At 53.6% G+C, this 67,077-nt stretch overlaps 6 protein-coding genes across 12 annotated transcripts; 2 read left to right on the top strand and 4 right to left on the bottom strand.

The window, feature by feature from the left end:
• Nucleotides 1-2,334: 2,334 nt before the first annotated feature.
• On the bottom strand, nt 2,335-13,045 carry PSMD13 (proteasome 26S subunit, non-ATPase 13). The gene is made up of 13 exons (XM_027090568.1): nt 12,721-13,045; nt 10,998-11,076; nt 9,093-9,127; nt 8,954-9,009; nt 8,679-8,722; nt 8,407-8,493; nt 7,281-7,452; nt 6,217-6,296; nt 6,011-6,136; nt 4,363-4,425; nt 3,694-3,774; nt 3,394-3,510; nt 2,335-2,827 (listed from the first exon to the last, which is right to left on the bottom strand). Exons 1-13 carry the CDS (start codon nt 12,813-12,815, stop codon nt 2,732-2,734), a joined length of 1,131 nt encoding a protein of 376 aa, XP_026946369.1. The 5' UTR covers nt 12,816-13,045; the 3' UTR covers nt 2,335-2,731.
• A 262-nt stretch (nt 13,046-13,307) lies between these two features.
• Nucleotides 13,308-29,951, top strand: SIRT3 (sirtuin 3). 4 transcript variants are annotated; one of them, XM_027090570.1, is made up of 7 exons: nt 13,567-13,697; nt 18,268-18,453; nt 18,536-18,768; nt 20,464-20,564; nt 26,316-26,477; nt 27,661-27,870; nt 28,481-29,951. In XM_027090570.1, exons 1-7 carry the CDS (start codon nt 13,615-13,617, stop codon nt 28,523-28,525), a joined length of 1,020 nt encoding a protein of 339 aa, XP_026946371.1. In that variant the 5' UTR covers nt 13,567-13,614; the 3' UTR covers nt 28,526-29,951. The 4 variants fall into 4 exon arrangements, with proteins under 4 accessions (XP_026946373.1, XP_026946371.1, XP_026946372.1 ...); XM_027090571.1 differs by having other exon boundaries at nt 29,443-29,951; XM_027090572.1 differs by lacking the exon at nt 13,567-13,697 and adding an exon at nt 13,308-13,400 and having other exon boundaries at nt 27,661-29,951.
• An 873-nt stretch (nt 29,952-30,824) lies between these two features.
• Nucleotides 30,825-36,420, bottom strand: RIC8A (RIC8 guanine nucleotide exchange factor A). Of its 3 annotated transcripts, none has more exons than XM_027090573.1 (10): nt 36,213-36,413; nt 35,888-35,935; nt 35,211-35,801; nt 34,629-34,720; nt 34,007-34,157; nt 33,056-33,151; nt 32,826-32,970; nt 32,606-32,750; nt 32,067-32,186; nt 30,825-31,665 (listed from the first exon to the last, which is right to left on the bottom strand). In XM_027090573.1, the coding sequence occupies exons 1-10, from the start codon at nt 36,294-36,296 to the stop codon at nt 31,545-31,547; spliced, it is 1,593 nt and encodes a 530-aa protein (XP_026946374.1). In that variant the 5' UTR covers nt 36,297-36,413; the 3' UTR covers nt 30,825-31,544. The 3 variants fall into 3 exon arrangements, with proteins under 3 accessions (XP_026946374.1, XP_026946377.1, XP_026946375.1); XM_027090576.1 differs by having other exon boundaries at nt 35,211-35,390; nt 36,213-36,408; XM_027090574.1 differs by lacking the exon at nt 33,056-33,151 and having other exon boundaries at nt 36,213-36,420.
• Nucleotides 36,421-36,630: 210 nt separating this feature from the next.
• Nucleotides 36,631-43,544, top strand: BET1L (Bet1 golgi vesicular membrane trafficking protein like). Of its 2 annotated transcripts, none has more exons than XM_027089842.1 (4): nt 36,631-37,245; nt 39,421-39,512; nt 39,754-39,810; nt 39,937-43,544. In XM_027089842.1, the coding sequence occupies exons 1-4, from the start codon at nt 37,215-37,217 to the stop codon at nt 40,102-40,104; spliced, it is 348 nt and encodes a 115-aa protein (XP_026945643.1). In that variant the 5' UTR covers nt 36,631-37,214; the 3' UTR covers nt 40,105-43,544. The 2 variants fall into 2 exon arrangements, with proteins under 2 accessions (XP_026945643.1, XP_026945644.1); XM_027089843.1 differs by having other exon boundaries at nt 36,633-38,214.
• A 91-nt stretch (nt 43,545-43,635) lies between these two features.
• Nucleotides 43,636-46,902, bottom strand: CIMAP1A (ciliary microtubule associated protein 1A). Its single transcript, XM_027089846.1, has 6 exons — nt 46,387-46,902; nt 46,016-46,216; nt 45,434-45,535; nt 45,169-45,290; nt 44,203-44,343; nt 43,636-43,880 (listed from the first exon to the last, which is right to left on the bottom strand). The coding sequence occupies exons 1-6, from the start codon at nt 46,493-46,495 to the stop codon at nt 43,791-43,793; spliced, it is 765 nt and encodes a 254-aa protein (XP_026945647.1). The 5' UTR covers nt 46,496-46,902; the 3' UTR covers nt 43,636-43,790.
• A 1,699-nt stretch (nt 46,903-48,601) lies between these two features.
• SCGB1C1 (secretoglobin family 1C member 1) lies at nt 48,602-48,919 on the bottom strand. Its single transcript, XM_027089845.1, has one exon. It carries the CDS (start codon nt 48,788-48,790, stop codon nt 48,608-48,610), a length of 183 nt encoding a protein of 60 aa, XP_026945646.1. The 5' UTR covers nt 48,791-48,919; the 3' UTR covers nt 48,602-48,607.
• Nucleotides 48,920-67,077: the final 18,158 nt, after the last annotated feature.

Below are 67,077 nucleotides of genomic sequence, written 5' to 3' on the forward strand. Positions count from 1 at the left end.
TGAAAACCTGATCTAGGCCCCAAAGACTCCGTGGTGAACACACCAGTCCCCGACCTTGTGGGGCTGACACGCCAGCTAAAACAAGACACGTCTGAGGAGACATCGTTTGATCAGGGCCTGCATGACCTGAAAACACATGAAAACATGAGGGAAGGGCTCCCAGGCTAAGGCACCAGCATCAGGTGGAGAGGGGCCACAGCAGGGATTGGGCCTGGAGGCTGCTGGTCTGAGGCCCCTTCTCTCCCAGTTCCAAGCAGGTCTCCTTCTGCCAAGCCCTGTGACAGGAGTGGACAGCTGAGGCTGCCTCCCTGAGCTATAAAAAGCCCCAACAAGCAAGTGAGCAGAGGCCACGCCAAGCACACACCGGGACTTCACTAGGCTAGGGAGGAGCTCGGCCCCGCAAGCATGCTGAGGTTGGCTCCCGCCGTCAGGCTGCTGAAAGCACCCCTGGGGGGCTGGGTGGTCCCCAAGGCACACATCTCTGACAAGCCGGCCAGAACACCCACTTCTCCAACGGTAGGTCCCGCCAAGGCAGTGGGGCATGGGGGGCGGGGGTGGGGGGGGTGGCCTGACCTGGGCAGGGGGAGTGGGCAGTCCTGAGATGTTCTCAGGATGAGGTGGGTTTGGGGCAGGACACAGAGGGGAGAGGGGTGTCCTCTCAGGCCTGCATGTAGAGGGGATCCTGGTGCTAGGTCTCATTCCCTTGGCTGGAAGTGTCCCAAGTCCAAGAAAGGGGTCCCTGCAGCCATCACCTGCAGGCCAGACTCCCAAGGCAGCCTGCAGAGTCAGTTGGGGGGTGGGAGGCTCTCTGTTCTCAGGCCCCTACTTGCCGTCTGGCAAACAGTGGTGCTGACGGCTGGGCTTGGAGGGCGCTCAGTGCATCTCGTTTACAACCCGTTAAAGGGGAAGAGTGGGCTGGTTTGAGGGTCTGTGAGAGTACAGGTGAAAATGCAAACCTGTGACCCTGGAGCTCCAGGAGAGTCAACAACTATCTCTATTTTAAGCATAAACAAACCAAGGTCTAGAAGGTCATCTGCCCAAGGTCATAGGACTAGGACTGAACACGTTTCCTGTTCTGGAAACGTCGCTCTGAAACCTCTGGGAGTGAAAGTCTAAAGGAAGGATTGGTCTCCAACCTGGTGTCTGATTCACTTGGGGGAGGGGTGGGGCGACTGGTCCAGGCTGTTTCAGGAAGAAACGATGAAGGTGAAATATAGCTAGTGCTTCAGAGCCTGGCTCTGAGGGTGCAGTCACTGAGAAAGAACACAGGGTGGCGGGTGGGACGGCCTCTGAACACATGCATGCATGTGCACGCGCGCGCACGCACACACACACACAGGGAGTCCCACCCAGGCTTTCAAACAGGACCGCCACTCAGCAACTTAACACATGCCTGACACGCAGTCCGCAGGTGACCGGAAGGGAGGGTGCATGTAATGCCTGGTGGGAAGGAGTTCAAGGCCCAGGCACAGGTCAGGCTCTTGGGCAGGGGGTGGGGCTGTGATGAGAGGCCCCACCTACAGACTGGAGCCCAGTAGGCTGTCCTCCCTCATGACCGCAGGGGTCACTGCTCACACCTCGCAGGTCTCTCCACCTGACACCCGGTAAGTCTGTCTGGGGCAGATGGCGTGAACACGGCTGGGCCGAGGGTCCAGGGCAGCCTGTCTAGCTCTCCACCCTGCTCTGGTTAGGCCCCAGGTTCAGAGGCAGTCAGCCTGGGCCTAGTGGACTCATGCGTTTTCTCAACGCAGGAGCAGGCCATCGGGCTCTCTGTGATGTTCCTCGGCTTCCTGATCCCCGCGGGCTGGGTCATGTACCACCTGGAGAGCTACAAGAAGAGCTCCATAGCATGAAGCCTTCACGGTCACCGCTCCAGGCACAGACTGGAAGATCGGATTAAACCATCCTTCCTCCTAACGTTTCCTTAGTGATTCTTTGTGTATGTGCATCTCCACCCCGCACCGCCCGCCCCGACGCCCAGCACCCAGCTGTCTGCGGGCTGGTTCCTGTCAGCACCCGGGCACTGAGGCCACAGAAGCTGCCAACTAGGTGGCAATGGGGTAGACACCTGTCAGAAGGAATAGACACCACGTCTCTCTGAGCAACAATAAAGGCAGGACTCGCTTCCTTGGCTGCCGTGCCCACCGCCCTCTGCTCTGGCTCTGCCCTGTGCCCTGTGTGGGCAGGGATGCCCTTTCCTCAGAGCAGAGGGTGAGGAAAACCAAGGCCAAATCCCCACCAAGCCCTCCCTAGGTTCCATCTCCTGCTTATTAATCACTTTAGGCATAGGCTTGACCTGGACGCTAAGCCTAAGGAAACAGAACCACGAAAAGGACAGAGCAAGGCATTAGTTATAGAAACATTCTCAAACCACGCTGGAAAACATGTTCACACAGGTGATGTAATGGAGGCCAACCCTGGAGTGGGCCCCCTGCACACTAGGGCTACCCCTTGTGACTCCGGGGGCGGGGGGCCCACACTCCTGCTACCTCATCACTCAGCCTGGCGGCTCCTCCCCACTGCAGGCTATGGTGACAGCCACAAAGGAGGCGTCTGCCTGTGGCTGGGCACCCCCATCGATGACAGTGCTCTGTGACAGTCTTCACAGCAAGAACAACAGTCCCTACTCCAAACTGAATCCCCCCCCCACCCCCAATTAAAGGCAGGTCTTCTCAGCTGCCAGTTTTATCAGCCGTGAAACACCTCTCCAGACAGGTCAGGGCAGGGGAGACTAGGTGAGGATGTCGTGGGCCTGGTGTTCCACCAGCATCTCCATGCTCTTCACGTCGGTGCACCAGAACTCCAGGCGGTCCTTCATCCCCTTGATCTGAGGGCAAACCAGGACACACGTGTGTTAAGGCCCTTGGGAATCACAGCACCTGACGGGGCAGTCCTAAATTTCCAGCTAATCCTTTCGGGCAGCATTAATAAAAAGGACATCAGAGCTGGGAAAGCGGGGTGTGTGAGATGGGATTATCCCAGCCAATTCTATCAGAAGGACATGAGGAAAAACTTGCATGAAAGAAAACAGGCAAGAATAGAGGAAAGCCACAGGATTAAATTTCCAGCAAATATAAATAAGATGGATATGAGCTCAAGTCACGGAACCAGGAAAGTATTTGATCAGAGCACCAAATTAAAGATTAAAAGACATCATCAGCACAACCAGCACTGTTGTCACAATACGCTTTAAATGCAGGGCTCAAATCTCAAGCTTGCATTCAATTAGGTTCTTTGAAAAGCCCTTAGTCCCTAGAGCAGTAATTCATTCTCCGAAATCTCCTGTCTAATAATGCTTTCTTCCTAAATGGCTTCCATCCAAATGAAACAAAGGCAGCACAGATACAACCCAAAACACCCGCAAAGCTGAACTATGTATTTCAAGCACATCACCTGTTGCAAATCCAACACGCGGGGCTGCACCCAGGTCATGTGAACCCGCTTATCCACCTCGTCAATACTGCCTTTCACCAGCCCCACCGAGAGGGCCTTCATCACCAGCAACTCCACCTGTGCAGAGAGGGGGTCGTGTAAGACACCCTGGTGCCAACACGCACGTACCTGCGGACCCCGCCAGCTGTGAAACACGAGGGGAACGAGGAGCAGTTTCTTTCTGTGATCTCACACAGGAGTCCTGACCGCCCCCGAGGAGCAGCTTTGCTGCTGCACATCCCGAGTCTAAGAACTCTGTACCTCGTTCACGGTGACTTTAGCACTTTCGGCAATTTCTTCAAAGGTGAGTTGTCTGTGATTGGCAGGTCGTGTGAAAGTCATCTGAAAAATATTTTTGTTTATTAACTATTTTTCCAAAAAAAGATTGTCAGAGAACTGATTGATAAGGGATATGTCTGTCAATACTTGCTCTGAAAATACAGATCTTATCAGTACCACACATACGAAAACTTTCTTAATATTAGTCATATATCTTATCTCACTAAGCTTTCAATTCCTAGGTAAGAAGGTGAAGCACGCTTTATGGTAGTTTTCTACAAGAGTCACTATTCGTTTCCTGAACAAGTACTTGAGGCTGCCATGTGCCAGGGCTGTACCTGGAGCTGGGGATTCCATGGGGAACTAGAAACACAAAGTCCCTTTTCTCAAGAAGCTTAAATTCTAGTGTGGGAAACCGGATGAGCATGCAAAGAACGGCAAGTGCAATGAGGTGGCAGCTCCCGTAGCGCAGGTGGTCGGGGAATACCTCTCGGAGGCGGCGTCATCTAAGCTGAGAGCCAAACACAAACTAAAAAAGCAAGTGGTGGCAGAGGAAGAGGAAAGGTGCTGGAGAGGGTGCGGGACAGGAGAGCTAGCAGCCCAGCTCAGGCTGCGCCCCGAGGGCCTGGAAGTGGGCGGGGCCTCGCTTACCTCCATGAGACACAGCAACTGGATTTTCCTCAGAAGCTGGGCCTCGCTGGCTGCTAAATCAGGCTGCAAAGCGAAAGGGTACCAGTTACCTGACCTGGCTTTGAAATTCTTTCTACAGCCGTCAACTGAACAAAAAGAAACTGGGCAGGTCCAAACACTTTAGATCACTGAGGCTCATCATTTGCTTCAAGGGATCTGAACTTCACTTTTCTCAGGAAATCATTAGAAGAGTGCTTAGTTGAAGGCCTAAGGATTTTCCAAGACAAGGAGTTTACAAGGTAGGATTTGTGCTGCTGTCACCAACACCAGGGGGCGGGGCCACAGGGTGTATGCAGGTGCTGCAGGAGGGCTCCTCACGAGGAAAGGCGGGGAGGGCACAGCCGACGCCTGAGCGGGTCTGGGTGCACTGCCTGCTCAGTCAGCTGGGTGTCAATGGGGCCTCTGAGGGACACACCGCTGGAGTTCCGGAGACTTACTCTAAACTGAAAGAGCAAGTTACTAATTTGTCACGAAAAGTGGCACTGTCATGAGAACCAGAATGCACCTTCTGCACAACCTGTACAATCTCCTTGCAGTTGTGTCTAAAGGCTATTTGCTGAGCACAGAGCCAAACCGTGGAGAGCAGCTTCCTTGACTCAGACGTTTAGTAGCTCAGACCCCGACACGGGCAGCCCTGACAGTGACACTTCTGCTACAGCCATGGACAAGTCAAGCTCTTCAGAAAGGGCCCCTCCCCCAAACGAGCTCTTGCTGCCTGGACAGATACTGCTGGCAAGCACCTCTCAAGTTCCGACTCTTCCTGACTCTCCGTGCCAGCCGTCTTTCTTTCTGAGTGGCACACCTTCCTGACATCTCCGTGCCAGCCGTCTTTCTTTCTGAGTGGCACACCTTCCTGAGACGCCAACACACAGGCCTCGTTAGGCTGGCTGCATCTGCTTTCTTCACAGCCCATTGTTATCTACTCTGTGCCCTTATGTGTGAGTCCTACAAGTTCACCTTGAACTTTGAGAAGATGGAAAGTTCCAGAAAAGTACAAAGACTATAACACAACCATAATTCCTATCACCATTAACATTTTAGTAATTATTTGCTTCTAATAATTTCATTTAAAAAGAATAACCTTACTGTTAAACTTCAAATCCTTGTTAAGTGCTCTCCTCACTGACTCCCACTCAACACAGGCTCCTTCCCTCTCCCCGGCCCCTCCCCCATGCAGACCCCTCTCCCCCCACTCCCCGCACCTCTGCTCCTGTCCCCTCCCCACCCCACGATCTCCCCACTCTCTAGTCACTCACGCGCTCTAGCCCCACGCGCCCTGTCTCACTTTGCCAACATGCGGAAAGCTTCCTCTCCCTCTGCTGGGCATATGCTCTTCCATACTCGTCACTAGCTAATTCCTACTCATTCCTAAGGTCACACACAGAGCAGTCCTTCTTTGGGGAAGCTTTCGGTCACACCCCCTCCACCCAACACAGGGGAAGCTCTCTCTGCTTGTGGCCCTGAGCACTGCCACAGTAACCGAGTTACCACAGCAACTAATCAGCGACCGAACCACCTGCTCAATGAGAGCAAAGTGGCGTGTAGAGGGAAGGCGCTCAACAGACAGCGGACACACGGATGAACTCCGCCAGCCCCGCCTGTGACTGACCTGCTGGCCCCAGGCGGTCTTCAGAGTCTGGAATCGCTCTACATTGCCGCTGTTAAAGGCATAGAGGGTGTCAATCAGCCACTGCCGGTCAGTGTTCCTCAGTGACTCTAGCACGGGGTGCATGAGCTGTGAGGACGGAGACGGTCAGCTGACAAAAAGTCACAGTGTCCCCTGTGTTAAGGAATCTGCACCCCAGGCCCACTTACCAGCTCTCCAAAGTTGAAAACTCCCTCGCCAAGAAGTCCTGCTAGTCCCAGCGTGAAAGCTCTCTCTTGCTGCTCAGACACTACGGCAACAACACAGCTCCAGTTACGCGCCAGGCACGAGACTCAGTCCCGTTTGGCTTTAGGAGTCTCACATAAAATGTAAAGAAACTGTTCTGTGTAATGGTTGTATTACAAAGCCCTATGATTAGCCATCTCTTTTAAAGTATTGGATTGACTTAGATCATACCTGGAACCACATAAATGGCTTTTGTGGGAAAGGCACTCATTGCTTATCCTCACCGAACTATACGTTTTCAGCCTGTCTGCTGCCTGGCGGGTGTGCCCCTCATCCCCTCGCCTGCATGGGAAGCAGCACCACTTCTTATTTACCTTCAAGCCACCACATTTAGCTTCTTTTGACTAGAACTCTGTTCCCTTATTCTCTTGACACATTAGTTGCTTTTTCCAATATATTTTTCTTGAGATGCAGCAATTGAAACTGTACTAACAATTTTAGGAGTTGCTGGTCCCCTTAGCTTCAACAGTATATTGTGGAAAACATCTAAAATATGCTGAAATAGGCTACATTTCTTTTCTAAACACATATTCCTTTTGCACTTTTCCCAAAAGTCACTGGCCACTTTTCTTTCCACCCTCAAACCCTTGAAAATTCCATAATTTATTCCCCTGGGCCCAGCATTTCAGTTTTTACGACAAGAGTCCCAGGTTCAGGGATCTCACCGTGCCCTCCATCCTGCGAGGGGTTAAGGCACCTGCATCACTGTCCTTCTCACAGAGGCCTCTGACTCAGAGAACACAGAGACCTGGAGAAGGGGCAGTAAAGGGGCTACGAGGTGCGAGCCTCATTTTCACCTGAATTAAACGCTGAAGACAAATACAATGCAGAAACGAAGCTTAAACAACTCTTCCCACCACATGGACTTTCTTCTAAAAGGAATGAACACATCTGAATAATTCCTGAGATTGGCTGCCTCAGGCATGTCACAGCTGCTATGACGTGTGAGTGAGTTCCTCGTGTGACATGGACTTTCTGGCCACGTTACCTGGCAGATCCTTGATGTCAACACAGCCCAGAAACCGCAGCGCATCTTTGTAGTAGGAGGCATGGTTTCCGATTGTTTGATAGTATTTACTGGAGAGGTCGTAGAAACGACTGTGAACGGATGTCACCCCAGGGAGGTTATTGAGCATTTCTTCAACATCTTCAATTGTTTCCTACACACAGGAAGTGAAATTGCCTTTCTTTGTAACTTGAAACATTTTTCAAGTAACATATGACAAGATGAAAAGCAAAAGCCACAAATGACTAATTTGACTATGTTAAAATGGAAAACTTCAGTTCATCCAAAACACAGAAAAAAGAACAAAGACAAGCTATAGACTATGAAAAGATATTTAAAGCACATGCAACCCATAGGGGAATATGACCAAGGCTAAGTAAAAAACTCTTAAAAATCAAGAGAAGATAAGCAACACAAAAAAATGGGCAAAAGAAAAGATAAAACGGGCAATTTATAGAAGTGGAGACGTGAGCAGAGTGGTAATCAGTAATCAAGAAATGTAAAGTAAACTTTCAGTGAGACACCATCTCATCTCAACAGATCAGTAAGAGCTGAGCAGCTGAAAATGCCAAGTGTTGAAGGGATGGCGTGTCGGGAGTGTCTGTATGATGCACTGACCACAGAAGTTGGTCTGCTATCCATATTCACACCTATCCCCCAAATTACACTAAAATGAAAGTAAGAAAGGCATAAACACAGACAGGAGTCTTCAACAATGATAATTAGGAAGCAGAAAGGGCTGGGTCAATGGTGAATGGCGAGAACCCACGTGCTGTGGACCACTGGAGGCTGTGTGGGCTCCTGCTGGATGGGCGTGCTGTGGTCACACAGGGGAGAACTCTGTTTAAGGGCAACAGGCATCGTATCAACAACTTATTCTTAAGTGGTTTTGAAAAGAAAAAAAAAAAACCACATACACACAGAACAACAAGGCAAAGTGGTGAAATGTCAACAATGGGAGTCTGAGGTAAGGGTAGAGGAGAGTTCTTTTGCTATTTTTGCAACTTTCTTGTAATTTAAAATTATTTAAAAATAAATAAAGAAGAAAAATAGGATTTTTGCCCCCTACAACTTTAAACAACGATAATCTGTACTGCGGCAATCTCACCTTTGTAACTTGTAGGTCCCCGATATTTAATTTTAGAGCTCCAATTGCGGTTTTACACAGGATCACTGCCTCATCGCTACTTTTCACCTAAAGAATCAGAAACAAGGGAGCCTCAGAACCGTGGGCAGCAGACTAACAAGGAAGGTATCTGTACACTGATTTAAGCTTCAGGACTAGAGACACACTGGTCTCTAGAGTTGTGAACAGTAAGCACAGACACAAACTATAAGTCAAACATATTTTAAAAGATCTGGCTCAAACTTCCCATTTACCTTCTCACGAGTCTTTTCCAGAAAAGTAAGAGCCACATTAGGATCTAGAAAAGAGAGAACAAAGTCAGAAGAACCACCAACAGAGTATCTTTACAGATTAGTTTCGACCAACCAGGACATTTTTAGGTGGGATAATCTTTAGGTTTAGACCGTAAAATACAAAACTTAGAATTTTACATTTTCTACTGAAATGCAAAAGTTCAAATAACTTATACTTCAAGATCATTTAAATTACCATTAGGATCTATTCCTTTATGAAACAAAGTGAGACTCACCAGTCATCTGTCTAACTACATGAAGAATGATTTCTACCAGGGACAAAGGATTCACCCTGAAATAAAAACCACATCTTTGAGTGTCAACAAATATCAACGTATCCATTTTCAAAAACAAAAACTGACAAAAGAGTTTTACCTGTGTTCAAATTCACTGATGAAGTTTTCATAAAGCTGTAGAACCAAAACATGGAGAGTAATTACAGGACGTCTTTCACTCGGCAAAAGCAAAACTTCAGACACTACCATGATGCCCATCACGCAGCAGGCATTGCGTAAATGTTTACTGAATGACAGAAGACCCATATTGGGGCTTATTAAGTTCACATAAATGATCACCAATCAATTACTGAAGAAAGCTATGGTTTTTTTTTTTTTTTTTCTGGCTTTGGGAATTAGAACCCTACCCTGTGAGAATCTCCCGAAGACCAACTTCTCTATTCGTCCTCCAAAGTATGCTGAGTAAACAGACTATCAGTCTGAAAGGTTCACTAACCTGACAGAGGTCAGAAGGTGGCAGGCTAATTACGTCCCATTATCAAATAGCTTAGCCATTCAGCAAACATTTGAGCACTTACTCAGACCCTTTGCTAGGCACTACAGACAGAGAATGTACAAGACAAAAACTGAGCTTTTAAGGAGCTTCTGGCCTAGTAGAGAAGAGAGACTTGCAAACAAATAAGTGACAACACTGTGAGTTAAAAAGCAAAGAAGAAAGCACATAGCTGGAGCAGCCAATGAGAGAGGTTGCAAATATTCTGCTATGAGTAGAAAGTGATTTAAAGACAAGAAGCCAAAGAAGAGAGACGAACAATTATGAATTATCCATAACGATGATACAGAACCTTAGGGAACAAATATTAAGACAGCTCTAATTTATCATTTTCCCACATATTCCAGAAGACAGCATGCCCAGCAAAATCTCCAGACTTACAGACGATTACAAGTTCCTTTGAACTTGTAAAATGTCAAACTGGTAGATATAAACCACAAGAAAATCTTAGAAGCCCAGATGGTGTAATAACAAAGTGGTAAGCTTCACTGTGAGCACATATAAAGTAATGTATTCAGGGCAAATAATTCAAACTACCATTATGAACTAGCTTGCAGTTCCAATGCATGAATCAGTTCCTCTGATTCATCCAGAATCCAAGAGAAAGACAACAAGGAGAGATGTCAGGAAAGACTTCAAAGAGTAGGCTACCAGTGAACAAATCTGGGGTGGGGTGGTTTTGTCAGGGGATCTGGGAAAGGCTGGGGCAGAGAGTGTATTTTTCTGTTGACAAAATTCTAGAAGTGCTCTATTACAGAGGCAGCATGATACTAAGCAGCATTCCCCCTCCAAGCCTCCTGTCCCCCAGTGAAGCACATCCTCCACACTGCCCAGGACAAAGCGTTCGGGCAAACAAGCAGCGTCAGTGGGGGAGAGGGAAGAGGAGTGACGGCAGTTATAACAGTTGTCCACCTTCCCTGGTGGTCCAGGGGCTGAGACTCCGCGTCCCCAGTGCAGGGGGCCCGGGTTTGAACACTGGTCAGGGAACTAGATCCCTCATGCCACAACTAAGAGCCCGCATGCTGCAACTAGATCTCGCACGTGGCAACGAAGATCCCTCATGCCCCAACTAAAACCCAGCGCAGCCAAATAAATTAACAAAAAAAAATCTATAAACAATAAGATACAGGGGCATGCTAAGAGAGAGCATTTTAGGTCGGGATTTTAGAAGGAGCCAGAATGTCTGTGTTTGAATCCTCTTCTGTCACTTATTAGCTGTGATCTATGGCAAGTCACTTAATCTCTTGGTGTCTGCCTCTACATAAAAAAAAAAAACAGGACAGAAATAGGACAGCAGTAGTACTTATCTCCCAATGCTGTTACAGGTGAATGAGTAAATGTGTAAAGCACTCAGAACAAACGGCACCTGACAAAAAGTGGTGGCTGAATAGGCTTATTGTTATAGATATTATTATTGTAAAGCCCACCTATTATTTTAAAAAGTACTTGAACACATTTATATACTCTGACCTAGCATGGCAAATCATTTACCTTAATGAGACCATCTCCTTGGGCAAAGCATGGGTCCTGCACAAAGTCAAGCACCTGAAGTGTCAGCTGATGCCACAACCTGAAAAACACAAGGCTCTTAAGACCTATAACCTAGCGTCAGTCACAGACATCTTCACCCTTGATGGTCCTATCAAATAACAAATACTAACCAGTCTCTACTGTGTAATACAAGAATGCTAAAGCGGATGTGTTTTAAAGCTGAGTTCTTTCCCTGGCTCTGCCACTCAGTGGTTATGTCACCCTGAGATCACTTAACCTCTCCAAGACTCAGTTTCCTCAGCTATGAATGGAGAACACCTTTCCAGACTACCTCAAAGCGTTGAGAGGCTTGACTGGAAACAAGAACTCTGGAATCACACATACCTAATTTGAACTCCTGGCTCTTCTACCTATTAGCTGAGTATCTCAGGGAAGGAGCTTAAACTGAGCTTCAGCTTCCTCATCTTTAAATGGGATGAAGGACTGAATGAGCTAATACAGAAAGCCTCTAGAACCATGACATAGCACACTTGAAACCAAAGGCTAATTTCTAAGAGTGCAGATAAAATGCTCTGAAAAATACAAAGTGCTACACATGCAACTATTTGCCAAAAACTAAGAATTTTCTCTCAAAAATTGCTAATAGCAGAAGGCTGCTGAACATCATCAAAACACATACTGAGGGCTTCCCCGGTGGTGCAGTGGTTGGGAGTCCGCCTGACGATGCAGGGGACACGGGTTCGTGCCCCGGTCCGGGAAGATCCCACATGCCGTGGAGCGGCTGGGCCCGTGAGCCATGGCCGCTGAGCCTGCGCGTCCGGAGCCTGTGCTCCGCAACGGGAGAGGCCACAGCAGTGAGAGGCCCGCGTACCGCAAAACAAAAACAAAAACAAAAAAACCAACACATACTGAATATCCATGTGAAAGGCACTATGCTAAAAGCTAGGGTTGTTAACAGGGAGGTATTACAAGAGGTGTATTTTTCTATGGAACATCACTAAACCAATGCCAGCAACTCATTCGATTCATTTAAAAAGAGATTATTGCTCAGCAACTGATAATTTAATTGTTCTGAAATTCACCGTTTCTAAGCAAAACTGAGACCTCTCTAGGGGCACAAAGCCCAACATGAAATGCAATAAAAAGTATGGGCCATGGGAGAGGGGAGAAGTGGTTGCACCCCACCGTGTAACCTGAGGCAGAATCAACAGGGGGAAAAAAAATAAACTGCACTGGCCTCTGGTTTATCTGCTCCAGACTGCCGAGAAAGATAACTGTAGCTACAGTGCCACTATGACAAAGCTAAGTACAAGACACCGGTATCTGTTATACAAAATGTATGGCAGCCTGACCCCAAAAGGGTGTTTTGCTTGTTTGACTGGAATCAAGAGGTAAAATCAGAGCCCTGAACCGTTTTCGTAAGTCCAGAAGGAAGGGGAGTTTCGAAGCCTCAGTCACAGCCCCTCGGTCTGGAAGGCAGTGAACCCTAGATCCCAAAACCCAGCCTATGGCTCTCCTCCTCGGTCCTTGTGGGATGTCACCCCCTCCCTCGTCGGCCCTGCCTTCCGGGGTCCTCAGCGCACCTCCTCGGTCTAGCCTGTCCCCACTCTCTCCACACGGGTCTGAGCGCCCTCAGTCCATCAAGGTCCCGGGCCTCCCCCGTACCCACTCCGTGTCGCTCTCCCATCCCAGAACGCCCGGGTCCCCTTGGCTCGGGGCTCACTTCTTAGTGTAGAGCTCCTCCAGACGGTGCCACACGGCGGCCTGGCCGGGACCGGAGCTCTGGCTCTGCTGTAAGAAGCCGGGTACGTCCTTCATGACGGGAGGAAGACGCCGGGACAGCGGTACTGCGGGGATGGCCAGGCCGCGGGGTAGGGCTGCCAGAAATGCTCACTCACTTCCGGCGCCGCGTCGCGCGGGGCAGGCCGGGAACGCCATACGCGACGTGGGGCGCTCCTGGTTGTCATGGTAACCGTGCCTATTTCCTTCGGGCAGAGTTCTCCTCAAGATTTGTACCGGAATCCCCTGGCAGCTGGCCGTGCTACTCTGGCGTTGAAGAGTACGGGCGCCTGGGTCGAACCAGCCATCGACTGGCTGTGTGGCCTCGGCCTTTGTGACCCAGTGTTCCCGATTCAAGTGGGATGATAACAATACTACCTTCCTAGTAGTGGCTTTCGAGGACTAAGTATAAATATGATGCCTGTCCATAGAAAGCACTCCCAAAGTGTTAGTTATCATCGCCATCTCAATTGAAAAAAGGTGGGAGCGAGGGTAGAGAAATGCAGGTTCCTGGTTTGGTCTCGGGTACCAGAGGAGGGAGATCATCAGACTAGGAAACCGGCCCCACCTTCCGTCCACCTCCACCTGGGCTGCCGGGGCCGGGAAAGAGAGCGCGAGGCTGTGGTAAGGGCTTGCGGGAGCGGGGCGCTGGGGGACGGGGAAAGAGAGCGCGGGGCGAGGGTGCACCGAGAGGGGCGGGGCGCGCTGGAGGTGGGGAAAGAGAGCGCGAGGGTGTGATAAGGCCTTGCAGGGGAGGGACTTTCGGGGGTGGGGCGTGCTCGGGGGCGGAGCACGCACGTGACCCCTGGGCGCCTGACGCTGCGGGCTCTGGAGGAACATGGCGCTGTGGGCTTGTTCAGTTGTTCCCGCCCTCAGGCTTTGGGGCCTGGGAGGTGCGCGGCCCTGGACCCGCCGGCCTTGGTTTGTTCCGGGTGACGGCGGCGGCGGGGGTGGCGGGCGGGGCCCAGGGCGGAGACTGACCCGCTCAGGGGAGCGGAGGAGTCAGGCTTCCCCCTGCGTGGTCGGCGGGACGATTGGAGGACCTGAAAATGGCAAGTCCCTGCTCACGCGGCCCTGAAGGGTGTTCCGGAGACACCCATGGCATTCGTTTCTCGTTTCTTCCCGGGGTATTTTGGGCGTGTATAAGCAACATTACTTGTTTATTCTTGACATCCCGCCCCCTTTTTAGTTAGATTCTATTCTGTACCTGTCCTTTTTTACTTAACATGTCTTGGAGTTACTTCCATTCTAAACAAATGTTTTCTGAGCCTTTTATACTAATCTGTAGAATTCCATTATATGGATGTTTCATACTTTAACGAGTCTCTTGTTGAAATGGGTTCTAATCTTTAGTTATTACAGATAATGCTGTGTTGAATAACCTCGTTTGTACCTCACTTTTTGGATAAATTTCTAGTAGTGGAACTCCTGCGTCTACATTTTATTGCCCCACATAAAGGTGGTGCAGTTAATACTCCCACCAGCGTATGTTCATACCCCTTCACAGGTTCATACACAATAATTGCACATTTTGAGTTCTTGTCTAGGAACTGAACCTACAAGTGGAAAAATCTTAAGGCCCATAGTTGCTAATCAGAGTAGTTAGGAAACTAACTTAAATGCCCACTAATGGTCAAGTGTTTACGTAAATAATGGTACGTTCATTTAATGCCTTCTTACACAACTACCAAAAATATCGAAGAGTTTCATAAAGAAATACCAAGGAGGAGTCTTTCTTTCATCCAAGAAACTTTTAATTGGGCTCATTATCTACCAGACTGTTCTAGATGCTAGGATGGAGCCGGGGTCAGACGAACTGTTGCCTCCATGGAGCTTATTCCAGTTTCAGAATCTGCAGGCAGTTGTGTGGGTGGGGCATGGCTAAACAGTGACCCGGGCCACCAGGTGCTGATCAGGAGACCGCCATCATTCAGTAAACCCTGCTCCCACTCTCCCCACCCGCTGCTCCCACCATCAAGCAGAAGGCTGGAGGGTGCCTGCGAGGAGCAGTCCGTTTGCACAGGCTGTCTGCAAGTTGGAAGTTGTGCCTTTTTAGGGCTCTTATAAGAAATTGTCCTTTGTTGCCGTTTCCCAGGCAGCACCCATGCTTGCCCCTCAGAGCACCCCTACTCCCAGTAACTCTCATTCCATGTAGCATATACTTTAAGTCATTCAGTATGTTCTAGACATTCGGCAAAATTCTGCCGGGTGTTTTTCAGCGACAGACGTTTTACTGATGTAGATGAGAAATACACATCAAGTACCCTGAGTAATACCTTGCATGCAAGTAGGCACTCAACATTGGTAATGACTTCTACAACATGGGTATTTTTTCAACACCAGCAAGCAACTCTCCGCTTTTCCACAGACACCGACGGGGTGTCAAATTTAACTGAATTCTGACTCTGTCAGCCTGGAGATAGCACCAGCTTCCACAGGTTAAGGGCTCAGTCCCACAAGACTGACACCACTTCAGCCGCCAATCCAGGTTCACCTGTCCTTCTGACGAACTGACTACAGATCGGAGGTTCCCACGACCCCCTCCTCTGGTTGGATTCACTTGCTAGAGCGGCTCACAGAATTCAGGAAACCAGTTTACTTACTAGATCGCGGGTTTATTATAAGGGATATTAAAGGATATGAATGAACAGCCAGATGGAGAGATATGTATATAGGGCGAGGTTTGGAAGGGTTCTCAATACAGGAGCTTCTGTCCCTGTGGAGTTTAGGACCTGGCACGTGGAAGCTTTCTGGTTCACCAACCTGGCAGCTCTCTGAACCCCCTCCTTTTGGGTTTTCATGGAGGCTCCAACCCTCTAATTGTGGTCGGTCCCCCTGGCAACTATATCCCCATCCTTAGGGGATTTCCAATGGTCACCTCATTAACATAAACTCAGTGTAGTTGTGAGAGGCTTGTTATGAATAACAAGACACCCATTTCACCTTCACGGCTCTGAAGTGATTTTAGGAACTGAGGCCAAAAGGCCAAATATTGTAACGAAAGATGCTCCCGTTGCTCTTAGGAAATTCAGAGAGTTCTGGGACAGAGACCAAAATATATATTTATTATAAATCACAGTATCACAACTTCCCTCTCATTCCTTTTGCATTTCTCATAATAATTTGCATTTAGGAGGAGCTCAGTAAATGTTTGGGTGAGGACCTTAGGTGAATAGATGTTGTTGATGCTGTGTGCAGGGGGGCATTTAATAGCTGTGGTTGGAACCAGAACCTTCTCTTTCCTTCCTAACCATCTGACTGGTTTTCATCGGAAAACCCTCTTTGGAGATTTCATTGACTTTTGCACTCAGAAGAGCTGCCTTCACAGGTGATTTTATGCAAGTCTTTGATGCAGCAGAACTTTCTTCAGAATCTAGGGGCCTCTCTGCAAGAGCCTGGGGAGGAGTGGGGAAGCATTGTTTTCCCTGCTGCATCTATTTCCTGTACCTTCTGCTGGGAGGTTTACAGCTATGGATTTTTTTCAAAAGACTGTAGGAATCGTCTCTGGCTCCCTTGCTTTTAGCTTCGGCAGCTGAGGCTCAGGGTGCTTGAGCGACTTGGTGAGACAGGCAGTGAGCTAGGGCTGTGCCTCTCCTTTTGGTGCCCTCGGCCCTGCCTTCCCTTGCCACGTTCCTCTTTCTCATCACACACCTTTCTGAGGTCTGTTCTTTGGAAAACCAAGATGATGCTTTGTGTGTCAGGAGAGGCATCACAAATGGACTGAGTGGCCAGCAAGCCCCTGAGTTGCACTGTCATTTACCCCAGAGTGGAGTGTGAGAGTGCAGGAAGGGAAGGGGTGACAGGCACCCTAAAGGGAGGAGGGGGAGCCAGCACTGTCACCTTTCAGAGGAGGGCGAAGTGACTTCTCACCGGGTTCATCAGTGGCTTCATGAAGGAGGTGGCCTTGACTCTGGGAGACTTTGGACACGCTGAGGTGGAAAAAGGTCTTTTCAGGCAAAGGAGCTGGGTTTAGGGTGTATACGAGAACCAGGAAAGGAGGGGTCTGTGAGAGGGAGTAGCGGGGTTGAAGCCATCACTGGGGCGGGGTGTGTTGTGCTAAGATGTTAGGGTGCTCTGGCTGGCAGAGGGCGTCTGGGCAAACCTCACCAGCCGTGTGTAAGCAGGTGGGTCTGTGCAGATTTTTCAGGAACAAGAGAAAAACCAAAGACAGAGCAAACAAGGGAGTGAGTTAGGGTCGCACTCCTGGAGGATAAGCTCTGGGTTGTCCTGACCTGTGTGTAAAGATGTGCTTTTAGCCTGTTTCTTGCTTGTATCACAAATGAGTAAAATAAATACTCTGTTTCCTGTTTTTATGTCTGTATTCACTTTAGATTTGTCAATCGTTTGGGGAGGGCTGTCGTTTCAGTTGGTTTAATCTCTTTTCCTGTCAGGGTGGAGGGCGATGTCCCGGAGGCGGGTCATCAGGCCCTTCTCCTGGAGGATGGGTGTGGTAGCTGCCAGCCCTTGGGGTGTGAGGAAGGTGCCCTGTGTGGTGGGGCTGGCCGTCTTGAACTCTGGGTGAGCTGCCAGAGTGCTGCCAGGCGGTGATGAAGTTGTGCAGCTCAGGCAGCTGCCAGATGAGGGCCCCGAGAGCAGATCAGTAAACCCAGAAGGCCTTCAGGCCCGCACTCGTCTCTAGCCTGCGCGCCCCCAGTGGCTGCAGACTTGCTTCAGTGGAACGTGTTTCAGGTGTCGCTCCAGGCTCTGTGCTGTCTGTGTTGCCCTCGTCTTCTTCCGGGTGCTTTCCTGGGTTTGGAGTCACTTACTGAGTCCTGATGCCTCTCCGAAGCCTGTGACTTGTTTATTGTGTGTCTTGCTCTTTTTGTGTGTGGAAGAGCACCTCACCCCTGACCGTTAAACTTGTTGAGAGCGTCTCAGCTCCTGGTCTCTGGAGTTTTGCGGGGAGACCCCGAGGTCCAGTCTGCCCACTGCCTTGCCTGGGTTCTGTGACTTGTTTGGCTGCCATGTAACATGAGCAGCCTCCTGAGTAGTCGTGGACGTTGAAGTTTCTGCAGCAGTTTGAATCGCTCACTGTTAGGATATGAATGTTTGTTTTTGGAATGGTCTCTTGAACCCACTTATCATCCTGGTAATATTTGGTGTAAAGTCTGAGATGTTTAACTTTCTTTAAATGTCACTGAGTATTTGTCACGTCCCAGGTATGTTGGGGCGTATGGCTCTGCAGAGAGTATCCCCAGAGACCCCGCACAGAGACGCCCTTGGCTCTAGCTTGAGCCTTCAGCGCTAGCCTTTGATAACAGGAATTGTGAAATGATACTTTCCTTATTTGCACAGTTGCTATTAACCTGAAATACATCTTGATTTCTGAGTTTGTATTTTATCCATGGTGAGAAAGGTGGTCGTTTGGGGGGCAGGAGGGAAGTGTGCGGCCATTCTCAGTGGTGGGGTTGGGGAGGGGAGACATGGCTCATTCTTGCTAGCATGAACTGGATTATCATCGGTTACGTGACTGCTCTCCTTTTCCTGTCAGTGTTGCAGGTGGAGGAAGGCCCATATCTTTTTCTGCCGGTGCCTCAAGTGTCTCTGGAAGCGGAGGCCACAGTCAGAAGTTTCTCCTGCAGGACATTGCTGAGCTGATTAAAACCAGAGCCTGCCAGAGGGTGGTGGTCATGGTGGGGGCCGGCATCAGCACACCCAGCGGCGTCCCAGACTTCAGGTGCCGTGCAGTCCCCATGCACCTCCCTGGCTGCCTGGGGCTCTCTCCTGAAGGGCTCAGAGCCTCTTGCTTCTCTCTGCAGATCTCCAGGGACCGGATACTACAGCAACCTCCAGCAGTACAAGATCCCCTACCCCGAGGCCATTTTTGAGCTGTCATTTTTCTTTCGCGATCCCAAGCCGTTTTTCACTTTTGCCAAGGAGCTATACCCTGGGAACTATAGGCCTAATGCCACTCACTACTTCCTGCGACTGCTCCATGACAAGGGGCTGCTTCTGCGGCTCTACACACAGAACATCGATGGGCTTGAGAGAGGTGAGACCTCCGTCCTGTCTCACATCTTCTCACTCCTGCAGGGAAGGCTCAGGTGCCTGTTTCTGGGTAGGGCTGAGGCCCAGTGCTTATTCCCCATCCTTGTGACTGATTTTGAGCCAAAAAGTTTTGCCTTTGTCCCCCCCAAAAATGTCCTCTGTGTGTTTAAGTATCACTGTTGGGACCTCATTGGTGGACCCATTTTCTGGGCTGTGAGTTTGGGATAGAACTAAAGTTGACATTGGGAGCTTCTGATCCGTTGATTTCTTTTCTTTTTATATGTATATATTTTAAAATATTTATTTATTTATTTATTTGGCTGCATCAGGTCTTAGTTGCGGCACACAGGATCTTTGTTGCGGTGCGTGGGCTTCTCTCTAGTCGTGGCGCACGGGCTCCAGAGCACGTGGCCTCAGTAGTTGCGGTACACAGGCTCTCTAGTCGTGGCACGTGGGCTTAGTTGCCCTGCGGCATGTGGGATATTCGGTCCCCAACCGGGGATCAAACCCATGTCCTCTGCATTGGAAGGCGGATTCTTAACCACTGGACCGCAAGCGAAGTCCCCTAATGATTTCTTTTTTAAAGTTTTCATTATGGGATTTTCCGAGCACACAAAAATGAAGAGAAGAATGTAATGAATCCTCATGTCCTCATCACCTCATCATGGCTAGTCCTGTTTAATCTGTGTCCTACCCCACCTCTCTCTCACCCCCAACTATTTTGAAGCAGATCCCTCTCATCATAAATTTAATACATAAATCTAGCAATGGATATCTTTAGAAGATAAAGACTTTTAAAACACAACCATGATATTGTCACACAGAGAAATCACTCATAATTCCTTAAGTTCATCAAACTCAGTGTGTGGTGATTTCTTGACTGCCTAGGTGGCGGCCACAACCAGTGATTCATGGGTCATACTGTCATACAGACCCCTGGCCGTGCACCCTAGAGAAGCAGTTGCCGGGGCCTCTTCTTACGTGCAGTGACGCTGGCAGGTGCTGACAGGCAACTCTCAGCAAGCCAGCGGCAGCTCAGCCAGGCTGTGGGTGTGTTGTGATTCGAAAAATGGAGTTATCTCGACTCCAGGAAAATGTTTCTTTGCTAGAAGGACTCTACAGCTTGGAACCACATAGGCAGCAGTGAATACCCCATGGGGACAGTCTCTCTCCTGGAGTTGCAGCAGGGCAGGCCTTGTGGGAAGGCGGGAGTGTGTGGCTGTGAGCCTCGGCGTATGTACAGTGAGGACAGTGGGAAACCACTGCAGCTAGGACCAGGTCTGTGTACCTACAGTCTTCCAGAGCTGACGGTGATAACAAAAACTTCATGATAAGTTACCTTTTGTCTGTTTTTCTACAGGTTTTTGGAAATGTATTTATAATATTTTCTCACTTTTACTAGGTGTCTGTAGCATAGAAAATGTTTTTCTTAGTATTGGGTGTACTTTTATCTGGACTTAAATGTTTTTTCTACTGTGTTTTCACAGGCTTTGTTTTAACTGTGATTCGGCTCCATGTTGGAGCCTCACCCCTGAGGTTATTCTGATCAGTGGGTGTCGTTTGTAGGTGACAGAGGCGGGGCCGTCGGGCTTCCACCAAGGGCAGTGACTCCTGGAGGGCCTGCTCAGCCCAGAGGTTACACTAAGGGGCTTCCGCCCAAGCTGGGGGCAGCAGCACTTAGCTTTGGTTTGAATTTCAGCGTCTGGCATCCCTGCCTCAAAGCTCGTTGAAGCTCATGGATCCTTTGCCTCTGCCACCTGCACCGTCTGCCGAAGACCCTTCCCAGGGGAGGACTTTTGGGTGAGTTGTCACACTGACAGTTCTCTCCCTTCTGCCTTTCTCACTGGGAGTAAGCTGGAGAAGCGGTGTTGCATAAGCATCATGTCGGAAGGACAACAGAACAGTAATACTAAGGAAAATATTTTTAATATGTACTTGTAAAAAATTAAGGCAATACAAACAACAAGGATTTACGGTATAGCATAGGGAACTAGCTTTAATAACCTATAAGGGAAAAGAATAAAAAAAGAATATGGATACATACATATATAGACACATGTATAACCGAATCCCTTTGCTGTACACCTGAAACTAACACAATATCGTAAACCAGCTGTACTTCAGTTTTTTAAAAATGTGCAAGTCCTAACTCCCAGTACCTGTAAATATAAACTTATTGGGCCATAGGATCTTTTCAGATTAAAAAAAAAATAAGGCAATAGAGAAATATATAGGGAAAAATGAATCTGCCTTCATCCAGTTCCTGTAGCCCACTTTTAACAGTTTGGTGTATAATGTTCCAGGCCTTAAAAAAAGAAAGATATGTATATACAAACATACATGCACACTTCTGGGTACTTACACCGACACACAGTTACAATTTTTTTTCATTAATGGGGTCATTAAGATTAATGTGCAACATGCTTTGTCACTGAGCAAAATTTCATGGATATTTTGTGTCAATAACTACAGCTCTACTTACTGTTTTTAGTAACTATAGAGCATTCCATTTAGCAATTCACCTGTTGTGGGATATGTTATGATGTTTGTGATTTTTACTATTAAAAATAATACAGTAATGATACCCATGTTTACACCTCTGTGTACTTCTGGGAATATTTGGGAATAGAATTTTTTTTTTTAATTTTATTGAAGTATAGTTGATTCACAATGTTGTGTTTAATTTCTGCTGTACAGCAGAGTGACCAGTTATACATATATATATTCTTTTTCACATTCTTTTCCATTATGGTTTATCACAGGATATTGAATATAGTTCCCTGTGCTATACTGTAGGCCCTTGTAGTTTATCCATCCTATATATAATAGTTTGCATTTGCTAATCCCACACTCCCAATCCATCCCTCCCACACCTCCCTACCCCTTGGCAACCACAAGTCTGTTCTCCTTCTCTGTGAGTCTGTTTCTGTTTCGTAGATGTGTTCATTTGTGCTGTATTTTAGATTCCACGTATAAGTGAGATCCTATGGTATTTGTCTTTCTCGTTCTGACTTACTTTGCTTAGTATGATCATCTCTAGGTCCATCCATGTGGCTGCAAATGGCATTATTTCAGTCTTTTAAATGGCTGAGTAATATTCCATTGTATATATCTATATACACCACATCTTTATCCTAGAATGGGTTTTTTTGGTTTCTTTTTTTTTTTTTTTTTTGCGGTACGCGGGCCTCTCACTGTTGTGGCCTCTCCCGTTGCGGAGCACAGGCTCCGGACACGCAGGCTCAGCGGCCATGGCTTACAGGCCCAGCCGCTCCGCGGCATGTGGGATCTTCCCGGACCGGGCCACGAACCCGTGTCCCCTGCATCGGCAGGCGGACTCTCAACCACTGCGCCACCAGAGAAGCCCTGTTTGTAGATTTTTTCATGATGGCCATTCTGACTAGTGTGAGGTGATACCTCCTTGTAGTTTTGATTTGCACTTCTCTCATAATTAGTGATGTTGAGCATCTTTTCACGTGCCTCTTGGCCATCTGTATGTCTTCTTTGGAGAAATGTATATTTAGGTTAGGATTTCCGTCCATTTTTGGATTGGGTTGTTTGTTTTTTTGATATTGAGTTGCATGAGCTCTTTGTATATTTTGGAGATTAATCCTTTGTCCGTTGATTCATTTGCAAATATTCTCTTCAATTCTGAGGGTTGTCTTTTCATCTTGTTTATGGTTTCCTTTGCTGTGCAAAAGCTTTTAAGTTTCATTAGGTCCCATTTGTTTATTTTTGTTTTTGTTTCCATTACTCTAGGAGGTGGGTCAAAAAAGATCTTGCTGTGATTTATGTCAAAGAGTGTTCTTCCTATGTTTTCCTCTAAGAGTATTATAGTGTTCGGTCTTACATTTAGGTCTTTAATCCATTTTGAGTTTATTTATTTATTTATATACAGTTGGTTTTTTTTAATAGTTTTTTTTTTTTTTTTAGATGTTGGGGTAGGAGTTTATTAATTTTTTATTTTTGCTGCGTTGGGTCTTCGTTTCTGTGTGAAGGCTTTCTCTAGTTGTGGCAAGTGGGGGTCACTCTTCATCGCGGTGCGCGGGCCTCTCACTACAGCGGCCTCTCTTGTTGCGGAGCACAGGCTCCAGACACGCAGGCTCAGTAGTTGTGGCTCACGGGCCTAGTTGCTCCGTGGCATATGGGATCCTCCCAGACCAGGGCTCGAACCCGTGTCCCCTGCATTGGTAGGCAGATTCTCAACCACTGCGCCACCAGGGAAGCCCCATGAGTTTATTTTTGTGTATGGTGTTAGGGAGTGTTCTAATTTCATTCTTTTACATGTAGCTGTCCAGTTTTCCCAGCACCGCTTATTGAAGAGACTGTCTTTTCTCCGTTGTATATCCTTGCGGAAGGTGGATTCTTAACCACTGGACCACTGGGGAAGTCCCTAGAATGGGTTTTTTAAAGTAGAGTAAGATAGGGTGGAAAATCTTAAATAAAGATGAAATTCTGAAATATCAACATGGCACAGGATCCTGTCTTTTATTTTTTATTGAGGTGAAATTCACATAGCATAAAATTAACCATTTTAAAGTGTACCGTCTATTGGTATTTAGTACATTCACTGTGTTGTGCAACCGCCACCTCTGTCTAATTCCAAAATATTTTCATCACCCCAAAGGAAAACCCTGTATCCACTAATCAGTCAACCCTATTCCCTTCCTGCCCCCAACCCCTAGCAACCACTGATTTTTAAAAAAATTCTATTGGAGTGTAGTTGATTTACAGTGTTGTGTTAGTTTCAGGTGTACAGCAAAGTGATTCAGTTATACATATACATATATTCATTCTTTTTCAGATTCTTTTCCCGTATAGGTTATTACAGAATATTGAGTACAGTTTCCTGTGTTATACAGTAGGTCCTTGTTGGTATATAGTAGTGTGTATATGTTAATCCCAGGCTCCTAACTTATCCCTCCCTACCACGTTTCCCCTTTGGTAGCCATAAGTTTGTTTTTGAAATCTGTGAGTGTGTTTCTGTTTTGTAAATAAGTTCATTTGTATCATTAAAAAAAATTAGATTCCACATATGAGTGATATCATATATATGTCTTTCTCTGTCTGACTTCCTTCACTTAGTATGGTAATCTCTAGGTCCATCCATGTTGCTGCAAATGGCATTATTTTGTTATTTTTTATGGCTGAGTAATATTCCATGGTGTATATGTACTACATCTTCTTTATCCATTCCTCTGTTGATGGACATTTAGGTTGGCAATCACGGATCTTTTTGTTGTCTCCATAGTTTTGCCCTTTCCAGAATGTCATAGAGTTGGAATCATACAATATGCAGCCTTTTCTCACTGGCTTCTTTCACTTAGCATTATGTATTTAAGGTTCCTCCATGTCTTTTCATGGCCTGATAAGCACTTTTTTTTTTTTAGGCTAATATTCCATTTGCTGGATGTAACACAGTTTGTTTATCCATTCACCTACTAAAGGACATCTTGATTGCTTTGGCAATTATGAATAAAGTTGCTATAAACATCCATGTGCAGGTTTTTATGTGGACATAAGTTCCTCTGGGTAAATACCAAGGAGCGTGATTGCTGAATGCTATGGTAAGACTGTGTTTAGTTTGTGTCTTCCCAAGGGGCTGCCCCATTTTGCATTCTCAGCGGCAGTGAATGTGAGTTCCTGTTGCTCCACATCCTCATAAGCACTTGGTGTTGTCAGTGTTCTGATTCTGGCCGTTCTTAATAGGTGTGTAGTGGAATATCATTGTTTAATTTGCAATTTCCTAGTGGCATATGATGTTGAACTTGTTTCATATGCTCATTTACCATCTGTATATCTTCTTTGGTGAGGTCTTGGGCTCAGTTTTTAACTGGGTTGCCCATTTTCTTATTGTTCTTTATCAGATGTGTCTTTTGCATATTTTCTCCCCGTCTGTGACTTGTCGTCTCATCCTCTTATTGTCTTTCACAGAGGAGAAGTCTTTAATTTTAATGAAGCCTGACTTACCATATTTTTCTTTCATCGATCGTCTTCTTCCGGATCGTGCTGGCTATTCTGAGTCTTCTGCTTTCCGTATCAGCTTTAGAATCAGTCTGTTGCTATCTATTCTCTGCATATTTTAAAAAACTTTTCTCTTTGGAGTTTTGCACTTTACTATGGTTTGTCTCCGTATGGATTTCCTTTTGTTTATTCTGCTTAAAAATTGTAGAGCTTTCTGAATCTGAGGTTTGATATCTTTCATTTTTGCTGAAAAATCTTCAGTCATGATCCCTTCAGACAGTGACTGCCCCACCATGTCGTGTCCTCTCTGTGTGGACCTTGGGTGAAACACCTCTGAGACTGGTTCACACTGTCCGCAGCCCTTGGCGGCTCTTTTCTACACCCATCCTGCTCGTCTTTGTGCTGCATTCTGGGTTCTTCTCCTGATCTACTTTCCAGTTTATCGATATTCTGTTCTGTCATAGAGGATAAAGCCCTTCCACTGAGCTTTAATTTTCGATACTCTACTTTTTATTACTGGAAGTTCTATCTGGTTCTTTTTCAAATCCACGACATTATTTTGTATAGCTTTCTATCTCCAATAGATATTTCAAGCCTGTCTTTTTAAAAATTTACCCATAATATAGTTTCTAATCTGTATCTGCGAATATCTGAAGTCGTTGACCAGCCCATCTCTTTTGTCTGTTGTTTCTGCTGCTCCTTACTGGGTTCTGCCTGCAAAAACAAATCCCATTAGCTGTAAAGGTTTATCTTAGAAGCCAGGTGTCTTTTTCCTTAGTTTCCTCCTCTAATGTCTAGCCCAAGCATGAATCCAAGTGTAGCAGGATATAATAATAGCTTACATCTGCTTCACCTTGGCCTGCAAGGAGGAAGTCTGTGGAAAATGTTGTGACTCATAACTCCAGCCAGTGAGTTGAAGCCGACCTGAATGTCTTCAGGGCTAAGGTGATGATGTCAGGATCACTTCAGCTAAAATCAGGGACAAATTGAATAATGCCTGTTGTTGGCCAAATGCCTACAGAGTACTTCTGAGGACTATATAATCAGTACAGTTGACCTTTGAACACGGGTTTGAACTGTGTGGGTCCACTCATATGTGGATTTTTTTCAATAAATGTGTACTCCAGGACTACTTGATCCATGGTTGGTTGAACCACAGATACAGAGGAACCATCTGTACAGGGGGTTAACTAACTCTAAGTTCTGTATAGATTTTCATTTGTGCGGAGGGTTGGTGCCCCTGACCCCTGTATTGTTCCAAGTTCAGCTGTGTTTCCTCAGCACCTGCATATCTCTGATAAGCACCCCAGGTGCAGAGCGTAGTGTTCAATGCGTTGGATATCGTATGGTGTCCATGATCTGCTTTCAAATACTGCAAGCTTCCCAAACTCTGGGGTGCTATATGAAACTGGCAGAGTGTCAGTAATTGCTGAAGCTGGGTTCATTATAGACAGGGGGCTTCACTGTAGTACTGTCTCAGCTGTGGAACGCTTGACAGTTTCTCAATAAGAAGCTGGTTTTGCCTTTTCCGTTTAAAGTGTGTTGTGACAGCTTCCTTGGGCCCCCTTTCTCTCTGTGTCACCCCAGGCCGACGTGATGGTGGACACGGTCCCACGCTGCCCGGTCTGCACTGGCGTTGTGAAGCCCGACATCGTATTCTTTGGGGAGATGCTGCCCCACAGGTTCCTGCTGCATCTGGCTGACTTCCCCATGGCAGACCTGCTGCTCATCCTTGGGACCTCTCTGGAGGTTTGTCAGCAGGCCTTGCGGTGCACAGACCTGTGGGGAGGAGGCTGGCGGGACGAGGCAGAGGAGGTGGGGCTGGTGGGACAGACGCTCTGGGGCCACACCTCTGGAAGATGAGTGGATTCAACATGCGAGGAGGCAGAGGTGTTCCAGGCCTAGAATGGGGAGCAGGGAGGATGCTCAGCGTTGGAGGTATCCAGAGTGCAGGTGGGCACAGTGCGCAAGGGGAAGGGGTGTGGGAGACGTGAGGCGGGAGCAGGTCTCCCAGGTCGTATCACAGAGACCGACCTTGTGTAGAGGCAGTGAAACCAGGGATGTAGCTGGTCATCCTCGGGATCAGAGAGACTTGGGGACAGGGACTGAAGTGAGCAGATGTCCAGGAGGCTGAGCACAGTCAGACTGCGGGGCTATGAGAGACGGCAGAGAGGGAACGGCTGGACTCGGAGCCTGGCGTCACTTTGAGGACCGAAGAGAGAGGTGTCTGTCTCTTCGTGGGGGTCAGGGCCTTTGCTGGGGAGGGGGAATCTGGATCAGGGATGCTGAGTGCAGTCCTGCACACGTGTGTTTGAGGGGCCTGGGAGATGCCTCCGGATTTGAAGCTCAGGAGACTTCTAAAGGACGTGATGAGACCCTGAAATGGGCTGCGCCTGATTGGATGCAGGCACCAAGGGGCAGAGGGGCCAGAAAGACCTGTGCCTGGGGCCCCAGCCAGTCAGAGGCCCAGAGCTGTGTGTTTCTTCAGTGAACCTGCCTGCTGTGTGCCAGGCCCTGTTGCAGTGTGTGTGTCAGGACCCGCTCAGTGGTGGCCCCTCTGTGAGGGGCCGGGCCCTTGCTCTCAGGGAGCGAGACCAGATAGACGAGCTGTCATGTCACTGGTGAGTGTGGATGAGGAGGGCAGGTAAGGTGGTGTGCATGAACTTTAGCAGGGAGACCCACAGGACCCAGGAGATGTCGGAAGAGAAAGGGGGCGTGGATGAGAGGCAGGCTGGGGTGGGGGAACAAGGGCATCGAGACCCAGCGGTGGGAGTGCTACTGAAGAAATGAAACGGATGCTGGGTTTTCTCCATATCCAAGGTCTCACTGTCAGTCTGTGCTGTCCCTCCGAGGCTGCAGGGGCTGTGGCAGAAAGGTCCTGAGGGCTTGGGAGGGCGGGCACTGTGCTCCTCACGTTTGGGCAATTTTTCAGGTGGAACCTTTCGCCAGCTTGTCTGAGGCCGTGAGGAGCTCGGTGCCCCGACTGCTCATCAACCGGGACTTGGTGGGGTCCTTGGCTAGGCATCCTCGGGGCAGGGATGTGGTCCAGCTGGGGGACGTGGTTCACGGTGTGAAAAGGCTGGTGGAGCTTCTGGGCTGGACGGAGGAGATGCGGGACCTCATCCAGCGGGAAACTGGAAAGGTAGGGACGGCTGAGAGTCACGGGAGGGGCCATCTCTTCTACTCTGGGGTCTGGTCAACCTGGAGTGGCGCCCTCTTTGGCTAAAACAGTAACAGTAATAGGTAATATTGCTGTTAACCCTGTACCAGGCACTGTTTGGCGCCATCTATGTGCTTATGAATCGGGTGCTGTGATTCTTAATACCTCTGTTTAGAGATGAAGAAACTGATGCTTCGTTCCTGCTGAGTGGCAGAGTGGAGATGAGGGTCTAGGCAGACAGGGCTGTCGTTCTGCAGTCGTCACACTTCAGCTGTCTTTGTACCCTAAACTGAAGGAGCACTCCAGGATAAGATGTGATTCTGAAGTTCTCTGAACCTGTGTGGGATGATGCTTTTAGGAGATAATCAGAGTGAGAGGAGTTGACGTATCATCTGCTGAGCGTAGAAAGTCAGAGAGCCTTGATCTCTCTAGATGTCAAACCTCCTATAAACAAGTGAGGTTACAGAAGATGCAGTTTCCCATGAGAATCAGTTAGCACGTGTAGCCTTGATGTGAGGGGTTCTTTTCTACAGGGGGCAGCATTAAGCATTTTAAGTCCAGTTGTCTCAAAGAGGATTATTTATGATGACAGCCAGGTTTAACACTGCTGGAAGTGGACTTCACTAGAATGCTGTAAGTTATATTCTTGCCATCTTGGGAAACCTCTCACCTTCTGGCTGTGGCTGCTTCAGGACTCAGGGCCATGAGTCAGCCCTTTCCTCTCACCTCCACTGGCAAAAGCCCCCAGCCTCTGGCTACAGCCTGATTTCTTACCAATTTGAACCAAAGCAAGAAGAATATGAGGCTTTTTAAAGATATAAGACTTTGCAGTTATATTGTTTTCATGATATTAGACATCATTGCCTTTCAATCCAGAGTTTGGCTCTTAGGGATAAGATGTAGGACGGTGCCATTTCTCATCTCATTATATGGAGGAAATAAAGACCATCAAATGTTAAAGTCACGTTGCTGGGTCGCTTAATGGAAGCAGAGTCCGGCTAATACGGATGCTTACACTTTACACCTCGAGAGGAACCGTAGCAGATGCCTTGCTCACAGGGGAGTAGAGATCTTGGTCAGATCCGCCTGGCAGCTTACACAGGAGCCTTGGGTGGCTGACTTCCTACTTCCATATAACAGCAAGACAAAGTCAAGTAGCCTCTATAGACGTTTAGAATTATAGTCCTATAGGATTTGACCTGTGCTATTTTCTAGTTCCACAGAAATTTGTGTAAAGTTACGATTTTAGGGGTTTACGTATTTTAAAAGAGTTGCTGTCCAAGAATAAACACTAAGGGATGAGCTGAAGTCTAAGTTGGATTACTTTTCCAAACAGTGAACGTACTTGAGTGCATCTCGACTGGTTACTTAAGTGAAGCCCTCCATTTAGCCGCCCAGTTTTGCCCAGCCCTGCTGGCATCGTCTTAACTTGGTTGAACAGCAGCATTTGCGGACAGAAAAGCTTCCGTTTTAGGAAATAATTCAATTCCAGGCCCTGAGATGTGCCCAGGTATGTTTTCAGATAACCAGTTTCCTCTCTCCTTTGTGCTCCAGCTTGATGGTTGGGACAAATTAGGAGAGTGAGGGCTGCTCCTCACGCCAGAAAGGGCTACACGGGAGCCACTGCCCACTTCTGACGAGCCCTCTGCCTGAAGAACAGCTCGGGCACGCTTACAAATTTTGGCTGAACCAGAACATGCGACCTGAGGCTGCCCCTGGAGTGTCTTCCCAGGTCATGAGTCTGTGCACTCGGGGCCACCCCAGCCACAGATGTGCAGGAGCTGCCTGGCCTGACTTTTTGCTGAAGCTCTTAATGCCACAAGCGTTCTTCTGATGGTCAACCTCTTGGACTCAGACAACCTGGAACCCCAGACTGGACTCCATCTGAAGGGCAGGTTTAGCATCTGTCCACTTGGGTCGAGCAGCCCCAGTCACACCCCAAGTGTGGGCCTGGGTCCCAGGTAATGCACTAGGGTTTTCTAGCGCGGTGGCCTCTTTAGTAGGTTTATTTTTAGAGATTGTCCTTCATTTCTGGCATGAAGTAAACTAATAGAGAAACTGGGCATCCCTTCATTTTTGTCTCCTGAAAGGGAAGATGAACGTGGAAAGGGGAGCTTGGGGGTGTGTGCGTGTCTCTCCTCTACTGAAACAACCCGAGGACTGAGAACATTTGTCCCTGATTCATCTCGGAGATGGGCATAGTGCCCTCTTCCAGCTCAAGTCCACGGGACTTTCAGAGCACCCAGCACCCCTCATGAAGGTCATCCCATCCTGTTCACTCGACCCTGATGCCTTTCACATCAACCCCCAGAAACTCATCTGTTCCAGACCATTCCAGCAGCTTCCTGTCTCCCTGTTTCTCCTCGCCCCCATCAGGCCTTCTTCCAGTAATGCTGCTAGAATTAACCTCTAAGACAGAAGGCAGTACTCATTTGGAAACCTCGCCCAGCTCCCTGACCTGTGCTCAGGCCACACTGCTGTTTGGGCAGAACATACTGTGGTCTCCCTGCTTCTGTACAGGCCTCTTCTGGGGTTGCCCCAACCCTGCCCCCAGTGCTTTCTCCTTCCTGGCATCTTGTCTTCCCCACTGGGCCCCTGGGCTGGAGCAGATCTCACCGACAGACTCCTCAGGAGACCTGGTGGCCTCACTCTTCAAGAACAAGACATGCGGGCTTCCCTGGTGGCAAAGTGGTCGAGAGTCCGCCTGCCGATGCAGGGGACACGGGTTCGTGCCCCGGTCCGGGAAGATCCCACATGCCGCGCAGCGGCTGGGCCCGTGAGCCATGGCCGCTGAGCCTGCGCGTCCGGAGCCTGTGCTCCGCAACGGGAGAGGCCACAACGAGAGGCCTGCGTACAGCAAAAAAAAAAAAAAAAAAGAACAAGACACGCATACGCACCTGGGAAAAGTGCTGAATTGTAAGAAAAACATGATTCTATTTCTGCTTAACGTGCCTTTACTTGGTATCTTACACATGTATTCACACACAAACATCCCTGCCTGGAACTCTTTATTCCAGAATAATGTTTCTGTGAAGCTCTGTGGTGCATGACAGAAATCTAGACTTATGGTTTCAGGAGAGACATTTTCCTTCATGTATTTATGGTTGAAACCAGTGGGAAGGATTGAGACCCAACTGTCACAACCAGAGAACTTGGGCACTGAGCCAGGACCGAGAATGCAAGAGGCTGCCAGCCGTGCACTCAGTGGGGACAAAAACAGCAGATCCTACCTTGTGTGTTTCTGGCATTAGCATATAAAGTTCCAGCAGGTTCTTTCCCCTGTGAAATGTGGTGCTTGCCCAACACCAGCTCTGGGCCTGCATGCCAGCTGTGGATGTGCTGTGTCTCACTCAGCCCCCGCCCTCCCAAACCCATGTACATTTCTGCCTTCAGTTAAGCCCTGCCCTCAGGCACACATAAAAGAAACCACTTCATTTGCGGAAAGCAAGGCTGAGTTCCCAGAGTTCATAGGACAAGACCCTCGCAGCCCTAAAGAGAAGAAAATGGACCAAAGGCAAATCACGAATAGAAGTGTGGGAGTAAAGAGAAAAGGGTCTCCGAGTTGGAGGGAGGGATGTGGCTTCCCCAGGTCCTGGCCCCCAGGACTCCTCTGGAAGCAGCACCAGTTCTGAAGGGCAGCGGAAGAGCAGCCGTTCTCAGTCAGGGTCCGAGTCAGGGTCCGAGGAGAGCTGTCCCTCCATGGTCTCGCACATGGCATCCTGCAGGGATGTGAGCTGACCCCGGGGACTCATCCCCATGGGCTGGATGACTCTGTGCCTGAGGGGAAAAGGCATGGAAGGGAAGGGCAGGGGTCCTGCTCACCCCTGGCTGCGACCTTCTGTTCCACCAAGCTGCTCCTGTTTACTGGGGAAGCCTGGGTGGGAACTGTTTCAGTCAGGCCTAAATCCTAACTGCTACCTAAGCTCTGAGACCTTAGGCAGTGTCTTAATTTCTCTGGGCCTCAGTTTTCATCAACTGTAAAGATGGACCTAATACTGATCTCAGCCCTAACCCCTGGCTAGAGAATTTCCTCCAAGACAGGTGATTTCAAACATTAGTAACGCAGCCCCTGCCAGAACCTAACCCCCACTCTGATCCCACTTCCTGCGGCTCGCAAGACAGGACGTGGGTCCTTCTCCTTTGTCCCAGCGCTGGGCCCCTCCTGCCAGGCCACATACCTGGAGAGCTTGTCAAACATGTTCACCAGCTTCATGGCCTCATGCTCTTTCTGCTCCTCTGTCATGCCCTCCATGGGGTTGGGAGGCTTTTCCTCTACCCTTCCAGTCACTGGGTTTATGCTGTTTCACAAGAGAGGGAGCATGGGGAACGTATCAGTGACTTTGCAGGACAAAAGAAGGCTGTGTAGGGTGAGTGGAGTTCCTTATCTTCCTGCTTGGGCTTGTAATGGCAAGAAACCCATTTTCCTGGGTGCGGGGAAGGCAAGGCAACTGCAGAAAAGCCCTCCCTCCTGGAGCAGCAGGTAACCAGCTCCTGCCGTCTGGACCACCTGGTCCCCGGCACTACTCGGCCCCCTTCAGCCGGTGTTCTCAACAAAACACCCTGATGTCAGAATACGTGTCACTTGGGAACAGCAGCCTGATTCTATAAGGTTTTACCTGCTGGTCACCCTGTCTTGCCCACCCTACGGGCCCAAATGGGTGTGGGAATAGGAATGGGGGCCGAGTGAGGGCAGCCCGAGGATGTGGGGGGCACACACCTGGCCTTGGCTTCCTTGTACTCGTCTGTGTCCGTGTCCTCGTCCTCCGAGTACTGGCCCTCAGGCCGGCCCCCTGCCATGAGGCCCCTAGCAGCCAGGAGGCCGGCAGCATTCCCGTAGCCTGTGTACTTGATGAATCGGGGCACTGAAGGGCAGGGCACAGGTCAGTGTGCAAACGTGGCTGGGGAGGGGCAGGCGAGGGGCTGGCCCCCCGACTCACCGCTTTCAGAGCACAGGACAAACAGGAACTCGGCTGCCACCCTCTTCACGTCGGTGTCCAGGTGCGTCATGAGGCGAACCAGCTTGTTCCGCAACAGCTCCCCCACCTCGGGCCGGGTCCTCACATCCCGCAACGGGGGCAGCACCTGGGGATGTAGTTGTCCCTGAGCCCAGGCCTGGAACGACCAGGGTCTCTGACCAGGGCCTGACCGCGGCCCCTCTGCCCCGTACCTGGGCCTTCAGGAACTTCCTGGCAGGGCGGTGCATGCGGGCACACTCCGTCAGCACGCTCAGCACGGGAGCCACACTCTCCTTCAGCCTGTGCGTCTGCAGAGAAGCCTCTGTCACTGGACTGCGCCCATCTGACTCGAGGCCAGGGGAGCTAGGCACATGCACCAGATGGTCCTGGCAGGAGGCGTTCGGGACGAGGCCCCGCCACAGGGGCCCCAGCTGAGGGGCTAAGAGAGGGCAGTGGGTGTCTGTGTGAGCTTCGAAAAGGACAGGCATGGACCCTAACTCAGGGCCGTTTGCATGCCCTGCAACTTGAGGCAAATCACTCAACTGCTTTGAGTCTCACTTCCCTCCCTTTACACCACAATGGTGGGGAAAACAGTGTCCCAAGCTGTTAGCACACCGCCAAAACACAAACCAGCTCCCAGGGCACGCAGGCAACGTGGATTCCCCGGGGCCCTACCGAATCTCTTTGGCTTGCGTGATACATCTGCGAACGCCAGGGGGGCTAGTTAGAGCACTGGCTGGCCAATGCCCTGGGGTGCAGCCGCAGGAATCAGGGAGCCTCTGGCTTGAAGGCCCTATGGGTCCCCTTAGGGACGCCAAGGCACGGCCGATGCTCGTCACCAAGGGCTGCTTGTGCTCAGTGACACTTTGAGTTTAGGGTCACAAGCAGGGACTACGGGTGGGCGGGCTTCTCAGGGCCACTCAAAGACCCACAAGGAGATCTAAGAAAATGAGTCCTTTGCTAGATTCTGAAAACTTGTTTCTGTATACTTCTCAGGGAGAAGGGTCCAGCCTCCTGCGTGGCCGGACCGTGGAGGAGCTGGAGCGTCACCTGAATCACACTGGGGGGCTGATCTCCACCTCCCAGCGTGGACTACAAAAACGCAGCGACCACAGCTGCTCGGGAAAGCCTGGACCAGAGCCACAGCAGCTCCCCCTGCCCACCTGGTGCAGACGCTTCTCCAAGAAGCTGAGGAGAACACGAATCACATCCATGTTCACTCCCAGGAACTCCAAAGAGCCTTCGTGGGGTTCCAGGGTGAGAAGAACGTCCAGACATTTGAGGGGCAAGTTCCCCAGGAGGTTCACCGTGTGGCTGGGGACAGATGAAAGAGGCATTTGGTAAATCCAATCCCCGAGCCCAGGTACAACGCTTGCCACCACCTGCTGGGGCCACGATATGAACCAGCGTTGGGGGCCTGAGCAACAGCACGAGGTACCAGAGCTGAGGGGAACACTCCCTGCGAACGGCCGACCTAGTGCACATCTGGGTTGAAGCAACGCAGTCAAAAATCAGAACCTGCATATGCGTAGGTTAGCAACAATGGACGTGAACAAGCGTGCTGCCTTACAGATACCATACTGTCCGTGACGCTACCCAAAGTCCACTGGCACGTTCCTGTCCCCGGACTCACAGCTCTTGTCCTAGCTGTGTACTGTAAATGCCGGAGCTCCCCGGAAACACACTGACGTCCGTCTCACCCAGGTGAAAGAAGACTCTAGAGCTAGGAACCACCAGGGAGACCTGCGAGCAGAACGCCCCCCGCACGACAGGCACCACCCTCACCCGTGGAACTCCTCTGTGCGGTCTCCAGCAGCAGCAGCCATCACGCAGTGCCGCAGAAGGGTCCCCAGGTGCCGGTAAAGGGCAGTGTCTTCCTGACCAAAGAGAGAAAGATTCCTGTGAGAGAGAGCCCCGCTCGCCCCCATCGCTGCCAGCTGAGGTTCTACCGTCTGGCCCACCGCAAGCCCACGCGCGCTAATTACACACCTCTACTGTACACCTAGGTGCTGTCCTCTCCCACGCGACCTGAAGAGCACCCTCCTGACTAAGAACGTTGACGGATCCCTTTGGAGCTGCTCTGCGCTTTAGGTCCATGCTCACAGAGGCGTGGTGATGAGTCTCTCACAGCCTCCCCCCACCAAACAGCCCTCCTGCCAAGCTGCAAGAGCCAGTTATGCTCTCCACTGCCCTGAGAAAACTTCCTTGAGGGCCCTGTCCCGGATGGGCATCTCCCTGCCTTCTCTTGACAGGCTAAGAGTTCCTCCTGGTCTGACGTGGAGAAATTTGAAGGTACCTGGCAAAGCAGCACGTCCAAGAAACGTCCAAGTTGTCATACCCCACCCACAGGCTAAGATCAGCCCTCACCTCGTCCACTTCCCTCTTGATGGAGTCGAAGGTGATGTTGAAGAGCACTTTGAGGATCTCCATGGCTCGCTCAGTCTCCTGGGGAGGCAGGAGCTCAGGGGGCCTCTCTCCAGGGGTCATTCCCAGCGTCAGCTCCAGCGCTTCGGTCAGCAGGTGCACTCCCTGCAGTTCCTGAAACAGCTGCTGGCGCACATCGGCGCGAAGTGCCGTTAGCAAGAAGAGGAGGCGCAAGTCAAAGAACTGGACGTCGTGCGGGAAGCTGCTCTGGCGGTACAGCCCCACTCGCTCTGCGAGCCTCACCACTAGACCCGCCTCTGCCGCCAGCACCTGTGCCACGGGGCTGCTTAACACAAGGTTGCACAGGCACTTAAGGGACTCAAGCACAACGTCCATGTCCAGGGGTTCGGGGACCGAGCCCTGGGAGGCGGAGATGCCAGCATAGCAGGCAAGTGCCTGCAGGCTCCGGCGGCTGGTGAATGAGTCCAGGCAGCTGCGGTCCCTAGACAAGATGCGGATGCTCTGCAGCCAGATGATGCGGCGGGAAGGTGGCAGGCCCTGCTCCAGGACCGAGACCAGCAGCTCCGCCAGTCTCTGTGGGCAGGGAGAAGAGCGGTTCCACCAGGCTCCTCTACCTGGGCCACCCGTCCCTGCTCCTCTACCCTTCGTTGAGCACCCACCTTCCTGTCCTCCTGTTGGGCAGCATCAAACGTGAAACTCTGGCAGTTCTGCAGAGAGACCCAGAGGCTCAGAAGGCGCAGGCCCACCGCGGCAGAACCCGGGCTCCGTGGATAGGGACCTGAGGCCGCAGGCACCGCTCGGAACAGATGGCGCCCCAGCCCCACACACCAGCCCCCACAGCAACTCCTCAGAGACTTGGCGCTCCTCCCCGCCGCGTTCCCTTCCACCCTCAGCCCCTCGCCACGCTCACCACTCACGCCCCCGCCGCCGGCCACGCGTGCGGACCCCACCCGGCCTCACCTCCTCCCTAAACGTCCCGCTCACCTCCCGGTTGTATGCGCGAAGAGCCTCCATAACTACGTCCTCCTCCCCCGTCTCCACGGCATCCGCAACCGCCCGGGGCTCCATGGCGGGCCCGGGACCCGGCGCCGGGAAAGCGGGAAGCACCTCGCTTCACGGTTCCCGGCCTCCGTCTGCCTGCCCCGCCCAGGCTCGGCGCACCGGGGTGGCCACGACCGGGCTTGCGCGGCGCCGCGGGGCGGGGCCTGGGAGGCGCGCGGGGGAGGCCGGGACAGGGTGTGCGCGGCGGGGCGGGGCCTGGGAGGCGCGCGGGGGAGGTCGGGACGAGGCGTGCGCGGCGCCGCGGGGCGGGGCCTGGGAGGCGCGCGGGGGAGGTCGGGACGAGGTGTGCGCGGCGCCGCGGGGCGGGGCCTGGGAGGCGCGCGGGGAAGGCCGGGACAGGGTGTGCGCGGCGTAGTCTGGGCTGCGCGCGCCTTAAAGTGGCGAGCCCTGGAACAGCCCCCCTCTAGGACCCCGAAGGCTTTGCCGCCAAGTGAACTTGGGCCTCAAGATCCGACTCGGTGATCGTCCGACCTCTGGGCCCGAATCGCCCCTGAACCGAGCGGCGAGCCTCGCTTCTTGGGCCGGAATTCCCTGTAGGAGAGGACCTCAGCCCCCCACCCTTCCATCACACGAACACCAACACTCCTCTTGCTGCACAGAACGAATGAGATGTCCAGGAGAAAGCCGAGGTGGAAAGGATTTTGCAACCCCGGGACCACTTGGTTTCTAACCAGGCGTTTGAGTGCCTACTGCATGCGAGGAGCCGGGATGCGGGTGAACAGGACCCAAAGGTCCCTGCCTTCGTGCAGCTTATGTGCCAGAGGTGAAGACCAAGAAAAACGGGCAAACGAGACGACTTTAGGCATAGTGTTGTGATCGAATAAGAAAAGGGGCTTGATGGACTGCAGGGAGACCTGAAGAAGTGCCATTTTTGCTGAGACCGGTTGGTAAGAAGTGAACCAGGAAAGGATCTGAAAGAAGGTCATGGAAGGTAGAAGGAGTGACCAGTACAAAGGTGGGAATGGCCGTGGTGGGAGATAGAAACGTCATTGTTGTGGCTGAGAGAAAGGGGAGAGTGGGGAGGGGAGGTCAGGATGAAGGCAAAGCCTGGTCATGTGCGGTGACTTCCTTGCTGTTTAAGCAGGCACACCTGTTGGTCTGGCCTGGACTCAGTTTACTACTTGAAAAGCAGAGATGATAAAAGTTCCCATTTCAGTGGATTGTCAGGCGGACTAAATGACACACAGCAAATGCTCCATTACGTTGGGTGGTAACTTATAGTCCATCCACTGGGCAAGAAGGCTTTGTTGAGTATCTACTTTGTGTCAGGCCCCTTGTCAGTGCCCGGGTGCAAAGTCAAGAAGCACTGACTTCTACCGTCCCCACTCCCCTTACGCTCCCACTCCTCTTCCTGGTTTCTTGTTTTCTTCGGAGTGCTTCACCCCTGCGACTTCTGCACTGCTCGCTGGTTCCAGGCACTTTCTAGGCACTGATCTCCACTTTGTTCCGCCGGCAGTAACTGGAGCCGGCCTTCGCACCGAGTCCGCTTCTTAGCCGCACCGCAGCCGGGCGGGCCGGGTCGGGCCTCAGGACCCGGGCGCGGTCGCGGCGAGGAGCCTCTCTCGCCTGGGAAAGGGCCCGTGAGCTCTTCACAGTTAGGACCTGAAGCCGCCTTAGGCGGGAATGGCTGCGGGAGTGTTTGTCGGCACCCTAATTGACATTAAAGACACCAACCACCCAGGGGTCCCAAAAGCAAAGGGCTCGCCCCATCCCCAAGCCAAGCTGTGGAAGAAACGTCAGATCCTTCCCTTCCCACTGCCGCACCCCCGCGGCCTGGACCTCGGCCGGAAGTCGGAGGCCCTGAGGCGGAAGGGGCGGGACCGGAAGCCACTTCCCGCGAGTGTGCCACGTCAGAGGAGGTTGTGGCCGAGCCGGTGACGGATCCCCGGGTCGGAGCTGTACGGGATGGCGGACTGGGCTCGGGGTGAGTGCGGGAGAGCCGAGGCGGATGGCGGCGGGGCCCGCCGGCACCGACGCCGCTGCCCGCAGGAGCCGCCTTTGCCTGCCCCCCTTCCCGCTGGGTGGCCTCGTCCGGGAGACCCTCGGGGCGGGCGGCGACGGGGCAGGGCGGCCGGGCTGCAGCCAGCAGCACGGTGGAGGAGTCTCTGGGGCCCTGTGGGCGCTCCTGCCCAGCTGCTCCGTGAAGCTGCTGGGTCCGGAGGCCCGCAGTCCCCACCCCTGCGAGATGGTTCTGTCCGGGACCTCGGCCGGGCCGCCTGGTCGACGGGTCCCGGAGGCTAGCCCCCTCGGAGTGGGGGCTGCGCGTGATGAGAGGGCCCAAGCAGGCCGCGTACGGACTCGGGCTCAGGGTGCCCCACTTGCCCCCTGGGAGCCCCTCTTCTCATTTGCCAAGTGGAATGCTGTTGCTTGTTTCGCTGGGCTGTTGTGACCTTTAAGGAATTAATGGATACAAGGAGTTGGTAGAACGCTAACGCCTCTAATTTTGGGGTCTGTACACATTCGTGGTTCTTAGGGCTGTGCTCCTATTAGATGAGTCTCATTGAGGTTTCTGGGCCAAGGCAGATATGCACTCTGAACTTTGGGGGAGGCAGTTGTCACCCACCCGATAGGATGGTAATTTTAAATCACCAAGCCCAGCCCCTGTCGTGGGCCAGGTCTCAGCAAACACCATGCTCTGGGTGTCATACAAGGCCCTGTGTGGGGTGCAGAAGTGAGCAGACCTAGGCCCTGCTCTTGGGATCAGTCTCAACCTTTGTTACTAAGGCTTTCCTAAGGCTTTACCAGAGTTCACTGGTTTTCTCTGAGAACAGGTTCTGTGTACGTCGCTGGTGATATCCATGGAGGGATGGTACAGGTTCTGTCACAGAGTGTCAGAAAGTGCTGGTTGGACTGAGCTCTTTGGAGGTGCCTACGCATCCCAGCCTGGATGAGTACACAGGACGTGTGCTCACGCACACTTGTTTATACAGTCTGTCTTGTGTGTGGAGTCCACGTGTTGGATCCTGGGTTAGGGCGGGACCTGCTCAGTAGACTCAGGAGGGCCCAGTACCTCCGGACACCCGACTGGGCCAGATGGGATTGGAGTGAGAGCCCTGAGGCCACAAAGGGCTGAGGTGCAGGGGATGCTCGTGGGCGGATGCATGCCCTCAACCTCTGTCTTTACTTGCAGCTCAGAGCCCCGGCGCTGTGGAGGAGATTCTGGACCGGGAGAACAAGCGGATGGCTGACAGCCTGGCCTCCAAGGTCACCAGGCTCAAATCGGTCAGTGGTGGTCCTCTCCTTTTGCCTCCACCTAGCATCCTGGAGGGGGTATCGGAGGGAGGGTGAAAACCTGGAAGGGTTTCAGGTAGTTCCATCATCCTTGTCCCGTCTGTGGCACACTCACTTGTGTGCGGCCCAGGTGGCATTTGGATCTCCTGACCGCTGCTGGTCTTGCTGGGGGTCAGGTGCTGTCCACTGTGTTTGTCCTGGTCTGACCCTGCCTCTTCTGTGTTCTGACCAGCTGGCCCTGGACATTGATAGGGACGTGGAAGACCAGAACCAGAGCCTGGGCGGCATGGTAAGGCCCGTGTTTTGCGAGTGTCACGGTCACCTCTGCTCCCCACCGCCTGCTGTGCAGCCCCCACATGTGTGTGTGTTGTGGGGTCACCGCCCCTGTGTGATGATGATGGGATTCCTTCCTCAGGACACAGATTTCACGAGTGTGACGGGCCTCCTCACGGGGAGCGTGAAGCGATTTTCCACAATGGCACGGTCTGGGCGAGACAACCGGAAGCTTCTGTGTGGTATGGCCGTGGGCCTGATCGTGGTCTTCTTCATCCTCTCCTACCTCCTGTCGAGGCCAAGGACGTGAGCCAATGGGAGCTGGCTTCTGCGGGTGCCTCGGGCAAGCATGGTCCGCCTCTGCCTGGCGTCCTGAGCCAGAGAACTTAACGACAAAATACTCCTTTGAAACGATGATTGTGGCTTAGGAATCTTGTTCCTGTGTGGCTGGGAGGCTCTGACGCAGTGAGCTTGTGTTAGCTGGTCCCACGTGTGCAAGGGGCCCATCTTCATGGGGTAGCCAAGGCCCACTTCCTCTGCCACCTTGGGTGCTAGCAGCCCCAGCAGAGTCAGGTCCAAGCAGAGCAGCTGGGAATCCTGGACACGGTCACCTGTGAACAGCAGCTCTTCCCCTGGCCCTCGAGTTTCTGAACATCTCCAGGCTCTTCTATGCTGTTCTTGTCTGGATAAGGCCACGTCTGGTATTTGAGATGCTTGGAGCTGACATAGGAAGGGGGTGTGGTGGTGAACCTCAAATCATCGCTGTCACCTTCAGCCGAGTGTTCTCAACCCAGAGATGGCAGTTGCTCCTGCCCAGAGCTGCTGGGCATCTGTGGACCAGTGGAAGTCAAGGGTCCTGCCGAGAGGCCTCTTCTTGCCTTCCAGTCCCACAGCTGAAGCCCGACCCTCAGGGAAGGGCAGGGGTTGTGGATGGAGTTGGGAACTGCAGCCTTCGGTGAAAGCATGGGGCTCACATTCTGGTGATCTCCTGGCCATGTATCCAGGTGCAGAAAGTGATACTTTCTCACGATTCAAGATCTACCCAGAGCACCAGAGATCTATTTCCAGGAGACCAGATCTCTGGAAACAAGTCTATCTGGCATTTCAGAGTCAGGCAGGGTGTGAGGAGGGACTTTCGTGGGTATAGACAGGAGGCTTCCAAGTAAGGACTCTTCATAGGACCTAGAGGTTAGTTTCTGAGGGTCAGCGGGCAGTTTCCACCAAGCCTGGCCCTTCCACTGTGGTGTTTGCCCATCTCTCCCTGGGCCCTCAGCGCCCACTCGGTCAGTCCCCTGCTCACTCGAACCTCGAACTGAACCACAGGCCGAGCCAGACTAGTGGCTTCTTACCCCACTGAGACCTCAGTATCCTTGTCTTCACAAAAAACGCTTATAAGAAACGAGTCACCGGCTGTGTCCTTCCCTGCCCTTGTTCGACCTTCTGGTTTCCTAGTCAGCCCCCCTTACTCCCTGAGGGCTACTGGCTCACCGTCCGCCTCCCCGCACGCTCGTGCCACGCGCGGTCACGTGCGCCAGCCGCATCTGCTGCCCCACGTTGCTGGTGTCTGGCCCCGGGCACCGCGCCTCTGGTGCCGCTGCTGCGCCTCCCCTCGTCCTCCGCCCAGCAGGCTGGCTTCACCTCGCACGCTTGCCTTGGTGCCCTCTCTTCCGCTGTACCTGCGACCTGAGTGCGCCGTCCCGTCCAGTGTGTGCTTGTGTCTCCCCCGGTGAGACTGCCTTGCTTGTCTCCGTGTCTCTGGGGCTTGGCTGTTTCCCTGTCCTCCTGGACGTTCCTTCGCAGGTCTCTGGTCCTGCCTTGACCCCCAGCGCCCTGTGCGCTGCGGCTTTGGCTTCGCCTGCTTCTCATCTCACACTGAACCTTGTCGCGGGGCTTCGTCCTCTGGTCACCAAGCTCAACAGCTGCTGCCTGTGCAGTGTCTCCATCTGGTTGCCACAGGCCCTGCAGATACACCGAGACCTGAGCTCCGTGGCCCCCACCTTGTCTGGGCCTGCTAACCTTGCTTCCTGAGAACGTGGCTCAGCCATGGCAGCCTTCCCCCCGCAGATGCTTTTATGTGGTGTGCCCCCTTGTCTTGCCAAGGCAGACCAGGAATTTAGGGTTTGCCTTCAGGGTGGCACACCGGCTGCTGTGTTCTCTCCTCAGGTCTCCGTCTGTGCCTCCCCACCTCTCCACCTCCACGGCTCTTTGCAGCCCTTCCACCTATTTGGGGGTCTGGGTTCTAGTTTCTTTCTGGTTTACTTTCTTGCTTCCTACTCTCATTGTGTTAGGTGAATTCCTGAAGGGAGCAGGGCACCCCTGCTGCCGCTGTGTCGGCAGGGTTTCCTGTGGGGCCTTCCCTGCTCAGCCGTGTACAGTGAGCACCTAATCCTGTGGGTAAGTGGGGTTTGCCGAGGTTGATCCCGGAGACCATAAAACAGAAGGACTTGGAGCCTCCCTCTGTGCCAGGTGAGGATGAACTGCCAGGTTCTATCCCATAATTCACGGACAACACATTTAGCAATAAAAATTTGGAATAAAAAGCTTTGTGATGAAGTAAACCCCATAGCCTTTGGTGTTTTCATTTCCTTGGGGGCTTCAGATAGCTTGGTCTGGAACTGACTCTGCTCCATAAACTGGCCGTGGGCACCAATGGTCTGGACTCTGCTGCTTTCCTTCTCCTGGGTCCCTTCTCCCCTCCTCACTCATCCCCTCAGGCGGGCAGACGTGAGCTTGCCACTTCCTGTTGCTGGACCTTCCTTTGCGCAAGTTTCTGTGACTCAGATGATAGCATTACCTCTTCAGGATTAAAGGGATGCAGGTGAGGTGTTTAGAACAAGTAGCCTGACACGGATACAGCTGAGTGAGGGTCAGCAGCTGTACCATGCTTGGTGCAGCTGCAGTCCACAGTCCCACGGGGGTGACAGGGCTGCCTGCCCAGGGCTAGGGTGAAGGTTAGACTTCATTCCTCAAGGCTGGCCTTGGACTCCAGGGCATCCTCTGGAAATGCCCCTCTTCATCACAGCTCAGACACCCCCTTCCCTGCACAGATCTTATGCTTCCCGTATTATCTTTGATGTTTAACAGATCACCTTCAAATGTAGTCACTTAAAGTTGCAGTAATACTTTATGTCTCATGGTTACTGCTGGAGTTTGAGACAGGCAGAGCGGAGATAGTTGCCTCTGTGATGTTAAGGTCTCCGTTTGGAGACAAGAGACTGGCACTGCCACTTGCTGAAGGCTCACACATGTCTATAGGTCATTGCTGGTGTGAGCTGGGGGCCCAGCTGGGTTCACTGTGTTGCCATGTGTTGAGCTTCCTTACAACATGGTGGCTGGTGTGACAGTGAGCAAAGAGAAGAGGGACGTCCAGGCAGAAGCTGTTTTCTTTGCATGGCCTGGCTTCAGAAGTCACGTAGCATCACTTTATTCAGGACGGTCACAGGCTCTAGATTCCAGGGGAGGGACACAGACCCCATCTCAGCAGGGGAGAGGCAGTCACACAGGGAGAGGACCACACGGGAAGGGACGAATGCAGGTGTGACCGTCTTTGGAGGATACAGCAAGGTGCGGAGGGCAGCGCTCAAGGCAGAATCAGAAGGGCAGGCATAGCAGCGTCTGATGCTCCTGAGCCCTCCTCTCTGCTCAGACCCCAGGCCCTGGAAGCTAGGGTGGGACCTGACATGGGCTGGCATGATCGCCCGTGGGGGCCCCTTTCTGGAAAATGTTAATCCTCCCTCAAGGCAAACCATCGCTAACGGAATCCGTGATTTATTGTATATCTGGGCACAGCAGGAAACACGTTTAGCAAATGGGAAAGCATAGAAAAAACAGCTGGTCACGACTGTCCGAGCAAGCATGCTCTGCCCTGCAGGGCCAGGCCGGCTGCAGCCCAGCTGGTAGAGGAGCCGCCCAAAGCCCTCAGCTCAGGGAATCTGTTGTTGGGGGGACATGATGTGCAGAGGCTTAGTTAGCGTGACGGGTGGGGCGGGGCCAGGGCTAGTCCACGTCCACGACCAGGGGTGTCATGTAGTCAGAATGCTTGATGCCAAAGGTGACGATCGGGGCGCGGGGCTTGGTCACTGTCACCTGGGAGAGGAGAGGCTGTGAGGGGCCGGCACCCCTGCCCCCACCCTGCAGGCTCTGCCCTCACTGGGGCTGGGGCTGCTGTACCCCCTAAACCGCCGGCCAAGGTGACCAGCAGGAAGCCCCTCTCAGAGCCTGGTGTGTGGTGACACTCGGCAGCGCTCACCGTCACCAGTGTTTGGGGACACTGGGGACCCAGAGCCTGCCGGCTGGGGAAGGCTGGTGCTGGAACGCACAGTGTTCTGATGGTGCCTGGCCCCCGTGACCCTTGTAGGCTTACAGACCCGTCCCCACCCCACCCCTCCGGGCAGTGCTCTTGCCAGACCTTCTCAGGGCTGTGGGCTCCTGGTCCTGGCTTGTGGGTCTTGTCCCCCGGGGGCTCCACTCGGGCAGCCATGGTGTACTGTGGAGCCTTGAACTTGGTCACCTGGACATCGGTCTGGCGGTAGGCTGCGGGACCTGGGGTCTGGGAGGTGAAAGAGGCTCACACAGGCTCGGCCTGCCAGGGCGTGTGACCCCAGAGGGCAGGGGCTGGCATCAGACACTGGGTTTCAGGCCCCAAGTCACTGTGTGTCAGGGGACTCTTCTGTCTCCAAACGATGGCCACACCATGTGACAGTACCCTAGTGCTGTGGGGCCCTTCTCTGTTTGGGATGTCACCTTCCCTTCAGCCTGGCCGTGGCAATGACACCCCAGTCTGTGCCAGCCCCAGACTTGTCCCTTCCATGAGTGTGTGTGAGAGAGGACTCTTCCTAGTTGCGGACTCAAGGGCCTTGGGCTGGTGAGGTCAGCGGTGCTGTGATGCCACCTTGCCAGTCTCCCCAGGCTCCCCAAGCTCCCGGGTACACAAGCACCTCAGGGCCTTTGCACTGGCTGTTTCTGCAGCCAGAACCCTCCTCCCCCAAGTATGTCACAGCTTATTTTTCTCCTCTTCTCAGCTTCTTCCTGCATGCCACCGTGTCTCACACTGCTCCTCGCCCCTCAGGCGGCACCCCACTCAGGCAGCACCCACACACTGGGTGTTGAGGTGTTCGTCTCTCCCCAGCACCATCGGTCTCCATGCCGAGCCTCGGCCTCTTCGTCCTCCTCCACTGTCTGCCCCTCCTCACCTCTGGGATGTAAACCCGTGGGGGTGGGGACAGACGTGTGGCAGGCTCCAAGAGGATGAAGGAGCTGAGGGGCTTCGGGAGGTTGGGGGTCAGGCTGGTGGGTCCTAGGTTCTGGGGGAAGGGGCCCGAGGGCCGTCTCTCTAGGGGTAAGCAGTGCTCTGCCCGAGCCGGGTGACCCTTGCCTTGTGCAGGTCGTCGCTGAAGCTGCCCAGCTTGCTGCGGCCCTTGATGGAGAAGGCGGGCTGGGAGGCCTTGCCGACAGTGTGGGGCCCCATCACCACGGGCAGCATGTAGGCAGCGGGGCCTGTCGGGGGCACAAGTGCCGAGTCTCAGGCTGGACGGAATCCTGTGCCCGGAGTCTCCACCCCCATCAGGCCAGACCCCTTCACCCGCCCTGCCCGGGATCCTCGACCCGGTCAGCCATGGGCCATCGGGGCTGTGGCGGACCTGGGGTGCTGTCCACTCGGAAGGTCTTGGTTCGGGCAGAAATGGAGTGGCTGGGCGCCGAGTCGAACACATGCTTGGTAGATTTCTCTGGAAAGTAGTGGCCTGAGGGTGGGGGGAGGAATGGTGTGGGTGCTGGGACGGGGAGGACCATCCAGCAGATGCAAACAGGTGCCCGGCCCTGCTCGGGCGGTTCTAGGAAGACCTGCGACGTCGCAGGCCTGGGGCCTCTGGGCCCCAGTGAGTGGCGACCGGGATTGTGCACGGGTGTCCACGATGGAAATGCTGGCTGCAGGGGCTGGGGGGAGGCAGGGGCTGCTTTGAGAAGGAGGGCGAGTCTGACTTGGGCCTGGTGCGGTGACTTTGGCCAAGGAAGGCCCAGGTCAGAGTAGGGCACTAGGGTCTCAGAGGCTGCAGTGGTGTCACGGCTCCACCTCCAGGCCTGATGGTATCCCTTCATGAGGAGAAAGGTGGGTCAGGAGGGTGAGGATGGCTGTACCCCTCACACCCTGGCCCTGCCAGGCCTGCAGTGGCCACCAGCAGGGTTGGGCGGGGCGGGGCTGGGGCTGGGCCAGAGTCCGTCACCAGGGCCGGGGGTCAGCGTGGTCTTAGTGCAGTAGCGCCCCAGGATGGAGTAGGCGGGGCCGATGTCCTTGCCAGTCCTCAGTATCTTGGGGTTCACGCTGTAGCGGGGCCCCGGGGAGCAGTTCTCTGCCAGGAGAATGGGGGCCCCGTGGAAGCTGTAGGCCGGTGCACGCAGCTTGTCAGGCGTGTGCTTCACGAAGCCTGTGGGGCAGGGGCTCTGAGCAGCTTGGAGCCAGACCCTGCCCTTCTCCCCCAGACCCCCCATTGACCCCAGAGGGGTTGATGGGCTGGGAGTCAGGGATGAGCCCTGGCCATCCCCGGGCTCCCCGCAGACCTGGCTCCTGCCCCCTCCCAGGCTCCCAAGCGCTTACCTGTGGTGGGTGGAATCAGGTACTTGGGTCCGGGGCTGCTGTAGAGGGCCATGATGGGTCCCCGGGGGCGATGGGGCCTCCAGGTGCCCACCCATACCTCCTCCGCCATGCCTGGCTCTGTCCACGGATGGAAGAGTGACAAGGTGCTAGGAGGCCTGGGCCCTCCACCCCCATCACTGCCTCTGCCCCCACTGAGGGGCAGAACTGTAGGCCACAGCCTCCTCAGTGGGGTCTTGAGTTGAGGCCCAGACTTCAGAGCAGTGGGAGATTCTGCCGCAGCAACCCGTCCCCCCGCAAGGGGAGGAGCCTCAGAGCCTCGTGGACAAGCCCATGTCTCTTTCAGCGCTCACGGGCCACCCCACAGTGGCTCTGAGGGGGTCTGCGCAGGTGCTTCCTGCTCAGAGGACCCTGGACGTGACTGGGCAAGGAGCAGTGGGCAAAGGTGGGGAACTTCTGGGGTGAGACTGTGCCGTGGGCTGAGCAGGGGTCTGCTCTGGAGGGGCCCTCACCTCCTTAGTCCAGGAGCAATGCTCAGAGCAACCTATGGACCGAGCCTTCTCAGAGGCAATCCCGTCGCACTGGCCTCGGTGCCAGGGAGTCCCAGAAAAGGAGCATGGCGTGGAAGGCCTCTCCCTCTCTCTCCTCTCCCCCTGGGGGCTTCGAGAACTGGGGAAGGGGCCCGGCCCCTGAGCTCTAGAATGTGGCTCTGTGGGGTGGTGGGTTCTAGATCACTGTCCGTGTGATGGAGACAATGGCCTCAGCCCGTGGAACCCGCCCCCCCGCCCATGCCTGGCTCGGGACCCGGGTCTTTGCTCCTTGTTGCAGGGTGCAGGCCAGAGGCGCAGAGGGCAGGAAGGGGACAACTAGGTCCTGGACTAGGACGGTGAGGCCATGGGACCCAGAGTCCGAGTGGCCGAGGAGTAAGGTCCTCAGGGGCAGAGCTGAACCTCCTCAGTCCTGCCCCCGGGAAGGACTGAGCTGGGGAAACTGAGGCACAAGAAGGCTCTGGCTGCTGGGGATGCTGGGATCCAGGGTGCAGTAGGGCTGCCCTGGTTTGGGGTGGGGGCAGGAGTTGGCATCGGAAGCTGCTGCTCTGCTGAGGGCCCTTTCCCTGACCCTGCTCTCCCTCCTGCATCACGCTGGCTGTGCCCGCCCGTCGGACCCTGAGCGTCCTCGTTAGCATGTCCTTCTTGGGGCTCCGGCTGGGGCTCCGTCTCTTTCCTTGGGTGACTTCTCAATCCCCTGGACCCGTGTCATGTGTATATTGTGCACACTTATTGTCTCAAAATGATAACCTTCAGATGCAGAGCGCCAGCACCCAGCCTCGTCCCTCAGCCCTGGCCACTTCCTCTCTCTGGGGCTCTTTGCCCTTCCCCGCTCTGAGCCCCTGCCCCCGACCTCTGCCTCCGCAGGCCTTCTTGTGTCCTGATGCCTCCCTGCGTCTACATGTCTCGCCCGTCTGTCTGTCTTGCTTTGTCCACCTGCCTACAAGGGCGTCTGCCTGGATTTCTGTTGGTGGGTCTGCCCTCTGTGTGGGGTTACTTATACGTGTGTGCTCCGCTCACATGATCCTATGTGTGAGCCTGTAGTTGTGTGCCTGAGGGTGGGGAGAGACGGGAGCCGGAGGCTGAGCTGCAGGAGGCTTTGTTGATTGGCTGGCTTGAGGATACATTCCTGCACAGGGAAGCGGAAGGGGCGTCGTCGTCATGGTCGCCTGTGCGGCTGGTCCTACGGCTGCTTGGAGCCCCGTCTGGGGTCCACTAGGCATCGTCCTGACTGCCCAGCACTTGCACCCGGGAGGCAGACACGTGTGGGCCAAGAGGCCTGGGGTTCCCGTGCCCGGTGATGAGTAACTAGAGAGCCATGGCTCCATCAGGCAAACAGGCCCAGGCCAGCCTCTGGGGGGACGGTGGGCTCTGGACATGGCAGCCGGTCCCCTTCCAGCAGCTGGGGAAGCGGGGTGTGCTCATGTGTGTTTGCATTTGTGTGTGTGTCAGGTGTGAGCGTGTGCGTATGCATGTATGTGCATGTAGGGGGAGGCTGAGGGCTGCTCTGCAGGCAATGAGGTCTGGGATGTCCACCCCTGCTGGCTGAGGCAGGTCAGGGTGTCTGTGGGGTGCTGGGGTACGGGGTTGCTGCACTGGGTGGGTGATGAGGGGCTATGGCATTTGGTGGAGGGCCTGAGGAGTAGGACTGTGGGTCCTGCTAGGGCTGCAGGCCTTTAGGGAGTGGGGTGCCCCCCTGGCCACGGTACCAGCAGCTTGACCAGCTCCGCCTTGTGCATGGGCTGCAGGCCATCTGTGCAGGACTTGAGCTTGGTTACCGCTGCCTTGGCATCTGTACTGACGTCGTACTTGCCCAGGGGCCCCTCACAGAGCTCCTCTGCAGATCCCACCAGCAGCATTTGCAGGAAGTCGATGAAAAACTCGTTGTTGTCCTCCCCCGTGGCCAGTCCTGTGTGGGGATGAGATGAGGCCAGGTCAGGACTCCTTCCAGCTCCACCCCCAGACCTCCCACCTCTAACCTCAGCGGTCTCCAGACCTTCCCCATCAATGTCCCCCTCACCTGCCCCAGATCTTCCTCCAAAACATCCCTCAGCTCCACCTGCCCGTAGACCCCTCCCGTCACCCTAACCTCAGCGGCCTCTTTCCGCTCTGGGTTTCCTAGCGTCACTGAGGAAGGAAAGCCAAGCCTCTGACTCAGTGGAATTTCCCCTCCGTGTGAGGTTGGCTGACCTGGAGCTTGAATCGGGGTCAGGGTCAGCCTGGGCTGGGCTGGGTTGGTGACATTGGGCTTGGTGGTGACACAGGGGCTGGGAGAGAGGTTGAGCTGGGCTGGGGTTGGGGTAGGGTTGCCTGGGGACTGGGGTCGCCAAGGGCAACAGGGTCATTGTCCACATCTGTGTTCTGTGATGGAGGTGGGTTGGGGTGCCTGGGAAGGTGGGCACCAATCACTGCGGGGCCCAGTGCCTGGATTTCTAGCTTCCCACGTTCCTGCCCATTTCCCCCGACACCAGCCCCCCGAATGTGCTGGAAGCACCTGTCAGCGCACAGACTCAGCACGGGTACCGAGCAAGGAGGGCGCCGCCCCCCTTCATGGCGGACGCGCAGGCTCCTCAGGAGCCGCCTGGGCCTGCTTTACGCCTCACAGGCACCTGTCCCGGGGGCGGGTCCGACCTGCCCGTCAGGACGCAGCCAGTGCGAGCAGCGGTGGGGCAGCCGAGGGTGTGTCCTCTCCCCCTGCCCAGCAGTGGTTGCCGAGCAGCAAGGGGCCCGGGGTGCTGTGTGAGGGGTGCTTGGCAAACGTTTGGGGTGAGTGCACAGAGGTAAGGGGGCGACGGGAGCCTGGTCAGCAAGGAAGGGTGGTGTGGCTGGGGACGCTGAGGGCCTCTGGCCTCGCTTGGCTTGCGGCTGAGAGTGGCAGGCTCTTGGGCTAGGCCCAGGCCTTTCTTTTGGGGTAGGAATCCCCCCTCCACTCAGCATGCTTTGTGGGCCAGCGCTGGGCTCTGATACCTGAGACAGCCTGGAGGTCTCCACTGGGGCAGGGGTGGGGGACTTCCTGGGGTCTGCAGATCTGGGCGGTAGGAGTTGGGCCCAGGGCCACAGGAGGCCCGAAGTGGGCAGCAGCCTCCAGGGGATGGAGGGTGGGCCTGAGAGTGACTGAGGGGCGAGGAGCTGGGCCGTCTCTGGGACCTGGTGGGATTACAGTCACTTGCAGGAAGTGAGGAGGGGCTGCAGTCTGACTCAGCTTCCTTCTGTGGTCATCCAGCCTGGGGAAGTCTAGGATCTGGGGGAGACAGTCCAGTGCTATGATGGAGAAAGGGGGCTGCAACACCTGGGCCCATGACTAGACGGCCCCTAGAGCAGTGCTGCAGTCTGGCCTTTACGCCGTGGGCCCTCTTCTCCTGTCCCATGCTGCCACCTGGTGGCCAATGGCATCCTGCAGGACAGGCCCACTCTCCACAGGGCTCCTGTGAGGATCCAGGGTTTCAGGCCCTACCTGGCCCCCAGGGGCTCCTCATTCAGTATTGACACCTCCAGATCAACCTTGTCCGGATTGGTTACCCTGCCTCTGCTTGTCACCCTGCCCCTCACTTGCCCCCAGCTGTCCCTGAGTCTGTCACAGACCACAGACCCTTGTCCTGTGTCCTCTGAGTACTCAGAGCCTCTCATCCACTTGAGTGTCTGTTTATAACAAATAGTCTGTAGCCCCCTTTGCTAACATGAAAGGAAATCCATGGGCGATATAACCTACTTCTGCTCACAATTCCAAGAATGTAGGAGAAATAACGTGTAATGAGGTCATCTGTAACAAAGCAATGTGGCTTCATGAGTGAGACTGCTTTCGGCAAATTTGAGCCCCTCCCCGTCCCCAAAGGCCCAGGGGGTTCTGGTCAGTGGGACAGGCCTTGCTCTGATTATGCTTTGATGGACCCACATCATCTTCTTTAACTTAGTGGTCCTCTGGCTGCTTGCTGGGCCACCTGGAGAGATGTTTAAAGGCGCTGTCCCTGGGCTGTGACATAGTCCAGACCCATGGAAGCAGGGTTCCGGGGGCAGGGCCTGGATATCTGCCCTTCTGAATCCCTCCGGCCCCAGTGGAGACCGCCCGCCCAGCATTTATTCCCCTTCCTCTGCACTTTTCTCCCAGTCTCCAGAGTGCTGTGTGTTGGTTTGATATGATTTCAAATGCACTTTGTTATGACTTGAGTGAAGTTGTTTTAATCCACCAGTTGTTTTATGACCAAGACCAAAAACAGTTTTTTTTGGAAGAAAAGTTGTTTTGATTTAAGAATGAAGTGAGCTGTGTCAGGGTCACTCCCTAGCAACAGGGCACTGGATGCCGGCTCCTGGCTGGTTAAGCCGACTCTCTCGAGAATCTCACAGAAAAGGTACACCTCGACTAAATGTGGACTTTATTCCTGTCATCTCCCCTTGTGTGGGACAACAGTGTAATTAACCTGTCGCTTGTTTGGATTATGTTATGTCTTTATTGCCTTATTGTAAAGAGACATTATCCTGTATGCTACTGGCTTGAGCAGTTATTGTAACTCCCGCCGTGAACCTGTGTTGAATAAACTATTGGCAAAGACAGTCTCAGTCTCTGAGAGTGATCTGCCGCCCCCTCCCGCAACAAAACGGCTGCCCCACCTGGAGGCGGGCTGGGTGCCCCCCTTTACTACGTTTGGATTGCGCCTTTTCTTTTTCCCCAAACGCCGGGCCCCTGGAATCACATGCTATTGAACGTTGCTCCTGCAGCCCTTCACAGGCGCCGTCAGTTACGGAATCCCCAACAATCTCTCATGGTTGCTGAGGATTTGAGCCTCAGTTCTGTCTTGCTCTGCTCACTCCTCCAGGTACCATTCTTGGTGACTCTGCTATGCACATACCTAGCCCACCCCACACCTTGACCTTCGTTCCCCTGGCCTCCTCCCCTCCTGTGGTGTTGCCCTCTACCCGCTTCAGTCAGTCACTGTCAAGGTTATCCCCTGGTCTTTGCAATACCAATAACTGCACTCCCTGCTCAATTTCTTTTTCAGGTGCCCCTGCCTCTGGCCATGTCCTTTCCCTCAGCTCGCTGCCTCTGGTGCGCAGCAGTTACTCAGGAACTGCTCTGGCCAACCATCACAGTCCTACCCACATCCAGTCCACCTGGCCTGGATCTACCGCACCGTGGTTAAGAACATTCCCTCGCTCACGGTCAAACCCCCTTCCTGTCCCACCCTCTCCCCCGACACTGGATAACTCCACCTCTTCCTCTCCACTTGCCCACTCAGCAGGGTGTGCTGACCTCATGTCAAGACCTCGCCTTGGGTGGGGTCTTAGTGCTGCCCACGACTTCTAGATTCCCAGGATGGGTGTCCTCTCATACTTTGAGATGGCTATTGTCACACTGCCCCTCCTGTCTTACCCTCTGGGCCTCAGAAACTGAATAGGTCAGAAAAAAACTACACATAGTCTTATCACCAAATCTATCAACCTGCCTTCATTTCCAGGTTTGTGTTTCTTCCTGTTGCAAGAGAGGACCTGTCTTCACGCATACCAATGGCAACCCTCCTCTGTTACTTCTCCCCACATGAAGGCTTTGTCATCTCTTTCTGCAGTATCATGTTTTTATCTCTACTGCATCATTCTCAGTGTAACAGGGAAGAGCCAATTCTGTTTCCACGTTGGATCTGTTTCTTTGACGTTAACCTTTGCTTTTCGTTGCTTTTGTTACTATAATCATACATAATGGCCTGCCTCAGGGAACCCTCTGCCTGAATGTTAAAGTGCCTCTGTTCAGCTCACAGGGAGACAATCTGACCCTGCCTACCTGTGAAGGGCCGCAAGAAAGAAGAAAGTAACACATCCCCTCACCCGTTTTGCAAGACTGATAGTCCTTTTGACTTTACTTCCTCACCGCCCCTCCCTCTCTGATCCTATAAAAGAAAGTGGCACCCAGATCCCTCATAAGATGGTTGGGGGCACCGAGTCCGCCATCTTCTCCGTCTGCAGGCTTTCCGAATGATGTCGTGCTCCTTGCCTCTGCGCCTCGTCTCCGATTTACTGGCTTGTCGTGCGGTGAGCGGAGCGAGCTGGGACTCGGTAACATCACCAGCATCTACTCCTGCTGTAACGTCACCCATCTGGAAGCAGAACACAGCACAACAAAAGCCACCCCCTAGCACTAGTGCTGCAGGCTTCCCCGTGGTCCTCAGACCACGCTCCCCTCGGCTTTATCTCACCCTGAGCCCCAGGAGGCTCCCAGCCTTCTGTCTTCAGGTTGCATTTGGCTAACGGGGAGGGACAAATAGATTCTGCATTCATTAACATTCTAGTCATGGATCTTGTTCTGATGGAAAATTACAGTCAAAATGTTCTTAAAAAAAAAAACCCACCGGGTTCTATCAATTCATAACGTGTTTGGTTCATAATTTTCAGAGACGTGCAAATACCAAGATCACATTTGTTAAATTATGGAACTCATCACCGCAACCTGCAAAGGCTCTGTTCTTCTAGTTCTTGAACATTTACTTGTGCCCTATGACCTTAGGTGCCCTCATGAAAATATGTGACATTCCGTTCTGGGACAGAAATACTAAGGTTATTAAATACTGAAGATATCAGACAAGTCAGTATGTCAGACTGTCTGATTCACTTGTTAATGAGGCAGGACTGAACACGGCTGCTTTTCTTGTAGAAACACTGAGAGTTCGTTCGGTAGTCAAATTCTCTTAGCAGGACTCCTCCCTTGGGTAACTATCATATCGGAAAATGGTCTAGACCTTATATGGTTTAGAGCTAACATTTTTGTTCGTAATAAAGCTAAAAAAAAAGTCTTTTTTTTTACATCATCATCATTGTATTCAAATTACATATATCTTTATCAATAACTGTATTCATCAAGTTACGATGAAAAATATTGAAACCAAGCAGGAGGGGCCCTCCTGGCTACAAAAGCCTCTCCATGTCCCCTGTTTCTTGTTTGTAGGAAAAAGGCTTCAGCCTCCTGGACATTCCCAGAGTTCCAAAGGACAGATTCAAACAGTTACTAATTAGGGAGGGGAGGGAATACAGAAATAAAGGAGGAGCAGTCAGCTAATAATAGAGCAGCATAAGGCAGGGTCCTGGTTCCTCCTCGAGAGATGTACATAACAATATGTCTCTGAGTTCTTCTGCAGGAACTAAGGCCCCCAACCAGCGGAGGATGGTAAATTCTGGCTGAGCATAAGAATCCTGGAGCACCACCCTGTTACCTCACCACCAGCCAATCAGAAGAAAATCACACACTGCAGCCCTCACCCCAAATTTTGCCTTTAAAAACTCTTCCCCCCAAACCATCAGGGAGTTCCAGTTTTTTGAGCACGAGCCACCTGTTCTCTTGCTTGGCTTTTGCAATAAACCTTTCTCTGCTCCAAACTCTGACGTTTCAGTTTGTTTGTCCTCACTGTGTGTTGGGCACATGAACTTGGGTTTGACAGCAATTCTGTCGAGCCAGCCAGGAGTCTGTATCCATGGTGGGTGGACCCCAGCCGGGGCATCCCCTTCCCTGAGTCCCCAGCGGCTGCCAGAGCTCATTTTGCTCCAGGGAACTCGAAGGGACTCTCCCTGACAGACACTGACCATCCCGGCCCAAGGCTGTCTGGAGATGAGGAATGTCCTGAGCTCTCCAGTCCACACTCCGTGTCATTTGGGGCTGATTCACTCCACCCTGCACAGCCTGGGAATTCTACCCGTTCCATCTGGGTTCATTCCATTGCGAGCAGTGAGCCTCCCTGGGCTTGTTGTGAACCATTCTGGGCCCGTTTGTCTTTTAGGAGCCGGGCCAATCTGTTTGGAGGCCTCCATCTGGGAGTGGGAATGGAATTTTTGGACCGCGCCTCATCGGATCTCTTGTCTGTGTGGTTGTATTTGTTGTCTGTGTGTATGTGTGTATCAGGACTTGCATTGGGCGGTTGAGACGTCTCTGGGAATGGAGCTCACGTGTGATGACACCAGGGTGTTCTTCCCTATTGCTTTGGCTCGGCTTACTGCAGAGCACTGGTTGGGACCAAGGCTTGGTCGTTTGGCCCCATGTCTGATGGGGCATTGGTTGGGTTTCTCCCCTTTGGATTCAAGCTTGGTCCTTTGGTTTTGTCTCTGACTGACGGGCCATTGATTGGGACTCTCCTTTTCTGGGCCTAGGGAACTGCGACCATGAGAGACTGTTCTGCCTTGGTTTGCCGTTTGCTTGATATTTCACAAACTGACAGTGAATAATTAAGTATATGGGTGATCAGAGCTCTGTTCCGTCTTGTAGTCCCCTAAGGTATATTTTACAAAACTGGGAAATCTTCAGCTATGCTCCCATGAATAAAAGAAAATAGCATTTCATTGCAACCCTGCATGGTCTCAGTACTCCTTGGGATCTGGAGAACAGTGGCTGTAAATTGTAACTCCATCCTTTCAACGGCAGGGTATTTGACTGCATTTCAGTTTGAATTTCCAAAGGCTAGTGTGTGTAGCCGATCTGCCCACTGGGAGTGGGGTCTCGCTGAACTGTGAGCGTGCATGGTCTGCACTTCCCTGATGGCCCATGGGGGCGTGTAGCCCACGTTGCTGACCCGTGTTCCACACTCAGAGTTGGGTTTGTACACAGCTGATGGGATCTGGGTCTCATCAGGGCCATCCAGGGCTTCAGCTCTGGGATAGTGTGGGGTCACATTGACACTGACAGGAGCCGGGTCCCCTCAGGACCTGCCAGGAAGCAGCGCAGCTGGAGAAGAGGTGAGGGAAGGTGGGGAGAAGGTTCCTGTGCGTGGCTGACCGCGGAGGGGCTCCATCTTCAGAGGACCCAGGAGGGGAAGGAGCTGATGTGGAAAATTGTGGGTTTTAGCCAGTTTGTGTATGTGGTGTAGACAGAGCGCAGAGTTGTTCTTTGGCGTGTGGCGTCCGGTTTTCCCAGCACCGTTTATTGAGGGGACTGTCCTTTCCCTGGCGCATGTTCTTGGCTCCTTTCTTGTGAGTTAACTGACCACATACCTGTGAGTTTATTTCTGGGCTCTCTATTCTGTTGCTCTGGTCCGTGTGCCTGTTTTTGTGCCAATTCCACGCTGTTTTGGTGACTGTAGCTTCATAACATAGTGTGAAGTCAGGGAGGGAGATGCCTCCAGCCTGTTCTCTTTTCTCAGGGTTGCTTTGGCTATTTGGGGTCCTTTGTGCTTCCACACAGATACTAGGAGGAGTTGCTCTATTTTGGGGGAAAATACTGTGGAATTTTGGGAGGGATTGCATTCACTGTGTCCATTGCTTTGGGTAGAATGGGTATTTTAACAATATTAATTTTTCCGTCCCCTGAGAACAGAATGTCTTTCCATTTATTGGTGTGTTTTTCAATTTCTCCATCAATGTCTTAAAGTTTTCAGTGTGCAGGTCTTTCACATCCTTGGTTAACTTTATTCCCAGGTATTTTGTTCTTTTTGATGCAGGTGTAAATAGGGTTGCCTTCTTTCTCTTTCTGATGGTTCATTATTAGTGTTTAGAAATGCAACTGATTTCTGTGTATTGATTTTGCAACTTTACTGAATTCATTTATTAGTTCTAATAGTTTTTTTGTGGAATGAAGTGGAAAATTGGAATTCCAAAATCCCACTGTTTCTACTGTATCCAGGTCGTCCACAACACGGAGGACAGTGGCTCCTAATATAACCTTCCCCCAGTGCCTCTAAATGACACATGGACTTTGGGTGAACTGGATCTGGGTAAAGCTTGGCTTCTATATGGAAGTTTGATGTTTTCTCTGCTTTTCTGGCGTGCTATTGACATACATGATATTTTGAAAAGTAATTTACTTTACAGTAATTTCAAACGTACAAATTTACATACATAAAACAAGTCTTGTACCTTGATTAAATATACTCCTAAATATTGATGTTGACATTATTAAAAATGGAATTGTTTTCATAAATTCTTTTTCAGATTATTTTTTGCTAGCGTATACATATAAGACAGATTTTCATGAATTGATATTTTGTTCTATAACTTTGCTTAATTAGCTCAAATAATTTCTTTGCTGATTATAGGTAGTTTTATATGTAAGATGATGTGACCTATGCTCTGTGAATAGACACAGTTTTAATTTTTCCATTCACATATGGATGCCTTTGGTTTCTTCCCTCAAAACTCTGGGTAGAACTTCCAGTACACTATTATCGGTGGTGGAGGCCAGCTTCCTGGCCTTGTTCCTGATTTCAGGAGTAAATCTTGCAGTTTTTAACATTGAGCATGGTGTTTGCTGTGGCTTCGTATGCTACTCTTTTTCATATTGAACAAAATTCCTTTTATTCCTACTTTCTTGAGTGCTTGTATCATGAAATAGCGCTGGATTTTGATTATAGCTTTTTCTGCAGTAATCGATACGATCATGTGCTTTTACTTCACATCTTTATAGTTGTTCAATACATTGCTTAGTTTTTTTTTTTTTTTGCGGTATGCGGGCCTCTCACTACTGTGGCCTCTCCCGTTGGGGAGCACAGGCTCCGGACGCGCAGGCCCAGCGGCCATAGCTCACGGGCCCAGCCGCTCCGCGGCACGTGGGATCCTCCCAGACCGGGGCACGAACCTGTGTCCCCTGCCTCGGCAGGCGGACTCTCAACCACTGCGCCACCAGGGAAGCCCCATTGCTTAGGTTTAATGTGTTGACCACCCTAGCATTTCCGGTGTGGAGATACTTGCTTATGGCATCATCCGTTTAATGTTCTGTTGGTTTCGTGTTGCTCTGATTTTGTGGAGGATCCTTGCGTTTATATTTGTGAGGTGTACTGCTGTACTTTTCTTTTTTATGACGTATTTGTGTGACTTGATTAGATTTGGCTTGGTGTTGGTGGTTTGAAGGGTTAGCATTAGGGCTGGGACTGGGTTATGGTTGCCCTATGTGACCCCACACATCCCAGACCAGGCCGCCTGCCTCTGACCTCTGCATCCTGCCCGCCAGCTCCAGCCCGGCCCTCTAGAGACTCCTCATCCCCCAGAGGACAGGGGTGACCGCCCACTTGGCCTCCCTCCCGCCTCTGCCTGTCCATCTGTCCTCCCTGAGTCAGGATACCTCTTCCTCTGTGAGGCTCCTGGATTCCGGCCTTGGAGGCCCCCCCGCCGCCCACATCTTCCCCCGGGAAGATGGACTCCCTGGGACCTCAGATTGGGACTTTGTGTGCAGATGGGCCACCACAGAGCTGCCCAGGTTGACTTGTGTGCGGGGGGTCCTCATGGGGGGAATTTGGACACAGACACACAGGGGAGAAGGCAATGTGACGGCAGAGATGGAGACGGGGCTGGGAGTGGCCTGGGACTGACTGACCTCAGAACCCGTGGAGGAGCGGGCCCCCAGCACCTTGACCTCGGGCTCCAGGCCTGAGAGGAAGTGTCCCCTGTCCCAACCCCGCCCCCTGTCTGCTGTTCTGTGCGGGGGCCACAGGAATCCCACACCGGGCCTGTGGGGCGTGGCGCTGTGCTTGCTGACACCCAGGACCATCACCGGCTGCCCCCGCCCTGGGCATGACCCCCACTCCTCCTCGGGGAGGGACTCAGGGCCCAGGACTCCTGATCCACACACCCCTGTCACGGCGACCTTCCCCCCTCACCCAGCCATCCATGGGGCACCTCAGGCCGCAGAAAGGAGCTGCAGTGGCGTGGTGACCTCGGCGAGTGGCCACAGGCCACCCCACCCCACCCCGAGACCTGAGTGTGGCCATCTGAGAAGGGACCCACAAGCCCCCCGACCCAGGCACTGCGTTTCACAGGGCAGGTCCTCTTACCGAGTCTCTGGAGGGTGGGTGTCGAGCAGGGGTGACTGAGGGCTGTGAACATGTGGGCCAGAGAGGTCCTCCCCAGGAGCCCAGGCACAGTGAGCCCGGGGCGTGTGCATCCCTCCCCTCCTGTACCCCACGGACTGAGGATAAAGCCCCAGTGACCCCCAAGAAGAGACAAGACACCCAGAGGACTAGACCATCCACAGATCAGGGATTGAGTGTCCACCTCATTTCCCTGGAGAGAACAATGTCTTCACAGGGGCTTAAGACTGCCCCATGTGCCCACAGACACCCAGCTTCAGTGAACCAGCCACACAGCAAACCCCCTTCCAGGGTCCCCTGTGTTAATAGACCCAGCCTTTGGGGGAGGGGGGCCGGCCCAAGCGAGGATGCACGTGCTCCAGTGCTGGACACTCACTGCCCGTCCCCCTGCCCACCCCCTGTCCCTCTCCTGCACCCTGTGGCCTCACCCCCTCAGGAACCCTCCTCTCCAGGCTCCAAGCACCCACATTTCCCACCTCCACTTCAATTTGCCTGTTTCCCCGCCAGCTGAAGAGGAGGGCAAACGTCCCGCACTGGTGTTTTCAGCAGTGTAGACAGGGTTTCCTTTCTCTTCCTGGCGGGGGTCTGGCCTGGACACCAGTGGCTTCCAGCGGCGCGGGGCTAGGCGCCGCCCTGCAGGGAGCAGCCCTGATCCCGCGCCTACAGCGTCGCCTGCTGGACACTGGGTGGTTTCCAGCCCTGTGGGGCTTGGGCGCCGCCCTGCAGGGAGCAGCCCTGATCCTGCCCTACAGCGCCGCCTGCTGGTCTCTCCGTCCTTCCATCCGGCACAGTCTTCACCTTCCCCGCTGCCTTGGATGGTCCCTCTCCACACTGTCCGGCGATCAGCCCCTCGTCCCCACCGTCGTCACCCCCAGCTCCACACCCCTCCTCCAGCCTCAGGGATGACCCAGGACCCTTCCTGGGCTCCCCGCCTGCCCACCCTTGGTCTGTGTCCTCAGTCCACCTGTGCAGACAGGTGAGGATCCCCTCCAGAGGCTCCCAAACGCTTCACCCCTACATCCTCCCTGGGGTCGGCCCGTGTCCTGTCAGGATGTTCCACCCTCAGCAAGCCCCCAAGTACATGGCAAGGGCAGGCGTCAGGCCTGCTGCGTGCACTGCTGTGTGTCCTGCTGTATACACAAGCATGACCCTGCCCCAGGGTGCAGGAAAGGCAGCCTGGGACGTGGAGAGAGGGGCTGCCCACAGGGTGGACGTCAGCTCTCGGCTCACCAGGCAAGGGCAGCCGGGTTCTCGCTCCTTGGACCCTTTCTCACCCAGCCTGACCATGACCCGGCTTTGTTCCCACCCCTGTTGTCCCTCCATTGGCCTCGCTCTTGTGAGCAGAGCAGGGCAGTGTGGTCTGTGGTTACAGGCTGAGAGACACAGACACTGGCTGACCTGCGTGCACCCAGCTGACCCCACAGAACAGGCACTGCACCAGGGCCTGTGCGGTGTGGGTTCACCTGCCCACAGAGAGGCCGGGCCTCTGTCCTGGCTCCAGAGGTCACCTTGAGTCTGACGGGAGTGTCCGTGCTCCGTGGGCCTCGCTCCAGGCTGGTCTGTGCTGACAGCGTGATGCACGGTGGGGCTTCCCGATTCCCCCCGGGGGCTGGAGGCCAAGGTCAGGCACATGGCGGTCCCCACATTGACGTGACAGACCCCAATAAACCCTGCACTTCAGGACTCAGGCGGGCTTCCCTGGGCTGCCACAGCCGAGGAGGCTGGACCCTGCTCGTCCCCCTGTCCTCTCTGATTTTAACTTGCATCCTTCACCATAATAAACCCTGAGTATAACAGCTTCAGGGAATTCTGGGAGCCTCCAAGGACAAAGAAGCCGGGGAGGGGGTCTCTTGGTCCCCGACTTTGCAGTTGGGGGCAGAAGTCGGTGGGGAGGATCTTGGGGCCCTGGAATCTGAAGGGCCCCCCTACCAGGGGAGGGGTGGGAGACCCTGGGTGGTAGTTAAGCTGAGTCCAAGGCCCTCCTGTGTAGGAGGCATCCTAGCCCTGGGGATCCTGAAGCGGCCGGCTCCCTCCTCCCCTCCGCCTCCAGGCCTGGTCCCTGCTCTTGAGAGATTCCCTAGGGTGGGGTCCTGGTGCTGGAGGTGCCCCGATGCTGTGGCCTCCTGAGTCTCCAGGGAGGATAACGGGAGTGGGGGAAGACCTGTTCACAGAAAGGGAGCTTCTGCCAGAGCAAAACCTGGGTCTGCTGCCCCCGACCCCAGGTGCACTGGGGCAGGAATGTGAGAGCGAGGCTCCCTCCCCTCCCAGGACACACAGGACACATGGGCGCTGGTCACTGGACTCCCACACAATATTAAAATCTCCCACGCAGGCCTCATGGATGAGAGACACTATTTAAAGACTATTAATGGGCCCAGGGGGGCCCAGGGAGAGAGGCGGATGTGGGGAGAGTTGGAAATCACCCAAGGACGCACTATCCCTGCAACGACCCCCCAGGTGAGCCCAGGTGGACGTGGACCCATCAAGTCAGAGCCCACATCCTGGGTCTTTGGGGGACAAATAGCCAAGCACCCCCAGTCCTTGCCTCCACCTGCTGCAGTTAGGGCCTGCCCTGTCTTCTTCATGGCCAAGTTCTCACCCCTCCCAGAAGGCCTCTTGGGGGCTAATGGGATGGGGGTGTCCATGGCAGGACTGGAGGGTCTGTGGTGGGCTGGAGGCCACATGGCAGGCAGGGGGGCTCCCACCGATCCTGCCGGTCCACACCTCCTGGTCATAGGCCCGCACAGAGTCCACCAGGCTATGGATGTGGTAGAAGGTGCCAGGGACCAGTCCAGCCCATGCAGGTGTCTGACCACCGAGCGGTCTGTGTGGAGTATTCCCAGGGAGCCCTGGCCATGCTCGCACCCTCCCGGGAAGGACACGTCAGCATCGTCCCTGGAATGACCGGGAGGTCAGCCAGAAGCGCCCCCACCCAACCTCACTGTTACCACAAGAAATAAGAGACAACTCCGTGAGGAAACACAGAACATCACCAGCCTGATGCTGTCCTGAGGAAGGTCGGCTGGCATCTGGGAACTGGGTGCTATAGTGGGTTGAATGGGGGGGTCCCCAGAAGTTATGTCCACGTCATGCCCCCCAGAATCTGAGAATGGAACCTTATTTGGAAGTAGGGTCTTTGCAGGTATAATTAGTTACGGATCTGAAGATGAGGTCATCCTGGATCAGGGTGGCCCTAAATCAGTGACAGTGTCCTTCTAAGAGACAAGCAGAGAGACACAGACACACAGGAGACACCATGTGAAGACGGAGGCAGAGACGGGAGGGATGCGGCCACAAGCCCAGGGACGCCTGGAGCCCCCAGAAGCTGGAAGAGGCAGGCAGGACCCTCCCCTGGAGTCTCCGGAGGGAGCGCAGCCCTGGGACACCTTGACCTCAGACGTCTGGTCTCAGGACATGTTTCTGTTGCTCTGAGCCTCCGTTTGTGGTCGTTTGTCACAGCTGCCCCGGGAAGCTAATGCAGCTGGTGAGCAGCTCCCTGGCCTGATCTAAACCCTCCCGCCTCCCGTTAGGGGCAGCCCCCTGCGCCTGTGCTGTGTGCACAAACCATGTGGTTCATACTGAACCCCGGCTCCCCTTCTGGGCACCGGCATTTTGGGGGGTGAGGGCAGAGCACACCACGTGACCGCCCCCAGCCGGGTACCAAGCCGCTAATGAGCTTCCCTGGGGGGACGGGGGTGGTAACTGTCATGGTTCTGCCCTTCATCGCTGGGGGAAGAGACATCCTAGAGACCCTCGAGGGAAGGAGGGGGCATGAAGGGTCATGAGGTGACTGGAGCAGGGCCTCTCCCTCCCGGGCATCCCTACTGCGTGCTGTGACCCATCTCAGCTGTGAGAACACAAGTCACAAGCATGTGCCGGGTCCTGTGAGCCTCCCAGCCGATACCTGAAGGTGAGGGCGGCCCTGCAGACCACAGCCCTCTCCTGCACGTCTAGTAGGTGGAAGACCCACTTCTGCTTGCCATTCCAGAAGCGGTTCTGGAGCTGTCCTGGGAGGGCTTCTGGGGTTATGCAGGCTGAGCCCCTGTTGCTAAGTCCCCACTTCCCCACAAGAGCCTCCAGAGCAAGCTGTTTGCCCTGTTGCCTGAATGACCGCCCACCAGTTTTCTCAGGAAAGAATCAGGGGTTTCTGTAGCAGCGTCTGCAGGCAGCTCTGCATCTAGGCCCACGTTCACATCTTCTGTGTGAACACCGAGAACCTTCCCTGACACGTGCCCCCGGCTGACCGCCTCCACATGCCGACCACAGGTCCCAGTGCGGGCGTCAGACTGACCGCCCATCTCAGCCTCCTCTTGTTGTCAGAGCTGCTCCAGGCCCTGCTCAAGCCCCGTGCACCCACCTTTCACAGGGCTGTCCTGCACCCCCACCTTCAGCAGCAGTTCACCTAAGTATTTAAGTGAAGGGGTCCAGAGGTAAGAAAGGAAGCCAGAAACAAACAGATGGACCCAGCTGGGACCAGGCTGGCAACGAATGTGACCTCCAACAGACCCCGAGTCTCATCACGTGTTGAATTTACTATATCGGCATATTAGGTGACACACCCACCGGCGGCCATGGCTGGACATGAAGGACCAGAAACGGGTAAAAGGAGGGGGTACCCCAGCCCCTTGGAAGAAGCCCCGCCCCTTCCCCGGAAGGCCTCTTCATCCCATCACTAGCCTCCCTCCTCCTCCCTGTCTTTACTCTTTAAAATTAAACCTCTCTCTCCAGGAGGGCGAGAAGGTGATCTGTGAACTCAGTTCCCGCTTCTCCACTCTTTGGCCACTGAGTAGAGCCTGTGCTGTGTTGGTCTCGGCTTTGGTTCTGTTCTTTGCCTACTTGAACCCACGTGGAAAAAGGAAACCTCCCCCGCTGAGGCAGATCGCCTCGCAGGCTGGGGCCCGAGCAGGGTCCACATGACTTCACCTGGTAACAGTCTGTAAGGGGACGGTGGTCTCTGCCCGCGGGGTGGGGAGGGAACACCTACAGCCACAGCACCGGCTCCGTGGACGGCACGGCCCCTCTTGGGCCTGGACCGTGTGCTCTCGTCCCCCCACGCCTGACACCGCTGACAGTCGTGACGTGGTGACACTGGCTGCTGGGCGTCCAGCCAGGGGGGACCAGAGGCAGCACCTGGTGCCAGGTGAGACGTGCCTTTTCACGGGCAGGGGACATAGGAGATATCAGGACTTTGTGTCTAGAAAACAAACCAAACGGCCAGAAGGTGATCTGAGCCGTGGACTTGAAACCCACGTGCGAGGTGAGGGCTCCCACTGGACACTGGCTCGGGAGCTTCCACACAGGCGAGACCACACCCGTGCTTCCCGCCCGACCCCTCCAGGCCTCCCTGCGGGCACAGCTGGGCCTGTGCCCCTCAGGCTTTCCGACCCAGAGCCTGGAGGGCTGATGCTGCCAGGGCCTGGGGACGCGAGGGGTCCCTCCACCAGCGCTGCTCGGCCCCTCCTGCCCAGTGACCAGGGGAGGGAAGCCCCGTGGAGTCTGAGGCCCGGCACAGGCGAAGCTCGCACCCCCTCCCAGGACCCCTGGCCCTGCCCTGCTTCCTCAGGCCCACCACCTGCCCCTCCCTGTGCCCGCGTCCCACCGACCCCCATTCCCGGTGTGCACGTCCACGTGCACAAGCTGCTCTGTGTCCTGTTCCCACATGGGACACCCCCATCCCTGCTTCTCCCTAATGACGGCCTGGACCCCGAATTTTCTGGGCAGGAAGAGGGCTGAGGAGGACGCCGGCCTGTCCCGCCTGCCTCCCGGGGGCCCAGACACAGGGCTCGGGGCTGCTGGGCCTTGAGGTCTGGATGCTCCCAGGTGTGGGATGAAGCCGCCACTGCCCGCTGGAGCTGCTCCTTCCGAGATTCGGGAACCAGGGGGACCCACCAAATTGAGCCCGTCCCCAGGCTCTGCTGCCAGTCTGCTCGGCTTTGCTCTCCTGATCCTGAAGACAGCCCTGCGGGAAACAGGGCCTGCGATTCCCATACTGATGGTGTTCTGTGGAATTTCCACTAGACCCCTTCCTACCCTGTTCTGAGCAAATTACTAGTCAGTCCATGCTACCATCACCCCACGAGCAGACCGGGAAGCTGAGGCTCCGAGAACCCAAGTAATCCAGCCGGAAGCACAGATGTGGGGCCACGGAGTGGGGTCTGCACCCGCCGCCCGCCCAGGGGGACTGCCCACTCCCCGCAGCTTCCACGCCTGTTCCCTTCACCCCCTCCCGGGACCAGCTCACAGAGCCTCCTCCTGGGGGGACTCACTTACCTTCTTCTAACAGGATCCGTCTCACTGTCCTGTTCTGGGATCACCCGGAAGGCTTGTCACTCTGAAGCAGGATCAGCCTCACGTCACCAGGGCAGCTTTCCTGGATCACACTCACCACCTGCACGTCCACTCTCAGCTCAGACCCAGAAAGGCCCCCTCGGCCCCGAGCCCCATGGCTCTGCCTGGGCTCCCACCCCCTCCTGCCTGGTCCGTCCCTCTCATGTCCCCTGCAGCGTCACCAGGAGCTCCCACCTGCCCCAGGCAGGCTCTCTGTCCTGGGGAGGCCTCTGTGGTGTCAGGTGGAAGACACAAGAGGTACCCGTGGGGCCTCCCTCATGCAGCCCAGTGGCCAGCACCCGCCTACTCACCTCATCACTCTAGATGGACGGGTTCAGGGGGCCTGTGGCATCTCCTGGTTCTCATTTCATCCCAGCACTGTCCACAGGGAAGTTGCTAAGCAACTCTGTGCCGGCTGCACAGAGAGGGCGCTCATACACATGCCCTACTCCCAGCACACAGGGCTCTCGTGGCCAGGCCCCTCCCCGGGTATGGAGCTCACCTGGGCAGGAACCCAGCAGCCCACGGGGCTCTCATGGTCAGGCCCCTCCCTGGATATGGAGCTCACCTGTGCAGGTACCCAGCAGCCCCCGGGGCTCTCGTGGCCAGGCCCCTCCCAGGATATGGAGCTCACCTGTGCAGGTACCCAGCAGCCCACTGGGCTCTCATGGTCAGGCCCCTCCCTGGATATGGAGCTCACCTGGGCAGGCACCCAGCAAGGCTGGGCACCCAGGAACCATGCATGTAGCCCTCATTGCAGAGCACCCCCAGCTCACCTGTCGCTCAGAGCTGACCCTGAGCACCTCAGAGCAGGACCTGAACTAACAAACAGCACCTCTGACAGATCTGTGACCCTGGGCTTCACTCTGTGCGGCCTCCCTCCACCGGGTCTTCCAGAGGCTTCCACTGCAGCTGGGGCACCAGGCCTCTGTTTTCACCCACCACCCCTCCTCTCCCTGACTCCTGGGTTCCTTTCATTAGGAGAGGGTCTTGAAGTTGTCTCCCACTCATGGACCATAAAAAATGATTAGAAAACAAGCAGGGATGCAGCCCTATGTCTATCCCGACCCTGAGGACCCTACACCTGTTCCTTGGACCTGGCCAGTGCAGCAAGGCCCGTTTTCTGCAGCTATGAGCCCCTGAGGGGCGAGGATTGGCTGACCTGGGCAGCCTGACCCAGCCCACCAGCCCTCCCCAGGTGTGCCTGGGTTGACGTCTATATAAACACCCCTCCAGGCAGCAAGAGCCCCTGCAGCTGTGCCTGACGCCATATTCTCTGCCCCGTCAGCAGTGTCGGGGCTGGGCTGGTGGGAGGGAGTAGGGCCCACGGCTCTGTGGGTGGCCTGGTGTGAGTGGGGCTCTGCTGGACTTTCCGCAGGAGTTGCTGGGCTGCCACCTGCTAAAGAAGAGGATGTGTCACCCATACCTGCAGCTGGAATTTCTCCCCGGGAAGAGGTGAGGAAGGAGAAAAGCAGTGGGGGCCGGGACAGTAGGGGTATGTCAGGCAGGGAAATGGAAAGCTTCCAGAAGAACGCCCGGGGCCAGGACCATCCCGGCTGGCCTGCAGGCACCAACTCAGCCTGCGTGCTGTGGCTGGTGTGGCTCCACGGTCCTTTCTCTAGGCTTTCAAGTCCTTGCACACATTCAGGTATTTTACCTGGGAAGGGTGGGAACAGTTCAGCAGCAGCTGGCCTGGGGCTCAGCTCACGTTTACTCACAGACGCCTCGGCACCGTCCCCCAGCCCTGCAATGAGGACGCTCCTTGCAGCGGGGGGCTTCTGGTTGCATGGGAGATGATTCCCCACCTCTGTTGGTCATAATTCTTTACCACTGGAGCAAGTGTTCTGATAAGCTTTTCATCTGTGTAGCTAGTGGGTTCTTAATTAGCAACGTGAACGGTGACATCAGAGGTCCCGAATCAGGATGGAAATACTTATCCCCAACATGTACAGGCGTAAAAACCTGGGGAGGGGGCTTCCCTGGTGGCTCAGTGGTTGAGAGTCCGCCTGCCGATGCAGGGGACACGGGTTCGTGACCCGGTCCGGGAGGATCCC

Source organism: Aethalodelphis obliquidens, unplaced genomic scaffold (assembly GCF_003676395.1).
Source record: "Aethalodelphis obliquidens isolate GAN/ISIS:26980383/991018 unplaced genomic scaffold, ASM367639v1 scaffold69, whole genome shotgun sequence".
NCBI classification, from domain to species: Eukaryota; Metazoa; Chordata; class Mammalia; order Artiodactyla; family Delphinidae; genus Aethalodelphis; species Aethalodelphis obliquidens.

Coding starts and splice junctions, on each gene's coding strand:
- PSMD13 (XM_027090568.1), bottom strand. CDS start 12,815: ATGAAGGACGTACCCGGCTTCTTACAGCAGAGCCAGAGCTCCGGTCCC. Junction 8,494..8,678: donor TGGAAAAGACTCGTGAGAAG/GTAAATGGGAAG, acceptor CTGATTCTTTAG/GTGAAAAGTAGCGATGAGGC. Junction 3,775..4,362: donor AGTTGCTGTGTCTCATGGAG/GTAAGCGAGGCC, acceptor AATATTTTTCAG/ATGACTTTCACACGACCTGC.
- SIRT3 (XM_027090569.1), top strand. CDS start 13,615: ATGGCGCTGTGGGCTTGTTCAGTTGTTCCCGCCCTCAGGCTTTGGGGC. Junction 18,454..18,535: donor AGCGGCGTCCCAGACTTCAG/GTGCCGTGCAGT, acceptor TTCTCTCTGCAG/ATCTCCAGGGACCGGATACT. Junction 26,478..27,660: donor TCCTTGGGACCTCTCTGGAG/GTTTGTCAGCAG, acceptor GCAATTTTTCAG/GTGGAACCTTTCGCCAGCTT.
- RIC8A (XM_027090573.1), bottom strand. CDS start 36,296: ATGGAGCCCCGGGCGGTTGCGGATGCCGTGGAGACGGGGGAGGAGGAC. Junction 35,936..36,212: donor TTCGCGCATACAACCGGGAG/GTGAGCGGGACG, acceptor GTCTCTCTGCAG/AACTGCCAGAGTTTCACGTT. Junction 35,802..35,887: donor CCCAACAGGAGGACAGGAAG/GTGGGTGCTCAA, acceptor CCCTGCCCACAG/AGACTGGCGGAGCTGCTGGT.
- BET1L (XM_027089842.1), top strand. CDS start 37,215: ATGGAAGGTAGAAGGAGTGACCAGTACAAAG. Junction 37,246..39,420: donor AAGGAGTGACCAGTACAAAG/GTGGGAATGGCC, acceptor CTTTACTTGCAG/CTCAGAGCCCCGGCGCTGTG. Junction 39,811..39,936: donor ACCAGAGCCTGGGCGGCATG/GTAAGGCCCGTG, acceptor TTCCTTCCTCAG/GACACAGATTTCACGAGTGT.
- CIMAP1A (XM_027089846.1), bottom strand. CDS start 46,495: ATGGCGGAGGAGGTATGGGTGGGCACCTGGAGGCCCCATCGCCCCCGG. Junction 45,536..46,015: donor CACGCTGACCCCCGGCCCTG/GTGACGGACTCT, acceptor CCCCACCCTCAG/GCCACTACTTTCCAGAGAAA. Junction 44,344..45,168: donor TCAGCGACGACCTGCACAAG/GCAAGGGTCACC, acceptor TTCACCTCCCAG/ACCCCAGGTCCCGCAGCCTA.
- SCGB1C1 (XM_027089845.1), bottom strand. CDS start 48,790: ATGCTGCTGGTGGGATCTGCAGAGGAGCTCTGTGAGGGGCCCCTGGGC.